The sequence below is a fragment of the Eptesicus fuscus genome, chromosome 4, assembly GCF_027574615.1.
Source record: "Eptesicus fuscus isolate TK198812 chromosome 4, DD_ASM_mEF_20220401, whole genome shotgun sequence".
Lineage (NCBI taxonomy): Eukaryota > Metazoa > Chordata > Mammalia > Chiroptera > Vespertilionidae > Eptesicus > Eptesicus fuscus.
In genome coordinates this window covers 72,477,051-72,545,045 of record NC_072476.1, presented here as the reverse complement: position 1 = coordinate 72,545,045, position 67,995 = coordinate 72,477,051, and the positions used below count along the sequence as shown (strand labels likewise).

At 43.9% G+C, this 67,995-nt stretch overlaps 1 protein-coding gene and 1 long non-coding RNA gene across 2 annotated transcripts in view; one reads left to right on the top strand and one right to left on the bottom strand.

The window, feature by feature from the left end:
- Positions 1–31,935: 31,935 nt before the first annotated feature.
- On the bottom strand, positions 31,936–36,231 carry LOC129148863 (uncharacterized). Its single transcript, XR_008555857.1, has 3 exons — positions 36,163–36,231; positions 32,620–32,675; positions 31,936–32,078 (listed from the first exon to the last, which is right to left on the bottom strand). It is a non-coding gene; the product is annotated as an uncharacterized LOC129148863 (long non-coding RNA).
- Positions 36,232–53,583: 17,352 nt separating this feature from the next.
- IQGAP2 (IQ motif containing GTPase activating protein 2) overlaps positions 53,584–67,995 on the top strand; it is a 221,467-nt gene continuing 207,055 nt past the window's right edge. The window contains exon 1 of the mRNA XM_054715155.1: positions 53,584–53,684. Within this exon, the coding sequence (XP_054571130.1) occupies positions 53,620–53,684 (65 nt within the window). The 5' untranslated portion in view covers positions 53,584–53,619. The remainder of the gene's footprint in view (positions 53,685–67,995) is intronic.

The window sequence follows — 67,995 nt, the reverse complement described above, 5'->3', positions numbered from 1 at the left end:
GTCAGTGGTTAGAGTGTCAGCCTGAGCACCCAGGGTCACAAGTTTTGATTCCTGGTCAAGGGCATGTGCCTGGGTTGCAGGTTTATACCTGGCCCCAGTGGGGGCGCATTTGGGAGGGAACCAATCGATGTGTCTCTCTCACATCAGTGTTTCTCACTCTCCCTTCCCTCCCCTCCTCCTTTCCATTCTTTCTGAAAATCAATGGAAAAAAATACCCTCGGGTGAGGATTTAAAAAAATTTTTTTTTTTAAAAACCTCACATTCTAGAAGGAGGTGACAAACAATAAATAAATAATCCACCATCTGGTGTGTTAGGTGATAAATGCAACTGAGAACAGTCAGGGTAAAAGGGGTCAAATGGGAAGGGGCCACCCAGCCAATGCTGCTTGCTCCTGCTCATTTCCAGGTGACTTGGGGATTGTCTTCCGAGTCACTGAAGTCCTAACTTTCTTAAGCTGTGAAATGGGAAAAATAATAATGGAATTGTGCATAGCTTTACTTATTTGTGTGCTAAAATGCAACTTTAAACAGTCTTTCCAAACTTTGATTTGTTTAGAACTTTAAAGCAGAGAAAAAGGCAAGATTGCTGGAAGGCTTGCTGATTTAACATTGACAAAATATTTGAAAGTTGTCCAAAATTATAGGCTTTAGTGAAATGAAAAAGGAATTCATTGGGAAATTATCCTATCTAATAAAGAGGGAATATGCTAATTGACCCTCATGCCATTGCAAAGATGGCAGAGCCCACAGCCAATAAGGAGGGAATATGCTAATTGGCTGCTCCGCCCTCAAAGATGGTGGTGCCCACAGCCAATAAGGAGGGAATATGCTAATTGGCTGCTCCGCCCTCAAAGATGGTGGTGCCCACAGCCAATAAGGAGGGAATATGCTAATTGGCTGCTCCGCCCTCAAAGATGGCAGTGCCCACAGCCACAAGATGGCGGCGCCCAGTGTGCTCAGCCCCACCGGGACAGCAGCCGCTCACCTGCCTCTAGAGTCCCCCAGTCCCCTCAGCCCCCCAGCCGCCCAGGGCCAGCCCAAGGTGCAGGAAAGCCTCGGATGGCGGCTGCCCAGCCGCCCAGGGCCGGCTGAGGCTTGCGCTGCTGGCAGTGGCAGCAGCAGAGGTGTGATGGGGCGTTGCCTTCCCCTGATCGCTGGGTTGCCTCCCGCCCCTGAGGGCTCCCAGACTGTGAAAGGGGGCAGGCGGGGCTGAGGGACCCCCCCTCCAGTGCATGAATTTTCATGCACCGTGCCTCTAGTATGTGTGTGTGTGCATATACACACACACACACACATACACACACACACACACACACACAAAACTATGTACAATAGAAAAAGCAATGGGCAGAGACCCTCAGGAGGCTCAGAAGGTAGTTTAGGCTCTATTCTTCCATAGCCATGGAAATCATGCAGTCTCTGTGCCTCTCTCTTTTCTTGTCCATCAAATGATGTTAAGGGGCCATCAGTTCTACTTTTTGTCTCCCCAGACACTGCTACTCCCGCTTTTGTTTTTGAGAACCAAAACACTGTTGTGTATATTTCTGTTGTGATTATTTTTTAAAAATATATTTTATTGATTTTTTACAGAAATGAAGGGAGAGGGATAGAGAGTTAGAAACATCGATGAGAGAGAAACATCCATCAGCTGCCTCCTGCACACCCCCTACTGGAGATGTGCCCTTGACTGGAATGGAACCTGGGACCCTTCAGTCCGCAGGCTCTATCCACTGAGCAAAACTGGTTAGGGCTGCGATTCTTTTTTTTTTTAACCTCACCAGAGAATGTTTTTTTAATTGGTTTTAGAGAGAGAGGAAGGGAAAGAGAGAGAAAAACATGGATGTGTGAGAGAAACATTGACTGGTTGCCTCCCATATGTGTTCCAACTGGGGATTGAGCCCACAACCTAGGTATATGCCCTTTCTAGGGACTGAACCCACAACCTTGGTGTATGGGACGATGCTCCAGCCAACTGAGTTACTGGGCCAGGGCCTGACTTTTTAAAAAAAATTTATGTTGGACTGTAACAACTTCCTTTTTAAATATAGAAGTCTCCTTTGCAATAAAGTGCAGTCCTGCTCCTGCTCAGTGTTTCTCTGATCTGGGACAGGGAGAGAAAATCTTGACAACCCAAGGCTCCCAGGACTTTGAAAAAACCCTGATTCATTTCTTTCCTGTCGTTTCTTCATGCCTCACTTCTGGTGATGCTTTGAAAGCACATTGGTCACTATTCTGGTAAATATGTTAAAATGATCAATAACATGATATTATTGGAAAGTCACCAAGTCATTTCAAAAGTAAATGGAATGTTAAAGTTGCATGCCAAGATTTTTACTCAAGCATACCTTTTTAATCCTGTTTGAACCTCTTGATATAAATAATCTGTTATTGTTATAAAAACAAAGCTGCATTTTTTCAAACACCTTCATGCTTATGTCAAGTTATCAAAAGGAGAGAGATGGGCCTCAGAAAACAATCATTTTTTTAAACAATATTTTTAAAAAATGTTTTACCATATCTAGTAGTTTTCCAATGTCATCTTTTATTTTACATTAAAGAAAAATCTTTTTTACTTTATTAAAAAAACATTTTTTCACTAGATGGCCTCAGTTTTTGTTTTTAATATGATTGCAAGCTCAGTGAAATGGCAAAATAAGCTGGTGCATTGCCTCGGATCAACCTTCAATGTCAAACCTTAAGAGAAAATAGCCCAGAATTCTGCAGATGAATTTCTTTTTTGAGATTCTGTGGAGAAGTGATCTGTGAATAGTACCGTTGCCCAGTGAATGCAGACTAGATTGTGAAAGATTAATTTCAGCCCTTGCAAAAAGATCGGGAACATTTGCTTTTACTTACAATTTCTTCTCAGTGTTAACTTCTCCATAAAAAAATTAGTCACGATAGTCTTGAAATCTCCCTAGAGCCTTCAGAGAAGAGCTGACCAACTAGAACATGAACTTAGAACTACCCTCCTGCAGATCACATATATATGCTTCAACCTTCACTTTCTACTATGAACAGATACTCTATTTATTACGATCTGTGATCTCTATCTGTGTTGATGACACCAACTTCTTTGTATTAAAACTCCCCTTCATCACTATCACTGGTATCAGCCTCACTGAAGCTCCCCTTTACTTTTTCTCTTCTACCTCTGCACAGCCCCTTCACCAGGTGTCTGAACCTCCAAGACGCCTCACTCGAATCCGTCCTATAACCTCCTGTAGACTCACCTTCGCTGAACTCCCTTGCAGCATGCAGTATCCATGCCCCAAACCTTTAAGAACTCTCAACTGATCCTATGATAATGTCCAGTCTTCTTAGCCTGACATTCAGTGCCCTTCATGGTCTGATACCAGTTTCAGCGCTTCTGTACGCTCGCACTCTCAAGCCCCACCCCACTGTCCCTTGTCCCTGCCTGTCTTCGAGGAGTGGACATTCTCCATCCAACTCATCCATTTTTCAAGGTCCATCTCAAGCCACACTTTCAAATGCTATCACCTTCCTTGGCCATGCTAATTCACAGTGATTCGTCACCTCCCCTAAAAAACATAGACGGCCCATTGATGTGGCCCTACATCACACACTCATACCGAAAAGTGGTGTGTGCAAGTACAGGCTTGTTAGTACTCAATACATGGAATCGAATCATAGAGGTGGAACTTACTTTAGATATCATTCAAGTCGATTCAGCATCTCCTGAAATACAGGAAATTCCCCCCTCTGGGTGAACACTGGCTGGCGAGATGCTGTGCCTCAAAATGTGGCCTTTTCACCTTTGATTTGCTCTTTAAGTGAGTGGCAACTGCTTTTTAAGGAAGAAAAACCCCACTCATCCCATTCCAACCAAGTGAGAATCTAATGCCTGGGAGGTGGGGGGGAGGGGGGGGCGGGGGGAGAAAGGGGTGGTAGTGAGAATCCTGCTCTCCATGCTCTCCATCTGAGATTTCCCCAAGTCCAACTGAAATCCCTAGTGACTATTTTTTAACAACTACTCTAAGCATGGTGTAAGCATCATCTGGCAGCTTGTTAGAAATGTAAATTCATGGTCCCAGCATCATCTGACAGCTTGTTAGAAATGTAAATTCATGCCGAAACCGGTTTGGCTCAGTGGATAGAGCGTGGGCCTGCGGACTCAAGGGTCCCAGGTTCGATTCCGGTCAAGGGCATGTACCTTGGTTGCGGGCACATCCCCAGTAGGGGGTGTGCAAGAGGCAACTGATCGATGTTTCTCTCTCATAGATGTTTCTAACTCTCTATCCCTCTCTCTTCCTCTCTGTAAAAAATCAAAAAAAAAAAAAAGAAAAAAAGAAATGTAAATTCATGGTCCCAGCATCATCTGACAGCTTGTTAGAAATGTAAATTCATGGTCCCCAAACCAACTGAACCGGAAACTCTGAGGGTGGGGCCCAAGAATCTGAGTTTCAAGTTAGAGAAGGGCTACACCTCCCGTATGAAATGGAAAACCACTCTCTGTGTCTCTGCATACTTAAAAAATGGGGCCACTCTGTCACCTTTTCTTCCACGAAATCGCTTCTAACTCTACCTCGGTTATCTTATTTTGCCATCCACACCCTGCACGTTTGACAAGCAGCGGAGGGCACAGGTATGGAAGAGTCCCCCACTCCTCCAGATCTTAGCACTCCGAGGCACCAAGAGAAAAACAGCTCCAGGTGACCGCAGGAGAACCCCCGTTTTAAAACGGGCCACATGTGGCTTAATTTCCTTAAAAGCCTGGCCGGAAAGGGTTTCTGTGTGTGCGACCCCAGCTGGGCCGGGCCGTAGTTTTTTTTTTTTTTGCCGCGCGGGAGAGAGGCAGGGCGGGCCGAAGGTGAACACAGGGTGACTCGCAGTTGCGTTTTGAGTGGCTGCTGGAGTATCTCGCCCCTCCAGCAAACACTCTCAGTTTCTTGTCATGAAAGGGGAGCCCTGTGTTTTGTAGACAAGGAGGCAGAGAAGCAACTTTCAAAGGGGAGGGGGGAGAAAAAGACGAGAGATCAACGCTCCATCTCCCCGGAGGAAAAGGAACCGCGCCGTTTGTCCCGTCCCAGCAACACGCTGGGCGACTGGGGCCGCCGGCGTCTTCTGCGGCTTTTCTGGCTCCGGGCCGCGTAGGTTCACTTCCACCCTCCAAACGCTCCCGAAGTGAAACATCAGGCGGGCGGCTGCAGCCCCGGGCCGCCAGCTTTGCCCGGGCCCCAGCTGCAGGGGATCCCGGCCCGGCGACCCGCTCCGCCACTTTCTCCCGGGCCCGGGAGGGGCGGGTCCACGCGGCCCGGGCGCTGCGCCCCGAACGCGGTAGGGGTCGCTGCGCCGCGGCGCGCTCCCTGCGCGTTGGATAACGGGGCCCGGCTGGAGGAGAAAGGAAACCTGCCGAGGGAGGCGGCGGCAGCCGGGAGGGAGCGAGGAAGGAGAGTTCACTCGGGCTCCGGTGTCAGCGCGCGGCGGCTGCACGGGCGCCGGCGAGGGAGCAGCGAGGGAGCCCGTCGCCCATCCCGGGACGGCTCGGGGAGGGCAGCGAGAAGCCGGATACGAGCGCGCCAGCGGGGCGCGGAGCCGGCGAGCCTGGCGAGCGAGGGAAGCCGCGGGGGGCGCGCCCGGGGCGGGCCCCCGGAGCAGCGCAGGATGCCCCACGAGGAGCTGCCGTCCTTGCAGAGACCCCGCTATGGCTGTAAGTGCGCCGGGCGTGCGGGTTCCCACCGCCGGGGAACCCTCTCCTGGAGAAGCGCGTTGGAGAAGCCCAGGGAGCCGGGTGCGCGCCGCGGAGAGAGAGCGGGAGGGCGGCGGCTGTGCGGCTGCAAAGTTGGGAGGTGGAGTTGCCCAGGGTAGTGAGCGACGTCCTCCCACTCTCCCCACAAATGTCTGGTCCCCAGCTGGCAACACCTACTCCCTACCCGCAAACCCCCCGGGGCGCGCCGGCGGCGTCGGGTCCGCGCGCGGGGACCCACCAGGTTGGGGGCTTATGGGGATCAGGTGAGGAGCCCGCGGGGCTCCAGGCCGCTGCCGCCTTGGGCCAGGGGGTGGCGTCAGGGACTGGGTTGGGCCGACTCGGAGGGAAAGGGAAGTTTGTTTGCTGTGGCTACAGGTGGGCGCCGAAGTTGGGTGCCCGCGCGCCGCGTTAGCGTGGCAAACGCGGCTGTTCTGGAAGGGCAGGCGTTTCCTCCTGCCCCGCTCGCTCGGACTTCACCGGAGCCGAAAGAGCCAGCATGGGCCCCACAGATGCGAACCCTTTCGTGCTGCCGCCGAAGGGAACGCCTCCGGCCCCAGCCTCTCCTCGCTCCCCTCGAACCCTGCCCGGACAGCGCCGCGCGCGCGGGGAGGGGGGCTGCCGCGGAGAGAGGAGCCCGCGTGACCAGAACGGGATGGTGTCCATTACCCCAGGGACTGCCCTCCGAAAGAGGCTGCTTTAGGGGCTGGTCGGGGGTGGACGGAGCCAGATTAGCACCAACCACGTGGCTTCGTGGGCAGAGTTCAGAGTCTTGACTAAACCTGTGCCAGGAAGTATTTCTTCTAAAACAAACAGAAAGTTGACCCGCTCACTCTCTCTCTCTCTCCAGGGTTGGTCCTATGAGTGAGGCTTGGCCAAGGACCACAGGTTAATCTTTTGCGGAGGCTGGCCTTGGTGGCAAAAGGACCAGGTTTTGGTTAAGGTGGTGTTTGTAGGGTTTTTTTTTTTTTGTTTTTTTTTTTGTGGTTTGGCTGGTTGGGAGGCCTACAGACTTGCCTAAGACAAAAGGGGGAGTAGTCAACTTGTGTAAGTTCCCGCTCCCCTTCTTCCTTGGAATGGAGAGTCAGAGATGACAAGTTCATTTTCCAGCGTGACCCTGCTGGTGTCAGCCGGTGAGGAGGAGGCCTGAGGCGTCAGCTGAAGCCTCTGCGCTGTAGGGAAATGCACTCAGCAGTTCTCTGCAGCCTTCGTTTGCCCTTTGGTAAACCGCACAGACAGCAGAGCTCCTGGGGTGCAAGGAGGCATGCAGGGCTCATCCACGTTGGTGAAAGCCCTTCGTATATGTGACAAGCTCCCAGAACACATAGTAGTAGCACAAGCATGTCAAACTCAAAGGCTTACACGGGCCAAATAAACAAGGTTTAAGTGTATGTGGGCCGCAAAAAAACAAAAGCTTCAGTTTTCATAGAAACGTAGGTTTATTTCGATAGAGGCATGCTGAATACAAAGGGCTGAAATAAATAATTGTTAACATAAAATAATAGAACATTTTAATAAAATTAATATTTTTTTCTTGAACGTCAACTTACCAGACACTGAATAGCTGCACAAATTAATAGGCGTAACGCAAATAAACCTATTTTTCTTGTTCTCCGAAAGCGAAATATTTCCTGTTGCGCACGCCAAACCAGTCCGTACAGGACTGATGACAATCGGCTGCTAAAACATTCGCTGCTAGTATTAGTGGAGAGAAATGGTGCCGTGCGCGTAAGGTGAGTAAGTGAAATGAATGCAACACGATTGTAGTAATCAGTCATTAGCGAACGTTGTAGTTCATTATTAATAATTATGTATAACAGGATATTGTAAAAATCAAGTTAAGACAAATGAATGCAACACGATTATCGTAATCAGTCATTAGTTAACATTGTAGTTCGTTATCCATAATTATGTATAACAGGATATTGTAAAAATTAAGATATTTTTATTAAAACGTTTCTTACAAACCGTTATATTGGCTGGGCCGCAAAAATATTCATTGTGGGCTGCATGTGGCCCGCAGGCCGCGAGTTTGACATGCTTGTAGTAGCATCACTGCCAAATTATAAGATGACCACGAAGACTGGAAACGGGGTGAATATGTCACATTTTAAACCACGGTCTGTTCTGTGTGCGGTCCTTCACTCGGTCGTTGTGACGTGAAAAGTTGCAGTGAGTGGAGTGTGTTAATGCAGCTTTCCATCTGTCTCTGCATGTGCATCTGACATGTTGCTTCATTTTCATTAACTACACCACTCAGAAGCAGCAGTGGGGGAGGTTCAGATCCCGCGAGCATGAAGAGCACTCCACATGGCCACTGTCAGGAAATCATCATCCAGCTTTTCCCCCGATTCGGGTCTCGTATGCCACCTTGTCCGTCGGCATCACTCCTGTTTACCTTCCCCCAGCTCATGAAGAGCTGGCATGCGTTGGTCACTTAAGGTAGTGTAAGTGGAAAATATTTGCCAGTTCCCAGACTTTCGGACCACCCTGAAAGCTTAAGGCTTTAATGCAGTAGCCTGTTATGTCCTAAAATGGACATTTCCCTGATTTTTTAAAAAAAATATATTTTATTGATTTTTTACAGAGAGGAAGGGAGAGGGATAGAGAGCCAGAAACGTCGATGAGAGAGAAACATCAATCAGCTGCCTCCTGCACACCCCCCACTGGGGATGTGCCCGCAACCAAGGTACATGCCGTTGACTGGAATCGAACCTGGGACCCTTGAGTCCGCAGGCCGCCGCTCTATCCACTGAGCCAAACCGGTTTCGGCAGACATTTCCCTGATTTTGATACCAGTTGTGTGAATGGCATATGTTGGTAATCTATTTTTAAAATATCTGGTGGCATACACCTTAGTGTTAAGTGCTACCTAACACTGACTATTCATGCAAAAGGGGATGATAGGACGTATCAGGATATATCATTTCTGGTTGTTGTTGGCTTTCTGGGCTTCTGTCAACACGAGGATAATGCAGGCTTGTCCTTGCTGTGTGGCATGACAGGGCTTCACTTCTTACTTATTGTGGGTTTGGTAAGTACAGGTTCAATTAAACCTCAGACCTCTACTAAACAGACTTCATCCCAGACATTTAAAAATAAGCCAAGTCCCAATACATTCCCTACTCATTGTTATCCTTTCAGTTCCAGTGTTGTACATTTTGAGTAAAAGGAACTTGAGACAGAACATGCTTTCAGAACAGCATTTCGGTAGTTTGAATTTAAGTTGTTCGTGTTGTTTCAGGTCTGGTCTTCTGTTTGCCATCTCTCCTTCTCCCCTTGCAATGCGTTTTAATTGAGTAATTCTTGTACAGGGTCAATAAGCCCAGCTCAGACTGTTACGGAATCTTTCCTCTCTGCCGGGCGGAGAGTCTGTAGAACACCGTAGAGGAAGCTGTACTTGAGAGATTTCTCAATGAGTTCTCCAGGAAGGCACCCTTCTCAGGTTTCTTTCTTTCCTTCTTCTTCTTTTCTGACATGAGCGATTGCTGAAATCTTCCTGATTACACATTGGTACAGGGAGTTAAAACGAAAGAGACCACTCTGTTGAATCCCTGCTGCTTTCGTGTTGGCCACATCCCCCTGCAACCTGTGAAGTTATTGTGTGTGATGTTACTGCAGAACAAAATTAAAACATCAACTTTTCACTAGATGCGGTTCTGCAGGAAAGAACTGGAAAAAAAAAGGGGGGGGGGAAGGTGGAAACTGCTCTACTAATTTAGACAAAACTAGAAGGGTACATATTATAACCAGGACCTTTTGTTTACACTCAAAACCAAATTTACATGACACTTTAGGTATATGTTCAGAAATAGCTTTTGTGCTATTGTAATGAGTTATGATGTATTTTCAAAGTGATTCTGAAAATACATGTCTACCATGATCTCTCAAAAGTTTTGTTCTAGTTAAAATGGAGAGTTAAAAAGGCCAGTAAGAGCAAAAGAGGGGCTTTGGGACCAGATTTATCACTGATAATTCAATCAGCATTTAAGTGCCTACTGTGGGTCTGTAATCAACGTTCACGTAGTGGGAGCTGTGGTTATCTACCCTTTGCATTCCTTTCCTCTCACGAGAAACATTGTAAAATTACTAGTGATCAAGGTTTCACTGGTGGTTTCTTTTAAAACAAGCAACTTATAAACCCTGTGTGTGTGTGTGTGTGTGTGTGTGTGTGTTGCAGAGGAAGGTTCTGGCTGATGCTGTGAGCTTTTGAATGATGCTCTTGTCTGAATGGTGGGATTTCTAAATCACCTGGTAACTGGAATATTGGAGTGGGCAACGTAAGTAAACTTCTTACCTCTTTGCCAGCATCGGCCGGAGAGGAAGAAATTTCAGTTCTGAGCTAGTTAAACTTGGGTGTGTAAAACAGGATTGAATGCATCTGTGCTTCAGGCAGCGTGGCTCTAACATTCTGTCAGCGCTTTCCTTTGAACTGCAGAAGGCTAGAGATGTGTGCCCTGTCCCTGTGATAATGTCTTTGGGAGACAGACAGTCAAGTCACTCCTTCATATGCTAATGTTTCGGTTGAGCATTGCACAAGGAGCTTTAAGGTCAACAGTTAAAGTGTTGTTTTAGTATGCTTTTAACTTTAATTACACATGTTGCTAGCCAAATGACTTGTTTGGGAGAGTTTAAGCTTGTAATACAGAGTTTGTTTTAGAATTTAGTGTTACTTAGGATGTTAGCTAACCCCTTTGCTCTTACCCCTCACCTTTCCACTCCCGAAAGCTTTTAACAGCTCATTTCATTGAAAAGGTTAGTATCCACACAAATCTGTGCACCGAATCTCTTGACAATCAAAAGAGAAACAAAGGACACTCAACTTCTGATCTGGTAGTCAGGTAAGTCCTGCAGAGTCGGCAGGCAGCCCGGCCTGGGTGCTCTTCCTGTGCTGTTGTCATCAGCTGCTCATTACCTTTGAGAGGGCCACTGGCTTCCCCGTTTCACGAAGAAGCTGAAATCCAGGATGTTGTCTCCGGGCCGCACGTTAGCAGGTTACGTGGGAACTTGAAAGCCAGCGCGCTTGTCAGAACCTGAAGCTCATGGGCTATGGCCAGTTCACCTCCCTTGAATGGATTGTAGGTGTTTCACCCCTGTTTCGGTTTAAGGGGTTTGCCATGATTTCATCAAACTTCAGAAACCTGTAGCCATTTGGATAGTATGAGCTTAAAAGATGATGCATGGTATTCTCTAAAGTTAATCCCCTCAACCCACCTACCCCAAGGAAAAGCATCGGATACATGGGCTTTTTACAGAGTCCATTCAGGCTTCATTAAAGGATTGCATGTATATGTAGAGACTTCCCATCTCACTGTGAGGCACTGAAATAAAAGAGAGGCTTTTCCATAACATAATGGCATGCCCCAATGACTACAAATACGATAATTTGTAAAACACACTTTGTTACATACACTGGCTGTGCCTTTAAGTCTGAGGTTGATGAGAAATCAGGCCGAAGCTTGCAGTGAGCTGACTGACGGATACTTTTTCGCCTTCATGTTCTATTTTTGTTTTCTCCCTTGAAAAGCATGATGGTGTTGATGAAATGGCAAAAGCTTTGGAGTTGAGTAGATGTGGGTTCGAATTCAGACCTGGCCATTGACTGCCCTTGTAGCCCTGAGGGTTTCTCCTGTAGTTTGAAAGGTGTTTTATATTCCTATAACAGTGGCTGTTGTGGGTTCCTGGCACATGTGTGAAACAAATTGAGGTCATTCAATTAATTGAGCACCTAATATGTGGAACATAGTATAGATAAAGGAAAAATGACTAAGATGGTTACAGCTTAGAAGAAAACCTGGAAGGTAAAGAATAGCGCTTATACTTCTACTAGAGGCCTGGTGCACAAATTTGTGCACAGGTGGGATCTGGCCGACCCGCCCCAATGGGGGCCCATCAGGCCAGGCTGGCGGTGGGGAGGGGCCATCATAGCCACTGGTCATTCTGGTTGTTCTGGTCGTTCCACTGGTCCAGTTGCTGGCCTTTTATATATATCAAGATCTGTGGCAGTGAAGACATGAGAATGATTGACGGATTTAGATGGGGGCAATGGGGAAGTGCCACAAAAGTTTTGAGTTTGAACATGACCTTGAAGGAAGGTCAGAGGAAAACTGAAAGGCATTTCAGTGTGTTTGTTGTGTGGGTAGTTTGGTGGGGTTGAAGCTTAGGGTGTATGGATGATGCTGTGGAAGAGAGTTGTAGCTGGAATGGGTTTATCATGGAATCCTTTATATGTAGGCAACTAAGGGCAAGTAGAGTTGTCTTGGGGAGAGTAGGTTGAGCCAATCTCTCACTGAAGCAAAGGGATCTTTTTTCTTTTTAAGCTTTTCATTAGACTTCCATTGACGAGTGGTCCAGTGAAGTGGGGAGTGGTGGGAAGGTTAGGTGTGGTTGGAGTGCATGATGCTGGGAGCTGCGGGAGGGTGGGTGAGGCTTGGGACGGGTGCCTTTGCTGCCCGCTCCTCTCTCTCTGCGGCTCAGAGGCCCCTTAACCATGCTTCTAGGTTTGGGAATTCTTTTGGATGGGCTGGTTTGTCAGGTAGTTTTGCTCAGGATAGACCAGAAGTTACTGAACAGTGATTATGCTTTTTGGAATTGATGCCATTCAACGATACAAAGAGAGGTAGGCGTGGACTCTCGCTGGACCCTAACAGACTCCAGCCAGGAGACAGACAACTAACTCTAAACTATCCCAGAAGGTAAATTCTCTGAGAGCAGGTAAGAAAAAAAAAGGGGGGGTGGGCAAGGATCTTGATGAGGATCCTTGTGCAAGGGGGAAAAGACGCCTCTGTGTGATTACCTCTTCACTGTGCTTGCAGGTTTTTGTCAAGTAAGTGTAAACACACAGCACGTGCCTGCATGCTTATTGACTGAATTCACTGTGGTTTTGATTTGAGCACACACGGACCACATCCAAACGCAGGCATTGATTTCTATACAGCTTTGTGTTTATTTTATAGGATATAGTTTGGTATGGCTTTAAGGTTGCTTTTCTCCCTTCTGGGAAACAAATGTGATTTGGAAGATCAAGTCCAACATCCACACTGACTAAGGGGTTAAGTGAGGTCAGCTCCCCAAGGATGGAGGTGCAGGTGGAGGTGGAGGTGGTGCTCTTAGGAGCCACTGGGAAGGCTGAGGGAGCTGGAGAGACTTTTTGTACAAAAGGGAGGCCCCACGCCTGGCAATTCTGGGCTCTGATCCTTGCAGGGGTGTCTGGACAGTAAGGGTTGTATGATGCCCTCTTCCTCCATTTTTTTTTCCCTCCAGGACAGCTTAAAGTGTTTCACTCATTCACTTATTCACAGCTTTTGGAACAGTTGGATGTTAGCAGAAATACTACTTGATAGGCATACATGCACCCAGGTCATCCCCACTTTTCAGGGAAACTATAGATTGTTTATTTCGCTATTGGTTAAAAATAGGATATCCCTATGATATTCTTGTGTGGGATCCCCCTAAGATGACTTAATTATTCTCCTTTTCCATTACTACTAAATCTCTGATGGAAGACATTTCATATCATTTAAAAAAATTAAGGTAGATTAGTTCCTGATAATTTTGTCTCAATTCCCATTATTTTATTGCCAAAATGAATTCAAACTTAAGCAATGTCAATTAATGCATTTTCCTTAGTCATCTCCATATAAAAAAAGACTTGATTTGAATGTGATTGAATCAAATACTTAAGTAATGTTTATGCTCAGTAAGCAGCTGGTAGCCTGGTACCCTGGCACCTGGAAGAGGCTTAATACTTTTTTTAATATTTGCTGTTATTACAGGTTTTCCTTAAAATGTTTAGACTGTACTGTTTGTGCAAATGAGGAACATGCTTCTATTATCTGTCAAATTAAAGATAATCTCAGTAGTTTTCAAGTGCCAGGCAAATATTTAATGTTGAGTTTAGGTTTACTTTCACTCTCTGCGAGTTCTTTTGATTTCTCTGTGCCTCCATTTTTTTTTTTTTTTTTTTTTTACCTGTAAAATGCAGGAGGGAAAGTGCATGCTCAAAGGGTTAAAGGACTTAGTGCATGAAAACATTAAGTTGTGCGAATTGCCTGTTACAAAAACAATCACAGGGATGTAAAAACAGTATAGGGAATATAGTCAATAATATTGTAATAACTATGTATGGTGTCAGATGGGTACTCTACTCATTGGGGTGATCACTTCATAAGTTGTGTAAATGTTTAATCACTGTGTTGTACACCTGAAACTAATATAATATTATATGTCAACTGTAATTGAAAAAAATTATCTTCTTTTTTAAGAAAGAAACATTAGTGTTCAGAATGTGCCCCCATAGAGTCAGCACTTAAACAATGAGGGTGATGATACTAATACCACCCTTACCACCATAGCCTCTTACTGTCTCCCCATTTCCTTGTCCCTTTCTCACTTTAACAGAAAGGATTTAAAATCTTGGCTCCATACTCTCTTGAAAGCATATACTCATGGGAAAATTTTTTATCTATATGGAAATGGAGCCCATCTCAATTTGGGTGGAGATCAAATTTGTTATTGTTAGTATACTTAAAAAAACCCACCCCAATGTATATATTACTATTTCCAAATAAAGTTGTATGGGGGTTGAGTTTCTACACTGCTTTTTTGGTCATTTTTGAAATGATCGTGGTAGGTTGGGGGTTCAATCCTAGGGCTGGGTGTGTGCCTGAGGCAATCGATGTTTCTCTTTCACGTTGATGTTTCTCTCTCTTTGCCTCCCTCTCCCTTCCTTTCTCTCTAGAATCAATGAAAACCATATCCTCTGGTGAAGATTTTTTTAAAAAGAAATGGTTGTGGTAGTTGTCACTACTTGAGTGAGGAATTGTCACTCTGCAGTTACTAGCCATTCTGTTGCCTCCTTCATGGTTAACATTGCTCATTGCTGCTGCTGCTGGTTTGAAAGCCCAAGGGTTCTTCTTTTTTTCTTTTTTTTTTTATTTGAATTTCTTTATTGATTAAGGTATTCCATATATGTCCTCATCCCCCAATTGCCCCCACTCATGCCCTCACCCCCCTGGTGTCTGTGTCCATTGGTTAGGCTTATATGCATGCATACAAGTCCTTTGGTATTCCATATATGTCCTCATCCCTCTCTTGCCCCCACCCTCCCCTACCTTCCCTCTGAGGTTTGATGGTCTGATCGATGCTTCTCTGTCTCTGGATCTGTTTTTGTTCATCAGTTTATGTTGTTCATTATATTCCACAAATGAGTGAGATCATGTGATATTTATCTTTCTCTGACTGGCTTATTTCGCTTAGCATAACGCTCTCCAGTTCCATCCATGCTGGTAAGAATTCTTTCGTTTTTACTGCAGCGTAGTATTCCATTGTGTAGATGTACCACAGTTTTTTAATCCACTCATCTGCTGGTGGGCACTTAGGCTGTTTCCAAATCTTAGCTATGGTAAACTGTGCTGCTGTGAACATAGGGGTGCATAATGCTATCAAAATGGGAAGGAGCTACTTGAATAAGTGTTCATCTCTGTGCCCGGTTCAGATTGTAGAGCTTGACTTGGCTACCAGGATCAGCCAACCTTCTGGTCAACCTGGTGTTTGAGGGAAGGTGGGGAAGAGGAGGGGGAAGTACATAATTCATCGGACACCCCTTAGAGTTTACTGCCTCTAGAAAGTTAGTGAAGTTTTAGGTCCATGGCCCCCATGAAGCTCAACTTACAGGAATAACTGGAACGGTGGAACCCTTAGAAAGAGAGAAACTGGGCTGCTTTTCACTTGCTCGCTTTGATTATTCATTCTGCCTCCCTCCCCTTTCTGCCGGTTGGTTTGTTTAATTCTGGCAAGTTTCATATAAATGTCTCCTATTGACCTGTCTACTCACTTCCCCAAAAAGAGATTATTGGGATCAGCCAGACTTGGCTGGTTCCTACCTGGGTTCTTGGGTACACCCGTCACTTTGGAGTTCTCTGCCTCAGCTCTGGGCTGACCAAGTAGGCTTCACAGAGTTGTGTTAGGGGGCCTGGCAAGATGTCAGTCTTACAGAGTCTCCCTCCACCCACCTCCTAAGCCTTGTTCCCCCCACATATGGTCCATTGTCTTCCCAGAGTCTTGCTCCTATTAGGAAGTTTGTCTGAGAAATGGTCAAATGCAGACATGTTCTCACTTTCATTCTATATCTGAGTTTTATTTTCCAAAAAAACCGAAAATATTCATTAAAAAATAGATAATATTAGATAGATATGGTTCTCTCTCCATGAGAAGCAGGGCCACATGAGTCCTTTCCTTGCGTAGGCATGGACTGTGTGACGGTCTCAGAGCTTTCTTCCTCAGTTCTCCAATACTATATATAACATTTGCTGCTGTTAGTTTGAATTTGCCAGCAGTTCAGAGGATTGTACTTGCATGTTCCTTATTGACTCTGGCTATAACTTTCACATTCAATTAGGTGAACTCTGAGAAAGAAATGGAACTTTTAATGGGCTTCCAGGTAGCAGATTTGAAATCTCTGAAAAATCTTTGATCTGTACAATAGGACAAACAACATTTAGCAACCAAACAGGGAAGGTACACTGAACCTGTATACCCGTGAATATCTCTGGAAGGTTATACAAACATCTCCTTAAAGGTTGCCTTTGTGTGGGGGACTGAGGGCAAGGGTGGGAATACTATTTGAAATTGTTTTTTTCCATGTGTTACCTTTCAATAAAAACAAAGCCAATGTGTTTTGAAAATACTACTTTGTTTGCCCTGAGAAAAGCATGGATAAAATAGAACAGCAATATAACCCCTGAGGGTGGGGACTGTGTCTTTTAGTCCCTGCTGTCTCCCCAATGTCCGGTACATATGTCAGTCAACATGTCTGCAGCGATTCTTTCTAGATCAGCGATTTTCAACCTTTTTCATCTCATGGCTATTGTTGTGTTGGCTGTTGTTATTTTTTTTATTTGACAATCTAAGGGAAAAGAGGTCAGTACCCCTGACTAAATAGCCAGGCATTGCATGTTTCAAAAATTCTTGTGGGCCCTGGCCAGTGTGGCTCAATTGGTTGGAGTGTCATCCTGTATAACTGAAAGGTTGAGGGTTCGTTTTCCGGTCAGGGCACATGCCCTGTTTGTGGATTCCATCCCCAACTGGGGTATGATCAAGAGGCAACAGAACGATGTTTCCCTCTCACATCGGAGTTTCTCTCTCCATTCCTCTCTCTCTAAAAAAATAGATAAAAAAGTAAGTAAAATTGTAAGAATGCTATAAAAAATTCTTGCGGCGCACCAGTTGAAAATTGCTGTTCGAGATCGTGGGTGAATGAAACACTTTTTTTTTTCTTCTCTAAATTTCCTGCTATAAAAATGTGTCTACAGTTAGAAAAGTTACAACAGTTACCCTTTGCTGCTCAAGATGCAAAGTTCTCATTAGCCATAAACTGTGCGTTGGGAAAATTAATGTCTGAAAACAGGTCTGTTTTTATTGGAAGGAGATGTAATTTTCCAGGTGTACATATGTGTGTGTATGCATGTATGTGTGCAGTTGTGTGTGTACATGTGCACAGGTATGCATGAGAGAGAGATGGAGAGACAGAGATGGAAAGACTGAAGTGTTGAAGGTCCAGGACTGTAGCTGTTACGCTGTATAGAGACAATGAGAGGTTCGATTAAAACAAGGAATCAACATAGTGAAGTTAGCAATGGTGACATACTCAAAAAGCCCAGGTGGGCAGTAGCTACGCAAGGTTTTTAAAATTTGTGGAGGGAAAGACTGTAGGAAGCTGATCTGTAAAAGGCGATAAGGAATTAAGAATAGTGTCCACATAGAATCAAGGTTGCTGACATAAAAGGAGGGGATTATTCTCTGGACTCAAAGGAGAACCTCAAGAGCCTGGAAGGACATAGAACACCCATGACTTCTCTTTCATGAACCAGGAGGTGCAGGGTGCTGTGTGCATGATGGGACTTACATGGGGTGTGCAGACCCAGTGCCTTCAGGGGTCGTGTGATTGGAGTCTTATATAAACATAATAAGGAGTGTTGGAGTGTCCCTCCACTGGAGATGGCCTTTGCTGTCTTAGTCCCTCAAATTGGTAGGAAAATATTTGTGAACAGTGAACAGTCAAAACCAGATCCGTCTATGGGCTTCTTGGCTTCTTGGAAGCTGCCATTGTCCCCTGCCATTATGTTGTGAAACTCAGGTAGCTGTGATGAAGTATTGTCACCTTAGGATGATGAGAGACAGGAAACACCATGATGGCAAGGTCAGCATCTAGCATCCAAAGTCTTAGATTGAGGTGTCACTTTGTGACATTGGGTATGACTTTTCTGAGCTTCCGTCTACATCTGAAAAAATGAGTTTATTTTTATCTCAAAAGGGCTGTGAGGTATGAAAGATTGATTTGGAAACTGGTCAGATGTGTTTGTGTGATGGTGGTGGTGGTGGGGGGGTAACTTTGCCACTTATTTGAATAACCAATTGATGTAGTCTTAATAGTGTTGGGAAGGGTTTATCACTTAATCATCTATCTCAAAGCAGTGCCACGTTAGTTTTTGTGACATATGCTGTTTGGAATGGGACTTCTTTTCCCCTCCTCCAGCTTTAAAGGCAAGTTCTGGGCTTTTGGTAACAATTTGTTTGATATATCCATTTTCTAAATCCTAATATGTAATCTTTGGCCAGGTCCTCCCTTGTCCATTGGAGCATTTCTCTTACTAGGAGTGTAAATACTGAAAACACAGGTGAGTAATAGGACCCTGAAAATTGAAAAGACTTTTCAAGAGTTGCATCTTTGAGACTCATCCTAGGAGAATGTTTCATGCAGGGAGACGTCTTTGTGACACAGGAAATCTGCTTTTTCAACAACTGGGCAATGAAGCCTGGAAAGGTATTTCTGTCTCCTACTCTGCTGATAGAGTTCATTTCTTTGTAAAGTTGAGGTGTTGTGGTTTATCTACATTAATAAAAGAATAAGATGCAAAGTGACCGTACCTTCACAATGTCCACCAGCCAATCAGGAGTGGGTATGCAAATTAACCCAACAAAGATGGGGTTAATTTGCATACGCAGGTGCTGAGCGGCTGGGGGCGGGGCGGGACGCTTGCGTTGTTGCCATGGCAATGACACAGGCGTTCTGCACCTCCCCCAGCCGCTCTGGGCCTCTGAGCAGCGTGGGAAGGCAGAAAGGCGGCTCTAGGCCTGAGCGAAAAGGTGGCTCCGGCCGGAGCGAAGATGGTGCCGGCAGTCAGGGGAAGGAAGGCCCATTCTTGCACGAATCTTCGTGCATCGGGCCTCTAGTTGTTAAATAAAGGAAGGGTGGGAGGCAGGACAGTTGGGTCATCTGGGGCCTGAGAAGATTTCCCAGGGCTGCTGGATGTCGGCAGAGGGCCAGCCTCCCAGGTTAATTGCACGTCTTTGACTGCTATCCACACCATCATCATGTCTCATCTTGGCTTAGAGCTTTTCCAGCTTAGTTGTCAACCTGGCTGCCCATTAGAATCTCCAGAGGAACTTAACAAATAAATCGCCGATTTCCTAGGTCTCATCCCCCAGATGTGCGGTGTATGTATTTTGGGGTAGGGATCTGGCATAGGTATTTATTGTTTTGTGTTTCTGTTAAATTTTTTTGAACCCTCAACAAAGAGCAATACAGTGAACATCCATTTATTTCACTGAGCTTCACCAACTGTTAGCATCTTGTCACACCCTTCCACATGCAGACATTGACAGCTCACTCCTACACACTTCAGCACGTGCCTCACGTGCCGACAAGGACATGCCCCTTCACAACCACATCCTCAGTACCCCGGGTTCAAGTTCACCATCCAACATAAATTCCACACCAAGATTTTCCCCATCTGTACTTGGTTTGGATCCAGGGTCCAGTCAAGTTTCCCACATTGCCTTTGGCTGTGATGTCCCTTTGGTCTTCCCCCGGCTGGAACAGTGCTCCTGCGTCCCTCTCCATCCAGTGACATTGTCTGTCCTGAGGAACCCAGGCCTGCCTCCTGGTATGAGTGCCGCCTGAGTGACACTGCTTCCTTTGGCTGCATCACATCGAGACCACCATGTCCATCCTCCCACTACTGGCGATGAATAAATACTTTAAAAAATTCCCCTAGGATGCCCCGCCAGTGTGGCTCATCAGTTGAGCCTCGACCCAGGAACCAAGAGGTCACCGGTTCGATTCCTGGTCAGGGCACATGCCTGGGTTACAGGCTCCATCCCTAGTAGGGAGTGTGCAGGAGGCAGCGATGGATGATGTTCCTCTCTCATTGATGTTTCTATCTCTGTATCCCTCTCCCTTCCTCTTTCTCTAAAAATCAATAAAAACATATTTTAAAAAATTCCCTAGGAGATTCTAATGTACAGCCAAGGTTTGTAATCCATTGAATTAGTCAAAATCCCTCACTCTGTGTATGTGTGTTTATTGTAAAATATGCATTAAATTTACTATTTTAACTATTTTAAGTATACAGTTCTGTGGCATTAAGTACATTCACATTGTTGTGCAGCCATCACCACTTTTTCGTCTTTATAACTCACTAAACAATAACTCCCCATTCCCCCTCCCCCTAGCCCCTGGCAACCTAACCACCCTTCTACTTTCTGTTTCTATGCTTTTGGTTCCTGTAGATATCTTACATAAGTGAAATCATACAATGTTTGTCTTTCAGTGACTGGTTTATTTCACTTAGTATAATGTCCTCAAAGTTTACCCAAGTTGCAGGATGTGTCAAAACTTCCTTCCTTTTCAAGGCTGAATCATGATTCATTGCATATATATACCACATTTTGTTTATCCATTCATCCCTCAGTGGACACTTGGATTGCTTCTATCTTTTGTCTATTATGAATAACACTGCTGTGAGCATTGGCATACAGGTATACATTTGAGTTCCAGCTTTCACTTCTTTTGGGTATATACCCAGAAATGGGATTTGCTGGTTCATATGGCAATTCTATGTTTAATTTATGAAGAACGGCCACACCCGTCTTGTGTGGGGTTTTTGTGTTTGTTTGTTTTTTAAACCAGTGAAGATGACAACTCTAATTCATTCTTATACACAGAGCACTCTAGGGCTAGATGGGTGGAGGTGGCCAGAGGCCAGCATCCTCACTAGTCATGGGGCCTGGCTGGATGATGAATGGGCCCAGGTGTCACAGCACAGGGTTTGGGGGGCAACAGATATGGGCATTAGGACACATGCACCTCTTACATTTCAATCGATTCAATTGAGGCAGCCTCAGAAGGGTGAAATATCTTTGGGTTCAAGAATAACGCAGAATGCAGGCCTCCTGGCTCCTGTTCAGATGACCTCCCCAGGGGCATGTGTGGATCCATTCTTCAAAAGAGACAGTGGTAAAGGGTATAAAAATCTAACTGTTGCAAGATTTACTTCTTTGTGACCTCAGGTGGTATGTAGCACAAGCGTTAGCATGTAGTATTTCATTTACATTATGTACAACTTTTTTATTTACTTATTTTTGCATATGTACAACTTTTTAAAGAGTTTAGTTTTGGGTTAGAACTTAAATAGTATTAGAACATAGGCAGTAAGTTGCTTTTGGTCTCTCTATAAGCAGTGCTAATGGAGGTAACATGTTGCCTCTCTGGGGTGTATAGGATTTAAAAAATAGGATATTGTTTTAATTGTAAACCTGACTCCTCCATATACTAGCTGTGTGCCCTTCGGCAAAGTCTTAACTTACCTGGTTGTCAGCTGTAAAATGGGGATACTAATAGTAATCAGAATCCAATGAATTCATCTACATAAAGTCCTTGGTGCCTGGTACAGAGAAGCTACTCATTCAGTGCAAGGTCTTAACATATTTCCCATCAATTTCAAAGATATTACTTAGATAATCCCAATTATCCTCAGAAGTGTTATTTGAAATGCAGGTGCTTTTAAATGAATTATTACGGTTTTGCTGGGCTTGGCGTTTCTATTTGGCTGTCTTGCGGCCGACGGGCAGCATGAAAGATGGCAAAAGCATGAAAGCCAGGCCTCTCGAACATCTGTGGACTGAAAGTGAGGAAAGGAGGAACCATTTCCTGTGGGTGAGCGTTGGTCATTTTATATGCTGCTTCACCCGGGTCCAGATTAAGAAAGCGTGGAGGATCCCAGCTTCGCTGTGCCCGGCCACGGTGGGCCCGGACTAGGCCGCCTGCTGTTTTGGAAAGCTGGTCGTTCTTCCACTCTGGTTGGAAATGAGCTGAGAATTACAGCAGTCTAACTCCGTGCAACCAAGTTGTTGTCTCTTAATGATTAGTTTGGAAATGTGCTAAGTATTGTTTATGGCGTTTTAACAAGAGAACATGTTGGCTCTGCAGAACAGCCTAGGAAGTAGGAAAACTTGGGCAGTCCTACCTCAGTGGAAGATCCTGGTCTGGGAGAGACGTCCCGTAGTGCTTCATGCCTGGGAGGACGGGGCAGGACCCCGAGAGGTGGCTGTTGTGTACACAGTTCTAAAAGGAGGGGGGCTGGTTGCTACCTTTTCTGTTAGCTTAACTTCTAGCGCTGATAATAACAAATACCTGTAGTTCATATATGTGCCGTATATATGTTCTAAGCACTTCACACGAATCACCTGATTTAATCCTGATAACAACCCTTGAGGTTGGTAATATTGTCCCCATTTTATAGGTGAGAAAACTGCGGTGCAGAGATGTAAAGTAACTTGCCCAAGATCCCACAGCCAGTGAGCGGCAGATTTGAACCCAGGCAGTGTGACTCCAGGCTTTGTGGCTACCATACCTGTTGGGTACAAGGAAAAAGTCAGTTTTGGGTACTTGGTACTCTGTCTTCTGGGTAAAGCAGTTAGCCATTGTATTAGTTTCCTTTTTGTAGCAAATTAACACAAACTGTGTGGCTTTAATACAACAGAAATGTATTCTCTCATCATTCTGGAGGCTGGAAGTCCAAAATCCAGGTGTCGGCCGGGCGTGTCCCTCTGAAGGCTCTGCGGGAGGCCCCTCCCTCCCCTCTTCCTGGCTTCTGGTGTTACTGGTAATCCTTCGCATCCTTGGCTTTAAGATGCATCACCCCACTCTCTCCCTCCATGGTTCCATGGCATTCTCCTTAGAGGTATGGTTTTTCTTCTTATAAAGGCACCCGTCATTGGATTAAGGTCCACCCTAATGCCGTGTGACCTCATTTTAATTTATTGCATCTGTAAAGACCCCATTTCCAAATAAGTTCACATGCCGTGGTTCTGGGCACACATGAATTTGGGGGGATACTATTCAACCCAGTATAGCCATTACATTTGGGAAAAGGAAGAATTTTAGACATCCTGATTTTTTAGCCCCGTGATGCTGGCTGATCATGAATGGTGATGTGTATAGTCATTGGTGAGTTAGCGGGGTTGACCGCTGCCTGCCGTTAAGTCAAGGGCTTGGCATTGCCAAGGCTGAGACATCATCATGCAAGCAGATGAAAGGAGGGAGAGTGGGGAGAGTGCGGACAGCAAATACCAAAGAAAGGATTTGGAAGCATCAGAAGGCAGATGCACTGTGGGCACTAGCCGAGCGAGCGAGGCAGACAGAAAGAGAGCGAGCAGTAATAGCATCACTGTGAGCAAGCCCCTCATAATGATATTTAAACCCTCTCAGTGACCTCACGGCTATTCAGCGCATTCTGAATAAGAGAGCCGGGTACTCTGTGGTCCTTTTTTAGAGCAGTTTCTATCAATTTACTTTGCAGTGCCTGTGGTTTAGCCAACAGTTAAGCAGAAAAGAGGCTCATTTAGAAGTCCTTTGATCAGGCTAGATGGCTGAGACATACATTGTTTCCAGCATAATTTCTATGGCAACAAGACTTTTTGACATAAATCCATAACTCAAGTTGTGACTATCCACTCGCTGTTTTTATGCTTTGGCTGATAGAAAGCACAGAACTAAATTTGGGGCATATGTATATAGAAGTTATGAAGGGCATACCCATTGTTTTGGTATATTTATATCCCTTCTGCCTTCATCTTCTCTACTTTTATTTTTCCCTTTACCCTATTTATTTCTTTATACTTATACTTTTTTCCTAATATATCTATCTTTGTTTTCCTGCTCAAACACTTTTAGGAAGGAAGGGAGATATATGTAAAGTTCATTCAACAAAGGAGCACTTTGGGCTGATCTCACTGCCCTCTGAGAGGGGACCTTCTGGGAGGGGAGATGGCACCGTGCTGCAAAGCTGGGCTCTGTTGCTTACTACCAGTCAGCCCTGGTTTCCTCTCCTGTGAAATGAAGTAAGGGAGTAGCGGTACCCATCTGATGGCATCATTAGGACAAAATGGGATATCGCAGCGCCTGGCGTGTCGTGAGTGCTCAGTGGGTGGGGAAAGACGCGCTCCAGAGGAGCCCGTGTGAGCTGAGGCCCAGGGTTGAGAATGCATGTGCGTGGGGTTGGTTAGAGGAGAGGAGGGCCAAGTGCGTGGAGGACCGTGGCTGCTGCGAGGGCAGGGTCTTGGAGGCACTGAGGAGGCCCTGACCATGCCCGCCTGCCTTGCCGCTTCTTCCCTTGCATGTGTCTGCTTGTTCCATCCCACTGTGCAGCCCCGTTAAGGCAGGAGCCTGCCCTCTTCCCTGATTCCGGCAGAATCGAAGGGGAGGTTTGAGACTGGTGACCAAGACTATTTTGGGAGATGGATTCTTCATTAAAATTTTATTGCCTTAGTATTTCTTTTCCCCATCCTCTTTATTTACTACCTTATGTTACACATAAACTTTTGAAGTCGGAATAGCGGACAGCTGTTCATGTTACCATCGGAGAACCACAGACAGCTTAAAATAAACCGATTGGTTTCTAATGATGTGGAGAGACGCTTATATAATAAAGTGGAAAGCAGGATACCCCGTGGGGAACTTAGAACTTAAATCCTGTGGGGGGGGGGGAAGGACGGGAAAGACATGCATCAAATTGTTAGCAGTTGTTTTAGAGGGAACCATGTTTCCTGTTCTGCAGTCGTCATTTTTCCTGAAGAGCCTTGTAATCGTGTGTAAATGGCTGGGTGGCGGGGGACTCACCCGCACCAGTTTTCCTGCTGATGGTGAGATACGTCAAGTCTTGCCCCATCTGGACTTGACTGACTTGGGCTAATATGGTCTCAGGTAGAACTCGCTGGTGTGATAATTGCCGGTGACGCATCTTGCCGGCCCTGCGGTTCTGCTACCCTTCCCCTGAGCCTCTGAGCTCCGTAAAACCTCTCGGGCCTCACAGGTCAGTGTGTGTGCCGCATGGAAACGGGTGTGTTTCTTATGTGCTGGTGTTAGACGTTGGAGGATGGACTGAGTTTGAATTGGAACTTGCTGTGTCACTAACTTCACGGGTCAGGTTGAGAGCAGGTTTTCCCATGGCCTGTGCCAACAACCTCGCTCTTGACCCCCTCAAGTCCCAAGATTACAGTGCGTGTGCTCGGTTCTGGGTTCCCCTTCAATGGGTGAGCAGAACTCCGGTCAGCGGGCACATCCCCAGCAAGAGCCAGACGAGACATAATTGCTCATGGGCTTAACGCTCACGTCTGCGGCCGACCGCTGGGCAGGGGCACGGCAGGCCTGGAGCTTTGTTCTCCTTGGGAAGAGCGTGTCCCAGGAGACAGCCTGCAGTGCGGTCCGTTGTCCAGACCTAGACACCTTGTGGCAGAAGGGGGGGCCTCTATTCCTTATGTCAAAGCAACGGGGTCAGCGGGGCCATTTCTGGACAAACCGGGACGTACGGTCTCCCTGCCCATCGGGATGAGTCTCCCTCTCTTCTGTGAAATGAGCTTCCCTTTCCTAGACAGAACTTGACAGCAACGTTCTGGAGGCGAGGGGAAGCCAGAGTGCTGGAGAGGATACTGGGGTAACTGGGGAAAAGGGGAGGCGGGGTGCCTTTTCAGGAAAGATGAGCTAAAAATAGAGCACTGCCATTCAACCGTGGCTTGGGCGCGTCAAGCACTGGGGTTTGTGCTATTGTTCCTGCCTCTGCATTCCTGTGAGTCCGGCTCCTTTTCCCCTGGGTTATAAAGGAAGCGGGCTGCGTGCTGAGTCGGCAGGCCAGGACGCAGCCCCTTGAACACGCCCCTGAGGGAGCTGGGCCAGAGGATCAGTGAGGCCGCCCCCCAGCCCGTGATTTTATAATAGGTAACCTGAGGCCTGCGCTGCATGAGGAATGAGGAGGGGCCGAGCGGGGCTGTTCCTGCGGAAAGGACAGGGCCCGGCTCCTCTGTCCCTGGCTGTCACTCGGTGACAGGCGCCTTTCTGAGCCAAGGCTGGGAAACCATTGAGCAAGGGGGTGCGGCCTTTTTACTGGAGGCGGGGGCGGGGGGGGTGTCTTGGTAGGGGGAGCAGTAGGTAGTAGGGGACACTGAGAGGGAAGAGCAGACGACACTACGGTTAAGTCTGAAGGTCAAGGTTTCTCAGCCTCAGCACAAGTCCCATTGTCGGCTGGACAGTTCTTGTTGTCGGGGGCTGTGTGTTGTAGGATGTTTGGTAGCATCCCTGAGGCACCGGTTGCCAGTAGTACGCCCCTCAGTGGTGACAACCCAGAATGTCTCTAGGCGTTGCCAGACGTCCCCGGTTGAGAATCATGACTCTGGTAAAGAAACAAAATGGTTTTCTGGATATTTCTTCTTTGTGTCGTTGTGCTGTGTTCTGGCCAGGCTCCCACCGTAAGCTTTTATAACACCATTTCCCGGGCCAATGAGTGTTGGTGACGGTGGGAGGTGATTTAAAATAGAATAGCCTCACTCTCCTGCTCTTGGCTTTGGCTCTGACATCAAGCGAGCTGAGCTCTGCCCCCTCCCCTTTCAAGAGCGCATGAGTAATGAGGCCTTTCTGCGGGGAATGGGATTACGCTGTTTCCCACCGCTTGAAACCATTTTCTCAAAATGTCTACCGTGACTAGTAACGGGGTTGACACTGACACCACCATGACATGGTAAATGAGGGTTCTCCAGGGCAGCGCTTCTCACACTTGGACGTGCTGTGCGTGGTCTGAGGACCCAGGTTAGGCTGCAGGTCCAGGAGCTGCAGCCTCAGCTCTGGGCCCGAGGCTTTGATAAGGACCCACTCTTGGAGTTAAGGAAAGCTTGGCAATATGTCCAGGAGGAGGATGGAACACCCTGAGTGGGGGGCAGCATACGGCGCTTGGCAATCTGTTGTGGGGCGTGGGGGACTGGAAGGGGGGAGGGGACGTGAGCTTGAGCCCTGCAGGCTGTCAGGCAGCAGAAGGACCGGTGCTTGCATCCACTCACCTGGCGCTGTGAGGAGGTTAGCAGGACGGCCTGAGACAGATGGCTGCACCCCCTGAGTGGGCATCGAAGGGGCAAACCGGCCCCAGGAAGGCAGCAGGTTGGACCGTTTTAGACTCTGAGCTGTTTGCTCGCTCCCTGGGTTCTGTTGGAGCAGAGAGAGTTGCGCAGGAGAACCAGCCCCTGAGAAGGGCTTCGGCACAACTTTGCAGTGGCTCAGCTCGGCAGGGGTGACGGGCAGCCAGGCACTCGCTCTCTCAGCCTGGGACGCTCTCCCGGGTCCTGGGCAGCACGGGGAGCAGTGGCTCCTCCTCTGGTTGCCCTGTGTGTCTGCAGGACTGCTGGTCCCAGGGAAGGGAGTGGGAGGAGATCCGGGGCGCTGTGGGAGGTGTGGAACACAGCTCGGACGGGGGATCCAAAGGAAGGTGCAGAGGCCAGGCCTCCCACTGTTCTGTGCCAGGTGTCAGGCCTGCATGTTAATCTGCCAGGATAGCCTTGTCGTTAACATTGCTTATTAAACCGACTTAAGAAAAATGTAAAATAATCTTTAATCTCATTAGCCCAGTATAACCATTGTGAGCATTTAGGCATATTTCTTTCTTGTTTTTATTCCCTCCCGCATGTCCTTTTGTTTGTTTTTTTGTCTGTCTGTATTAAAATTAGTTAATATTCCCATCACGTTGATGAGGGTGTTTAAAGTAAATTTTCCCTATTCATAACTTCTCAAAATTAGAAGAGTGCCCATCTGTGAAAGTCTCTGTGGGAGAATTGAAACAAACGAAATGCCTACACTCTCCATCCAGAAGTGAGATCCTGACTAAATCTTAAACCCCAAGTTCACTGGAGATTTGCATTTGAATACCTTTGCTCCAGCGGAATAAAAAGGATCTCTCTCTCTCTCACTCTCTCTCTCTCTCTCTCTCTCACACACACACACACACACACACCATTCTGTTTGTTAGGGTTTTCACACATTTTTAGTTCTCTCACAGCATCCCTCGATAAGAGAAACTAAATTAGACATCCCCAGTTTATAGGTAAGGCCAGGGGAGTTTATAATGGTTTAAAGACTAATTTGAGGTCCTAGTCCAGACCTCCAAGTGTTTAGACAGTAATAAGATTTGGGATGAGAGAAGTGTCACCTGCTTGAGCTAGGCATGCAGACCCATGTACCTCTGATTCTCTTATATAGTGCTCTATATCAAATCACCCAAAACGTAGTGAATAAAACCACCACCATCTTCTTATGCTTACTGATTCTTTGAGCTGGGAATTCAGGCAGGGGAGAGTGGGAATGGCTTGTCTTTTCTCCATTTACTGGACCAGTTAGTGTGCTGGAAAGACCCAAACTTCTGGGGGAGCTGGAATCATCTGGAAACTTCTTCACTCATATGCCCGGTACCTGGGCTGGAGTGACTTGGAAGGTGGGACTCAGCTGGGGCTGTTGACCAGAGCACCCCCAGGTAGTCTGTCCGTGTGGCCCTCCGAGCATGGCGCTGGCCCCAAGAGACGCAGAGAAAACTGCATGGACTTTCATAACCCAGCCTCAGAAGTCAGATAGAGTCCCTTCTGCCGCCCTGTATTGGTTGGAGCTCGTGTGTGTTTGCCCAGAATCATGGGGACGGGGCATAGATCCCACCTCTTTTTATTTATTAATTTTTAGAGAGAGAAGAAGGGAGGGAGAGGGGCAGAGAAAGAGAGGAGGGAGAAGAGAGAAACATTGATTTGTTGTGCCATGTACTTATGTATTCATTGGTTGATTCTTGTACGTGCTATGCCTGGGGATTGAACACACAACCTTGGAGTATCAAGATGGTGCTCTCTAACCCACTGAGCTACCTGGCCAGAGTAGATCCCACTTCTTAATAGATGGAATCAAAGAATTTGTAACCATTTTAAAAAGTCACATCAACTATTTAGTTCACACTGTACTGTAGCACTGATTCAATAGAAAATTAGTGTGAGTGCAAGTCAGCAAAGCTATATCAAGAATGAGTTCATTATAAACAGGGAAATAAAAGATGAGCTCTGTATATTGTAAAGAATTAATGAACCCTGGCTTGTTTGGCTCAGTGGATAGAGCGTCGGCTAGGTTCAATTCTGGTCAAGGGCACATGCCTGGATTGCGGGCTTGATCCCCAGTAGGGGGCATGCAGGAGGCAGCCAATCAGTGATTCTCTCTCATCCTTGATGTTTCTGTCTCTCTCTCCATCTCCCTTCCTCTCTGAAATCAATTAAAAGATGTTAAAAAAAAAAAAGAATTAATGAAAAAAACTAAGGTGAAGTTAACTTAAGTGCCTGACAATTGGGTAGTGGTTTTAATAAATTGAAATATGTATATTAGAAAAAAACAAAAAGAAATACTATGCAGCCTTTAAAAAGAATGGCATAGCTCTATATGTAGTGACATGTATTAAGTGACAATATTATTTACAGAAAAGAACATGTATTCAAAAATTCATTAATATTTTAATATAACATAAGCATATATGTAAAAATTTAGGAAACAATTTAAAAGGAATCACATCAAACTATTAGTGGTGGGGAAAAGAGTAGGACTTGGTTGGGCGTTAGGTATGAAGAAGAATTCACTTGTTACTCTGTAATTCTATGCAGTTTAAATTTTTTAATGAATCAAGTATTCCTAAATTGCTCTTATGAGTTGCTGTGTGAGATTTTAACTTTTAAAATATGTTAAAGTTGATTGGGTAAACATCTAAAAGTTGGGATGTTATTATACCTACCTTCCTTGTGTTTTATTATATGACAGTTATGGTAGTACTGGTGTAATATTTGCACAAGTAGGCACTAGTCTGCTTAGCATGCACTGTAGTCGGCCGAGAGATGTAAGAAAACCAGTCTTTTTGTTGATTTGTTTGGTTTTGTTTCTCTTCTCGCTACTTCGCCTAGAAGTCTTGCTGGAGACAGCACGGTTCCTGAAATGCGTGGTGATTCCAAGTGACCTTTGTTAATGGCTTTCATATTTACGAAGAGTGGGCATACTCACGTTGGGTTGAAACATTTAAGCTTGTATTATCTCCCAAATGGAATTAACTGTATTCATATAATCAAGTTGGGGAAATTCTGCAGCATTAGAAAAAGTTTATGGCTTTAATAAGATTTAACCCGGTCTATTTCTGAGCTAATATTCTGGGGTGGGTTTTTTTTTAGCACTACCCACCCCTTGAGCTAATAGAACAGTGTGGAAGCATGAATGGAGCTCTGGATCTGTGTTTTAAATATATAAGCCCCTTGCTTATTTCCTGTGCTGTATAGCAAACTAATCATTTTTCAACAATGACATTATTTCAATTATATCCTAATGAGAGGTAGTGAGAGTGACTTACCCAGTGTCAGTGACTGAGCTGTGTCCTGGCTGGGCAGTGCTATAGGTAATACTTCCTGCCCCCATGGCATTTACCTTGGAGTAGAATAGACATCAAATAAGAGGTTATGAGAGGACTGGCTCACAACTTCGTAAAACGCCAGGCAGGATGTCCTCTGCTTGCCCCTTCCATTCCATCCTGCTCTGTCCCGGGAGGCAGGCTGTTACAGGTATGGGTTCCTTGCTCTGGCTTTTGGAAGATAAGTTAAGATATTTATTTCCCTTGCTCCGTTCTCCCCCAGGCTGGGGATTGGAGATGTGGGTTCCTCTGCTGAAAGTCACAGCTCCTCTCTGGTGGCTCTCGCCTGCTAAATTCTTGCAGCAAATACTCCCTCTTCTTGTCCCTTCAGATCTGGGGAGTTGAGGGCTCTCTGCTGCTGTAGCTCCTGGGTACCCCACAATCCTTGCTCATTTCCCTGAACTGGTTTATGCCTATATAAATAGTGCTTTCCTTAAACCCTTTTCAGTTATCCTGTTTGAATACCGTTTCTGTCCTGCCTGTACCCTAATTAGATAACATCCCATTTTGCTGATGGAGAAGTTGAGGCTTACAGATCAGTGAACATCAGAACTGGGATTAGAATCCAGGCTATTTTATGTCAAGCCTCACCCGAGGATATTTTTCCATTGATTTTTTAGGGAGATTAGAAGAGAGAGGGAAAGGCAGAGAGAAACATCAATGTGAGAGAAACACATGACTGGTTGCCTCCTGCATGAGTCCCAACCAGGGCTCTTGACCGGAATCGAATCTGGGACCTTTTGATCTGAAGGCTGATGCTCTATCCACTGAGCCAAACCGGCTAGAGCTCAAACGTAATTCTTAAATCCAGTGCTTTACCATTTGCCTATAGTGAGTAGGGGTAGGTTCTCATTGTCATCCTCAAATTGAGGAGAAGGAAAAGTTTCTTACCTGTTAGGTGTAACTATGAAGTTAGGAAGCTGGACAACAAACTAGGTCTTACATTTAAGTAAGCAATATCCTTCAAGTCAGCTTGCACTGTTTAGAGTTTTGCTACTTTCTTTTGGAATTGCCGTCAGAATAATTTTATCAGCCAGGAAGGAAAAAATCATCTAAAGTATGAGACCTTCATTTTGCCACCTTATTTTCTAGGCTAGGCTTAAGTCGACTGGTTGTTTCCAAACATCTGATCCATCTCTGAAGACCAAGTTTCAGGATATTTGAAAGAAATGCATAATTGAGTTGAATTCCAAAAGAGGCATCTAAGAATGTGCTCAGTCATGGCAGCCAAGTTGGAATGAACATAGAGCTTCTCAGATGGCTATTTTGAAGGATAGAATACTTACTTCTCTGTGCAGTCTCTTGACTTATAAATACCAGAACTTAATCATGTTACCCGAGTCTCATCTCAACTGCATCCAGACTCTGTATTCATTTCCTCGACCTGCCGAGGAACTCTGGGCTAACGGGGATGACAGTGAGGACTGCCCATTATTGCTTTATAAGCAGAGCTGTCTTTGAGGCAACATCGTTTAATGGTGAAGAACTGGGTCCTGAGCCAGACCACTGGTTCCAGTCCAGGCTCCACAAATGACCACTCCTCATTTGATAGGTGGAAATTATAATACCCGTCACACGCAGTTTTCGTGAGGATTAAAGTAATTATGTAAAGGACTTAGGATGACTATCACAGCTGTATGTGCTCAGTAATGGCTGGCATGTTTTTGTGTGTTTTTTTAAAAATCACTGTTCATCATCATCACTCATCTTCACAGTCTGAGACGCCCATTGATTTTTCCTCTTCTTGTATAGTCACATTCCTCTGGTCTCATCTATCACATTTCTGTGAACTCCTTTTTTTCCTGGATAGAATACAGAAATTAACTCTCTAATGTACCTACTTTTGCAGAGGTGTGTCTCAGTCATGGGCTCTGAGAAAAAGAACCAAAGATGCAGGGATTAAGAGCCTGGTGGGAAAGTCAGCTTTTAGGGAAGAGAAGGCACCACTCTAAGAATGCTGTTTCTTACAAAGCCAGTGGTTATGATCTGGTGCAGTGGTCGGCAAACTCATCAGTCAACAGAGCCAAATAGCAACAGTACAACGATTGAAATTTCTTTTGAGAGCCACATTTTTAAAACTTAAACTGTATAGGTAGGTACATTGTTATTAACTTAATTAGGGTACTCCTAAGCTGGCCTTTGCTAAAAACTCAAGGGGCCAAAGAGCCGCATGGGGCTCGAGAGCCGCAGTTTGCCGACCACTGATCTGGTGAGTCTCAGCCACATGTTTGAGCTGGTTTCTAGTCTGCGTCTGCAGCTAGTTTGACAGGTACCCTTTCGGTCACTACCTTTTGTGCCCCTCTGTCTTCAACTTGCAAAGTGTTAATCCTGTTACTTCCCGACCTTTTGTAACTTGGTGGACCAAACTGTTGCAGACAAGCTTCCCTCTTACATCAGACCTGTAAAACATAGCAAAACGAAAGAAATTTTGCTTTTCTTAAGGAAGCATTTCCATGTGCCACAAAGAGCGTTCAAAGCCCGGATAAGCAGGTGTCGCAGCAGGACAGCATGTGTGAAATGAAGTCAGGCCTGTGAGAAACAGGAATCTGGTACCCAGCGCTCTCTCTGCATCAACTCCAGGAACCATAAAGAGCTACTCACAGCACGGGGAGTCAGAAAAAACCTACCTACTGGCTAGGGAATGGCCATGGGAAAAAAGAAAGGAACTGGCAAAATAAATAAATAAAATAAAAAACAAAACAAAACAACCTGGGACCCAAAGCCTGCATCAGCTGGAAGTGAGGTGGTTGACCTCTTCTCCATATAATCTGAGCCCCTCCAGCTGAGACATTAACACACAGTTGTCTAAAGCCAGTTGAGAAGGTGAAGGGAGCAATAAAAAGGGATTCGGGTATAAGGCACTCATTGATTATTTCTCAGATTTTCTGTAGGGGATCTTGTAATTCTCTTCTTCCCACCCTTCCAATTAAAATAAAACCCTATGGCATATTTATTACAAGAAATCTTTCTTAACTCCCAATATTCTGATCTCATTTCCTTGAATGAAAATGGTACCAAGGTAAACTGGGTTATAACATGTATAGTCTGTCATTATTAGACCTATGGATTGACTTCACCCACTAAGTAGCTCTAGTGATGAATAAAAGCTGTATATGTGTGTGTGTGTGTGAGTGAGTCGGGGAGGGGAAGGAATGTGAGTCCTTTCCCACAAACTAAACTGACCGCAGGCCTGTGAGGAACCGTGTTGGAGCCCCAGGGCAGATATGAAAACACACCTGGCCACTTACGTTCCCTTCACGTGGGATGGAGAGTTTAACGTTGAGTGTGTGTAAACATCTCACCTTGCCCGAGTCACTAAGTTGGAGCCCCAATTCCTTCTCTTTTCCCTTAAGTTGAAAACTGACTAACAATATAACCCCAGAGTAAATACCAAATTCATTCTGCATGAATCTAAAGAGATATACAACAGAAGTTTAAATAACCACGTTCTAGCTGAAATTATTTGCTGGAAGGAGCTGTTCAATGGGACGGCTGTAATTTATGGTGAGAAAACATGTGCAAACTAGTCGTTTTCAGAGTTTTAAATCATCTCATTGTAAAATGTTTTAATATAATAATTATCTGACATATAAAATGGATGGTAGCAAAGGTTATGGTAGATGTACAAGTTCAACTTTGTCCTGCTTACTTTATACAAGAGGATAGGGCTATATATGGAAAGCCTGGGTTCTAGAACCTACACACTGGAATCTGGCCTCCCTAGCTCTCTGAGCCATGTTTTCCTCCAACGTAAATTAGGATTGTCTGTCCAGCAGATCAGTAGTTACCTGTCAGGCTGCTAGCACAAAGCCTTGTAAATCAACGAATGGCAGCTGCTGCGGGATGTGGCATTTTATGTCTGAAATGCACCCAGGGTTTTACCATAGAGCATGTCTTTAGCTGTAGACTTTATGGCTGAAGTTTTAGCACATAGATGGGCAAACTCTAGATTCATTTTGCATATCATTCTAACCCTTTCTTGGCTTTTTTTTCCCCCCTATTCCAAAGTCCCTTGGATGCATTTTTTTTACATGTCAATTTTTCAAATATAGGTGTGGGATTGATTATAAAATCTACAAACTTATATAAAGAAACAAATAAGAAGGGAGGCTCTTATAGATGGTCTTCCAATTGTAGAAAGAATAATGGGGTTAGAAAATTCTTAATAGATGCTAACATTAGTGGATGAAAGTTTTATGAATACACACACACTAGAGGCCCAGTGCATGAAATTTGTGCACAGGGGCGGGGGGGGGGCTGTCCCCTCAGCCCAGCCTGCACCCTCTCCAATCCGGGACCGCTGGCTCCTAACTGCTCACCTGCCTGCCTGCCTGATCACCCCTAATGGCCTCTGCCTGCCTGCCTGATCGCCCCTAACTGTCCCCCCCCACCAGCCTGATAACCCCTAACTGCCTCTGCCTGCCGGCCTGATCGCCCCTAACTGCCCCCGCTGCCAGCCTGGTCACCCCCAACTGCTCCTCCCACCGGCCTGGTCTCCCATCACTGCCCCCCTCTACCAGCCTGGTCACCCCTTACTGCCCCTCTACTGGCCTGGTTGCCCCTCACTGCCCACCCCGCCAGCCTGGTCACCCCCAACTGCCCCCCCCGCCAGCCTGGTTGCCTCTCACTTCCCCCCTCTGCTGGCCTGGTAGCCCCTAACTGCCCCCCCCCCCGCCAGCCTGGTCGCCCCCAACTGCCCCCCCCCCCCCGCTGGCCTGGTTGCCCCTCACTGCCCCCTCTGCTGGCGTGGTCGTCCCATGAAGCCTGCTGTTCAGTCCCATGGACATGCTGTGACAAAGGAAACTTTATTCCGTGCCCCTTACTGTCCCCACCTGCCTGCCTGGTCGCCCCACGCAGCATGCTGTTCAGTTGTTTGGTCACCCCTCACTGCCCCCCCTGTTGGCCTGGTCGCCCCATGCAGCCTGCTCTTCGGTCATTTGGTCGCCCCTTACTGCCCCCCCTGCCAGCCTGGTCACCCCAAGCAGCCTGCTCTTTGGTTGTTGTGTGAGGGCATCCCGACCAATTTGCATATTACTCTTTTATTAATATCTATATATCTATATATATCTATATATATATCTATATATCACCCACATACTAGAGGCCCAGTGCACAAAATCCATGCAGTGGTAGGGTCCTAGCAGCTGCCACTGCTGTCTGGGGCCTCCCTCCCTTTCCACGGCAGGCCCCCCCTGGTTGAACTCCCAGAAGAACTCCAGTCGAGGGGACAATTTGCATACTACGCTTTTATTATGTAGAATATATTCTCAAAGTGTCTCCCTGCAAATTACTTTCTATTACAAAGAGAAAAAAGTAAATGTGGAGTGGAGAAACCTGGCACACATCCCCTTAACCAAGTGATTAAAGTTACCGTTACATAATGTCCCATGTTGATACAAACCAAATTCACATGCCTCCTGGTTGGAGTTTTGTTTTGGGTAGTTTTAAGTGCTCAAAGTGCATAAACAGCATAGAATCATGGGGAAAGATCAGACAAATCTAAACTGGTGGACATTCTACGTAATTAATGGTCTGTAATCTTCAAAACCATAAGCTCAACAAAGACAAGGGCTGATAACAGTTTGAGATTAAAAGAGGCTAGAAAGACAGCAGCAAAATGCATGGGACAAAAAGAAAGCTGTAAAGGACATTACCAAGACAAGTGGTGAGACTTGACTATGGACTGTGAATTGGATAATAATGTTGTATTAATATTAAATTTCCTGATTTGGATAATTGTTCTGAGGTCATGCCATAGAATGACCTTGTTCTTAAGGAAAGCACACAATAAAATAAAATATACTGGAGGTGGGGAGGGAAATTGCATTTTTGAGCTAGAGGAGCTGACATTTGTCATTATGTTCTTAGCTATATTGGTCTGCTTACCCTTGTCCCAGCATGACCTTGGGAGAGGCATGGAGAAGGCTAACAATAGGGACAGGCATTTCCTTTGAGCAGAGGTGGAATGTTATGTAGAATGAGAATGTCTCATTGTTACCTTTAGAATGGATGTGTAAGAATTGTAAAGAACTGATGAGGACCCTAGGATCAATGTTTGTGATAATTCTTGACCTCTCTGTGGAGTATTTTATTCAGAGTTTTATTTTTTTAACAACCTCCCAAGTGAATGGAATTATGAGAATGGCATTTTACCTTTTGAACGTATTTTTCTATAATGAAGCTAATCTTAAGCCATTAAATACTGTTAAAGAGGAGAGAGATTTAAAAGTGTTTTCATTTAGATGAGGAAGTAAGACCCAGAGAGGATGAGTGAGTGACTTTCTCTAGATGGTGCCTCCCAGACTAGACATTCATCCCATGGCCTTCTGGGATTGGGTTCCTTCATAGACCATTAGTTCTATGTATTTTTTTTTCTAGAAACTTAAGAAAATATAAAAGAGCAAACATATCTTCTTTGGTATAGATTAACAGTACTTTCCATCTCAAAAAGAGGATTAGACCAGAGAGATGCCATTTTTAATTTGAAACTCCTTGGTCCTATGAAATTGGTTAGCAAGGCTAAATTTGATTCAAGACTTATGTGCTGAGCCCTCTGGATATTCCCAAATTCACCACAGTAAGGCCTGGGTAGTCTGGTGTCTTAGGACCCTCCCCATGGTGTGTGAGCAACAGGATGTGTTATTCTGTTTCAGTATGAATTGGATGGCGAGACCCTCAGGCCTGCAGCCTCACTTGCTGGAAGCAGCTGCACAGAGTAGTGAAGGGTGAGGTGATGGAGCTGGAGTGCCAGCCTGTGCATCTTGGCTGTGCCGCTTGCCAGCTGTGAACTCTGGGCAAGGATAATAAAGAAGACCACAATAAAAAGAATAGAACCTGCTTCATAGGGTTAATATTTGGAATTAAATGAGTTGATATTTTCGACAAAGTTAGGACAGTATCTGGCATATAGAAAGTGCTATGTAAGCATTTTATGAAATTGTGGTAAAATATACATAATTTCACTATTTTAACCATTTTTAAGTGTACAGTTCCATGGAATTAAGTACATTCCCATTGATGTTCAATCACCACCATCCATCTCCAGAACTTTCCATCTTCTCAAACTAACACTTTGTACCCATTAAACACTTAACTCCCTATTTATACCTCCCGGCAGCACCTGGCAACTACCATTCTACTTAACGTTTCCATGAATTTGAAATACTATTCCAACCTGAATACCTCATGTTAGCGGAGTCATACAATGTTTGTCCTTTTGTGACTGGCTTATTTCACTTAGCACAGTGTCCTCAAGCTTCATTCATGTTGGAGCATGCGTCAGAAGTTCCTTCCTTTTTAAGGCTGAACAATAATCCATTGTATGTATTGTCAACTAATGGTCATTGGCATCAATAGGAGCCCCCAATTTGGGGTGCTGGGACAAAGGAAACTTTATTCCGTGCAAACAGCCGAGTTGTGATACAGCAGTGCTGTGAGAATAGCACAGCTGTGGAACAGCTCACAGCCTGGCTGGGAGGCAGCTCGGGGACAAGGCAACCCTGGGGCCAGGCCCCTCTCCAGCTGTACAGCTCTGCTGTGCTCTGGCCTCTCCACTGGCTCTGCACTGGTCTGCTCTGCTCCTGGGAGGCATCTTTAGTGCTTCATTCAGCTTCAGCCAGGGACATAAAGTCTTTATTCTTTGGTGAAAAGGGAAAGTGCACTCTCCAAGCCAGAGGACTTATAGACAGAAACCCTTGCCCTGGTCCCTGATTGGTCCCTCCGCATGCAAATGAGCATTCAAAATCCTCACACTTTGAATGGTTCAAAAGGCACTGTCCTGATTGGTCAGAATGGAGATGCTCTGATTGGTCATTGAAGAGGGATGGGGATTATAACTGCATAGCTCCAATTGGATGGGGAAAGCCTCAGTCCTATTAATTGAAATGCTATTCTACGAGTTCCTTTATAAGGACTGGCTCAGGTGGCAGGAACACAGTGCAGGCAGGCAGTTCAGAGTCTGAGGCAGGCAGCTTAGTGCAGGCTTTTCTCCAAATCATGGTTTGTGTGAGAGGCCCCTGTTTAGAAACGGCCACTAGGCTCTGCTTTTAAATATACTAGTAAGCCCTGTTAGCCTCTAGGAGTCCTTCTTGGCAAGTGTCTTCTTTCATGGTATACACCACATTTTATCTGTTTACTGTTGATGGGCACTTGGTTAATTCCACCGTTTGGCTATTGGAAATAATGCTTCTGTGAACATGGGTGTACAAATATCTGTTCAAGTCCCTGCTTTCGCTTCTATTGGATATATGCCCAGAGTGGAATTGTTGAATCATATGGTAATTTTGTGTTTAATTTTTTTGAAGAATCACCATACTGTTTTCCACAGGGTTGCACTACTTTACATTTCTACCAGCAATGCACACGGGTTCCAGTTTTTTCACATTCTCATCGACACTTGTTATTTTATGTCTTTTTTTTTTAGTATAAGCGTTTTTATATATAAAAATATTAGAATTTTTTTAACAACCAATAGTCTAATATTTAAGTTGTTGCCTTAGTTTTTTAAAGAGAGAGAGAGGCATGAATAAAATATTTTTACTAGATAAGATTTGGGAAATCTGGCTAATCAGATACTGGTTCAAATGTTTACCAGCGAAACTTGTACCAGAACCCTTATTTTGTGTTTCCTGCCAACCCCTCACCCCCCCGCAGTATATGTACTGCAACTCTGTTTTTAAGGAGAAAGACAATTCATAACAAATAAGCTCATGCCAAGAACTTACTTAGAAACAAAGCCCTTTTGGGTTTATGTGCTGTCGTCTGTAGAAGGTAGGTTTACGCAGTTTCATCTACCAGATTGGACCAAACCTACCTTCCAAGAGTTTTGTACAACCTGAGTGAAGAACAGACTTGGAGCATCCAGCATAAAACCAGCCCATCCCTGAAAAAAGGTGTGGAAACACAGATGGGATGAGAATGTTCTGTTCCTCTTTGACTCCCATTTTCCCCTCTGGCATGCTTCCCTACTGTGCCAGTGGGTGCCGTGGGCACCGCTGCATTGAGAGGAGTATGGCCATTCCCGGTTCCAGAGAGCCCTGTGGGCCACAGCGAGGGGTGCTGCAATGGGCATAGCCAGACCCTCCAGGGCAGCTGGGATAAGTGGGTGGAGAGCTTCTGATGGGATGCTTCCCAGAATGACCCGCCCCTCCCCCCCCAAGCTGGTTCTCTAAGCTGCCTGCACATTTGCAGCCGACTGTGAGCTAAGCTGACGTCAGTGCCCGATACCTCCACACCACTAAATTGGTCACTGGTGGTGTGCGGACTGTGCAGCCTGCAGGGTACCCATGGACATCTGCTTGGAATGCCGATTCTACTAAGTCCGGAGGTGGGAACTCCTTGTGTTTTAAATACTGAAACACAGTTCACTTGTGGAGGAGAATGCAAACTGGATGATCTTTCTTCAAGTATGAGACTGAAAGGAGACAATTCATGTTTATTGGGCATTGAGCTGTGCTCCTAGATACTTCTCTTCACCCCCAGTTCTTTTTATGTGTTTACTCTCTTCTGCATTATTTTTCTATGGAAAGGCTCACTGATGCATGGCTTGGGAAGCCTGGAGGTAGGTCGAATTCTAAGAGGGCCCAGAAAGGCTGGTTTGCATCTGCTGAAGGCAGAGTGCCGGTTAGGAGTCCAACTACTGCTAGACCATGCTTTCTTTTTTTTTTTTTAAAGTTATTGATTCATGAGAGAGAGAGAGAGAGAGAGAGAGAGAGAGAGAGAGAGAGATCAATTTGTTAATTCACTTATATGATTGTATGTGCTCTGTTTCCTCCCGACATGATATTAAGAGGGAGGGAAGGCGGGGTTAGGGGAGGGTTTTGTAGTGGCCCAAGACCATTCCTAAGGAACCCACCTAAGCAACACAATTGGTGTGCTGCTCAAGGCTCTCCGGTAAGTGGAAGCATCAGATGGCAGTGGATGGAGCACTGGGAGAGGGGATGGGGAATCAAGGATGGTGAGGAGCAGATTGAGGGCTGTTTCTTTAATCTTCATCCCCATTTCCCGGGATGCAGCTCTGCAGATGTTCCGAGGGAAAGCAAATCCTTGATGACCCTGAATACTGGTGACCTGGAAAATGGAGGAACTTGGTCTGGGTATTTAGATTAGTAGTTATTACAGTAATTGACGTCACTGATTTAACAACTCATGCCCAATGAACTCTGCATGTTCTACAGCAGTTATTTGTGTTACTAGATGTAGCAGGTTAACTTTGTTGAATGAGCTTTTAGCAATAAAAGGAACTCTGCCCAGCTTCTTGATTATGAGCTATCATTGGTCTATGCACTGTCATCAAACAACCTGTAGTCTTGTCAACCGCACTGCTGAGAAGCAGCTGTGAAATGTCCTGGGCAGAGGTTTAGAGACCTTTGGAAGGGTGGGGAGGGGAGGAGTGGAGACTGTGGGCCGAGGGTGGGGACAGCAGACAAAGCACAAAAATGCATCTTGATGTGAGTGTGGTTTCCACATTCTTGTCTTTACTTCTCTAGGTGTGTTGCCCAACTTCCTCTCACCTTCTTCCACCCCCACTTCAAACTCTTAATCTAGGAAACTGGCTCGGATTAATCCCATCACAGAATAATCTTCCTTTCCCTTGGTTTTTCTGTTCTTTGTCCTATAATTCGTTTGTCTTAAAGGGGTTTTCTAACCTTTCTCCAGTGTTGAATATGTGTTCTGTTAGATGGTAAGCTATTAGGGGCACAGAGTCCTTTCTCCCACCCACCTCATCCATTCTCTCTGCCCCTGACTTGCACTGCAACTATTTAGCCATTAGTTAGAGACTTTGCCACATGCCAAAAGAAACACATTCTGTTGTTGTTGTAGTTATTGGTTTTAATTATAAGGAACTTGGAAGCACTTTAGGACTCTGCATCTCCGTAATTCTCTGCCAGCATTGTGCACCTAGTGGACCAATAATAAGAATAAATTTCTCTCCTCACTTGGCTTTATAATCGTGGACACTTCTGCTGCACAAATGCTAGCAGGGCTCTCAAGGCTGGAGTAGAAACAGTGACTTAATTCTTAAATTATATTCAAATCCTCTAAGGAACTAGTGGCTGATGCCCACATTGGCTGCATCCTCTCACCTGCAGGAGACTTGCGGGCCGGGGGATTTACCTACAGAACCATGGGCCAGTCCCAGCCAGAAAGAAACGCCCGAGGGAGATCAATTACTCATTTGAATCTGAAGCAGAAGAAAATGAATTCTGTTTAAGGTGGTTGCTGTCCTGGCTGTTGTCTAAAGTTTGAGCTTTGGACTAAAGAAAACCTTGGCATCTTTCGTTGTGTTTACAAGAACATCCATTTTTTTTCTAAACTCAGGGCAGTGTACTTTTCTAAGGGCAGTGGTACTTCATGTTAGAACAAAAAGCACACGGCAAACCAAAGCCAAAATGTTTCTGGCTTTGCTGCCCAATGGGATAAATTCTCTCGCACAAGAGAGCTCTTCCCGGGGTATTCTATACACTTTGCAAGCAATTTACAAAGCCATGGTTTGTGTACAGTCTCCTCAGCCTGCAGGCTTGATGTTAGCTTCACCCACTCTTGCCAACTCAACTCCCTTCCCACATTAGCCATTCCATTTCTTCCTATGGCTCCCCGTACTGTTGACATAAAAGAATAAAAAATGTGTTTGCTCTGATATAATAGGGGACCTCCAAAAGTTCAGTAAAAACTAAACAAACACCAAGAGCTGGTTTTAAATACAAACCAGGTCTGTACTCTAGTTCTGGGACCTTGAGCAAAGCACTTACCCCGTTGTAATCGTAGTCAAGTGGTCGTAATAATACTTGTCCATGTATCTGATGGGGCTGTTGTAGTCATATGAGATCGCTTACATAGTAGCACTTTATAAATGTATATATGATTTGGATGAAACAGGAGAGCCCGGCATTTTTGGTTCAAGTCCTGCTGCTTGATGTTGGCACCATCTGTGGTGTTTTATGGTTCCTTACAAGTCCCAATTCTCACAGAACCTAAAGGTGTGAGCTGAAGCCTGTCCTGCTTAAAACCAGAGAAGCTTTTTTTGCTCGTGAGAATTGACCTATACTGCTTTAGTCCAAAGTCAAGTTGAATTGTATTCGTGATCCATGACTCTGGTGTCATCATTTCTCCATTTGCATAGCATGATGCACTTGAGAGCTGAGTTTTTGGCATATTTTAAAAATTGACTGCCCCAAATCATGTGTTAATTCACACTCACTAACAAACAGCATATGCTTGCATTAATAGTGCCATTCTGTTCTACATCACAGCCTTTTAATTGAGTCTGTTATATTAGTTAAACTTCTCTTCTAATGTAAGTTTAGTTTTAAGTCAGCTCCCAGGTATATCCCTAGAGCAGTGGGGTGCTTCCATGTGTTTTGTTTTTTTTCTCTTTAATTATATACAAACTTATCTTTCTGGAAATTGGCATATTAGGGTGACTTCCTGGTGCTGAGCCATGTGCAGTTGCCACCTCCGCCATCTGAAGTCACAAAATGAGTTGGCTGCCGTTTGTTGACTTCCCTTTTCTTCCCCCGTACCATGCTCTTCATCATCCTGTTCATTCTGTTGCCAGAGTCTGCCTTGCAAAGCATCGCCGTGCTTTTCTCTCTCCTCCCTGATTCAGACTTGTAAGGTTTCATGTCATACAGGCTTGTTGCACCTCCTCTTCTTTCTCCAGTTCAGGTTCCTTACATTCATTCCATCTCACTTATGTCTTACCCTACCTGTTCTCTCTCATCAACTTATCATACCAAGCTCTTCACACTGTTAAGGCCTTTCAGCAGAATATCATGGCATTAATCATATTCCTCTCTGCTGTCTTTGAACTGTTTGGGTTTTTTTTACACAATCTGACTATATATTCATTGTAAATCTTGAATGACTGATCCTTTTCTTAAAAGTTCAAATGTATCAATTAGCTGCATGAAAGGCCTTTTTTGCAGTGGATATGGCATTAAGGCATACTTAGTTATCCTTACTAATAAAAGCCTAAGTGGTCGTCACGCCGTGATGTCCTCACGCCATCACAAGGTCGCTGTGCGCAGGTGGGCGGGGCTGGGCTTGATGCTGTGTGTGCCGCACAGAGCCTGCCTGGGAGTCCCACCTCTGCATGGTGAGGCCTGCCTGGGGGTCCCGCCTCCTCACGGCGAGGCCTGCCTGGGGGTCCCACCTCCACATGGCGAGGCCTGCCTGGGGGTCCTGGGGGTCCTGCCTCCTTGTGGGGAGGCCTGCCTGGAGGCCCTGGGGGTCCTGCCTCCCAGTGCGGTGCGGAGGCGGGAACCCCGGCTCCGGCCTACCTCTTTGGGGCAATCCATTGAGGAGCCCCGGATGGGTGGGTGGGACCTACCTCTTTGGGGCGATCGATCGCGGGGCTCCTGTACTGTGACAGGGCACAGGCCAGGCTGGGGGACACCCTCCCTCCCGAGTGTACGAATTTCGTGCACCGGGCCTCTAGTTTATATATATGTAAATGTTAGTTACAGAAAAGTAAAATTAAAATAAAATATTTTTCTGTAACTGAACATTAAAACAAATTTAATCTTTTGTTGCTTCTGACATACACATACTATGATATAGAGTATTTAGAAAATGGGTGATAATCAAATAAGTTAAGGAAAAAAACTTCAGAGTCCTCCTTTGGGAAACAAGTGCTTTAATATTTTGGTCTTTTCTTTTAGGCTTCCATCCCTTTGAATTATAATGCATATAATAATATACCCTTGCCCTAACTGGTTTGGCTCAGTGGATAGAGCATCCGCCTGCGGACTCAAGGGGTCCCAGGTTCGATTCCGGTCAAGGGCATGTACCTTGGTTGCAGGCACGTCCCCAGTAGGGAGTGTGCAGGAGGCAGCTGATCGATGTTTCTCTTTCATCTATGTTTCTAACTCTCTATCTCTCTCCCTTCCTCTCTGTAAAAAATCAATAAAATATATTTTAAAAAATAATAACATACCCTTATCCTATCTAATAAAGAGGAAATATGCTAACTGACCATCACACCCTCACAAGATGGTGGCGCCCAGTCCCCTCAGCCCCACCTCATCCAGCCGGAGTCCCCCAGTCCCCTCAGCCCCTCCGGAGGGCGGCAGGCGCCACACACCTCATCCAGCCGGAGTCCCCCAGTCCCCTCAGGCCTGCATCATCCAGCCAGAGTCCCCAAGTCCCCTCAGCACCGCCTCATCCAGCCTCAGTTCCCCAGTCCCCTCAGCCCCGCAGGGGAAGGTAGTTGGGGGCAATTGGGCCAGCAGGGGAGGGCAGTTGGAGGTGATCAGGCCAGCAGGGGAGGACAGTTGGGGACGATCATGCAGGCAGGGGAGCAGGTAGGCATCAATCAGGCTGGCAGGGGAGCAGTTAGGGGGCTATCAGGCTGACAGGCAAAGTGGTTAGGGGCAATCAGGCAGGCAGGCAGGCGAGTGGTTAGAAGCCAGCAGTCCTTGATTGTGAGAGGGATCCCAGGTTGGAGAGGGTGCAGGCTGGATTGAGGGACACCGCCCCCCCCCCCCCCCGGTGCACGAATTTCGTGCACCAGGCCTCTAGTATAATTATAATTAAGAATACACACACACACATTCAATGTATGTATAAGTGTGTGGAATTAAAATTGTGGTGCTTTTCTCAGTTTATTTAACTTCAAATACATTCAGTTTGCAAGTTATATGGAAGATAGGTGCTAAAGCCTCTAAAACTGAGTGTAATCAATTTTTGCTGATTATCTGTTATCTTTATTATATATAAATTTTATATTTTATAACATTTAACAGTTGAATTAATTTAACTGTTAAGTAGTTTATAATATATATGATTTTAAAATACGATTTTGAAAAATACTCATACAACAAATTCCTGGAGTAGGTAAGCATTATTCCCATTTTACAGATGAGGAAACTGAATGTCTAGTTAACTCATCCATGACTGTGACACTAATTATAGTCACTGCCCTTTCCATTCAGCCAACTTCTTTTATATCAGGTATTTTTGTCAGTCTAGGCAGAAATTCACCTTTCAGGGGGAAAGAGGAGGACGACACAGATAACAAAGGTTAAATTTTCTCAAATGTGTTCTCAGCATTTATTGATCATATCTCTTTGCTTATGATGTGCCATGTAAGTAGCATCATCTTTCTGTTGATTAGTGAGACATCAGCAATAACTTTAATGGTGCCCTGAGAAGAGCCAAATGGTTGCTGGACCGATCATCCATTTATATGTAGGGAGGCCGTGGCGCTTCAGTAGAGTAGAAAGATCTGAACCTTGAAATCAGGGTTGTTTCCTATTCCACCTCTGCCTTTTAACTGTCTTTATGACCTTAGAATTACCTAAACCTAAGTTAGCTAATCTCTCTAAGACTGTTTCCCATCAGAAAAATGGAGACTGAAATTCCCATCTTAAAGGGATTGCAGGTTGTATATAGAATATCTGACACATAGTGAGTGCTTATTAAATGTAAATCCCTTCTGTCTGCTATTTTTCATGCATGCATCACACGGAGCTTACATTGACTAGAGAAATATGACATAAGTGCATGAAACATATGCAGAAAAGAGTCCTATTCATAACCAAAAGGTTGTTTTGTTTTCTTGCACCTACCTTTGAACTATTTGTGATTTATTGTGTGTTTTTTTTCTCCTAATAGTCAAGGAAAAATTAGGCCAACTATTGTCTTTTATGGCTCCCAGCTTTGTAGATACAACTTCTGATATTCTGGCTTATTTGGGGTCGTTTTTGAGAGACTAGGGAAAGTGTTAGCCCTGACTTACTGTTCCTTGGGAATAACCCTGGGGACTGTCATTATATAAATTCACCTGCTAAGTCTGTTTAACAGTTGTAAAATATCATCATTCCCAAGAGGTCTTAAAGTTTAGATAAATGTCTGTGTCTTTAAAATATTCATTATCTATAGGGAACAGGGAGAATAATTTTAGGACTGGTTCTAAATAATTTGAAATCTTTTGCACTGAGCATTTTAAGCACTAAAAGTTTACACCTAAGTAGAGGTGATTTGAATTCCTTTTCCTTTTAAAAATAGTAGGAGCTCATCTAGACCAAAGATATTACAATTGCATTCTGTAGTTTTAACTGTTAGAGTTAAAAATCTTAACCCTTTGCACTCGCTTGCTTTTTTCTCGATTCCTTTATTCTAATGCTAACCGTGTCGAGTCACACTCGACATCCGAGTGCAAAAGGTTAAAACTGGTCTTGGAAACTTGATACTCCATTCTTCCTTATTGAGGTCTGTGTGGGATGATGGAGTGTATAGGGGCAGGCAGTGAGCAAATGGAATTTTCCCATGCCTACTTAGTAGCAAAAGAGATGAGTTTTATCCCTGAAGCGTTTTCTAAAATTATCATTGTCTAAAATTATTGTCTGAGAAATCCAAAATCTAGGAATCATTGCCTTTAATTCTTCTCCCAAATTGAGCAAAGTCTTAGATAGATCTCTTCCTCCCATCCTAGTCTGCACTCTGGTCCACCTCTGTATACGGGCCCTAACATCCTATGGTCTGCTCTAAGTTTCTAGAAAAAAAAAAATTACACACACACACACACACACACACACACACACACAATGTTTTTGCTATTATTAAGACTTTCTCAAACTCGTAACCTTGGCCTCCACTTTGACAATAGGTCATGAATGAAGGAAGGTGAGACTAATGTGTGTGGTTGGAAGGACAGTGGGCCATATATAATATGACAGTTAGTTAGACATCCTTGTTCAAATATATGTTAAACATTCTTGTTCACATTTGCACAGTAAACCAAAATTTGTTTTACTCTCATGTGTGTGCGTTAGCAATGAGATCCTGTTCTGAAAAGGTGTCCTGAGTTTTTTTTTTCACCAGCTTGGTAGAAACAGGTGGCATCTTAGGTGCTCAAGCATGATCACATGATCACATTAAGGGAGATGACCAGCCCCTTACATCCGTGTATAACCTGAAAATCCTCTGAAGTGTGTATTGATTTACAACTTTGCAGAATTATTAGAAATGTGTGATGGGGGAGAAGTTCCAGGAAAGGGGTGAAGGTCGGGCTTTAAATAAAGTTCACCTTCCCCTGGGACCAGGACTGGATGGCTGTGTTACCATCAGGGCACTGGGCGTGGTAGGACTAAACCTGTGAGAGACACATCTCCGCCTTTCAAGCTGAGCACACCACTCAGCGGCCTTTCCTGAGCACCTGCTATTACCTGGCGCTTGTTAAGGATGTAGCAATGGATGAGATGGGAGCCCCTGGACTGAAGTCATTTCATCGTGACTTCATGAAGCCCCCCGTGTTTCTAACACGTGAAAGAGCAATCTCTATCGCTTCAGACTTTCTTCCAGTGCCTGTGAATATGTATCCGGTTGCTAAAATCTTTCAGGTTTGCCTATTTTTCAAAAGAAATTCAGTTTAGAGAAGTTTGAGCATGTGATTCTTTAAAGTTTAAGATTAAGTGCCTGTGAGATGCTTGGGGAGGCTAGTGTGAAGCCAGAATATATTACAGGGCAAGTTTACTGAGTGTATCAGCTTACTGGAAATTTTGGACTTTGGATTCTCTCATTTTTATATTCCAGTCCCGTCTCCTGCCCCTGTTTTAGGGTCTTGGCATCAGTTTTGTTTTTGTTTTTTTTCCGTTTAGTGCCTTCTTTGGGATATACATGCCATCTCCGGTAGCCATTTTTTAAGTACTGAGAGGGAAGATTTTCATTTAGATATTTTTTCCCAACTCTCAAATGGTTCAATACACATTTGAACTGAATTACATACCCGAGGACATTCAGGGTTCCTTACAGAAATTTTGAGTCACACAAAATAACAGTGTGTACATAAAGTGCTAAATTGTGGCATGTTTCCATAAATTAGTAGTGATTCATATATTCCTCATTTGCTTTTCTTTAAAGGGACATGCCTTAAATAATACTGTTTCATGAAACAGAGATTCCCAACCCTAGATTTTGTGATTCTTGCCGACTCACCCTCCACTATATCTCCACCTACCTACGCCTCCTGTAATTATGCCAAACTTTCCATTGTTTATAATTTTAAAAAACTTCATGAGGGACCTGGTGTGTCATATCTCTCACGTCGTGTCCAGGCCCTAGAACAGATTAGCACAAAGCAGCTACTGAAATATTTGTTGAACAAACAAATGAATTTTAATACAAAGGCTGTGGTGGCCTTGGTTTCTCTGTGTGTGAAGGGAACAAATAGAATAGCTGAAATTAACAAATAACCATGCCAACTCCTTAATGAATGAGGTAGAACTTGGGCTGTTTTTACACTGGATTTTGTGGGTGTTCTTTGGGAGATGGACTTCTTAATGTTCCTTCGGTCTCTAACTTATATAATTCTATTTCAGTACCTTCTCTACCAACTCACTCTCCTTCTGCTTCTTAAACTTTGTGTAGTCCCTATATTGTGATTTCCATGGAAAGTTATTGTGCCCTGGCTGGTTTGGCTCAGTGGATAGAGTGTCCCAGGTTCGATTCCTGTCAAGGGCACATGATGGGTTGTGGGCTCCATCCCTAGTAGGGAGCGTGCACGAAGCAGCCCATCAATGATTCTCTCTCCTCATTGATGTTTCTATGTCTCTCTCCCTCTTCCTTCCTCTCTGAAATCAATAAAAATACATTAAAAAAAGGAAGTTATTGCTTTAAAATACCATCTTTTAGACAACATTAGCTAACATTACCAATGGCATTTTGTGAGTTGATAATACTTCAGGAAGTTGTGTTCTTCGCAATGCCCTCATGTTTCTTAGGGTTCAGAGCAGCCAATAGACATCCAATTTGAGAGGAAATTGCAGCTAATTAAGTTGCTTTAAAATAAAAACAACTCTGAATGCACTTAAATGATCTGACCTTAGGTTTGGCCTTGAGGAGCTCATTCCCCGGCCTCACTCAGATCTGGCAGTAGCATGGCACTGGGCAAAGCTGGGGCAGCGGTGCGGAGGGACTTTCATCCCAGCCCTGGCTCTGCCGTTGACCCAGCAAATGACCACAGGCGTTCCCTTTCCCTGCATGACCCCACTTTCCCCATTTGTCAGAAAGAGATAATGCCTATCTCTCAGGGTGATTTTGAGAACTACACAATAACATGGAAAAGTGCTTTATAGATGGTAAAGTCATGCTTAAGTGAATTCCTTTATCAGCTTCATGATGGCTCTTTAAATGGCAGGGCTGTTATCCATGCCTGTGGCTCTTATCAGAAGTTACTACTTAGTAACTCTTGAGTAATGCAGAAATATTTGCAGGCAACCTCTGTGGCCCAGAAGGAGCTGTTTTTGCTATGATTAAGACTTCCTCAAACTCATAACCTTGGCCTCCACTTTGACAATAGGTCATGAATGAAGGAAGGTGAGGCTAATGTGTGTGGTTGGAAGGACAGTGGGGCAGGTATGTGATCCAGTGGACCAGGTCAGAAGGGAAGGAAGGGAGGAGGGAGGTAAAAGGAAGCCCCATGAGGGCAAACATGTTTTGTTTGTTGGTTCACTGGCCTATCCCTCGTGCTGTCACTCATGCCTGGTCCATAGAATCTATGAATTAAACATTGCTTAAGTGAGGTCTGTGTAATGGTACTATATTTGCTCCGTCAGTGACCACATCCTTATTTTATTCAGTGTAAACAGGCCATTAAAACTTCCCCACATAGATACTTTAGAGCCCTTTTATTAATCTTTCATAATAAGGCATTGTTTGGTCATTAAATACTTTTATGGAGAATGTAGCCTGTGCTGGACACCATGGGGACACAAATTTGTTTTCTCGGAGTTTACTATTAAACAAGGCAATGAAGGAGGTGCCAGGAGGGAGGGCATTGTGAGCAGGAACAATGAGGAAAGACTTTGGGAAGGAAGTGGCCCTTGAGTTGAGTCTTAAACACAGGTAGAATTCTATCAGCTGTATGGTCAGTAGGTTGCAATTTAAGGTTTTGTGGATGTTTTAATTAAAGCATTAAGTCAAATCTTCTCATTGGACAGGGTGATGTCAGAGTTTGAGAGCCCCCTCAGTGCTCTCCTGGGCTAGTAGAATCTTGCATAGGTTTGTGGAATCTTACAGTCAAGAGCAGAGGCCTAGGGTCCGAGTACTGTTAGGGCTTCTGCCTCCTAAGGTGGGTTGGTTAAGGCTGGAAGGAGCAGCAGCTAAGAGGGAAGATGGCTGTGAGACTGCCTCCGTTTGCCCACACTTAGCAGTTGGGGAGAATAGACTGAGCACACGGACTCCCACTAAGAGTTTTGTATTCTTTTCAAACTCCGGTGTGTCAGAGGTACTATAAAATGCAAACACCCTGTTAAAAATGGGAGACAGATTTAGACTGAAATTAAAATGAGAAACTGGAAGTCCTGGTGTGTCTTGGGGATTAACCATTAGGAACAGCGGAGATGGAGGATTAGGTGATGATATGTGGCCATGCAAGGTGAGGTATCTTCTGAGAAAACACAGGATGAGAAAAATCATAATTTGCAAAGTATACTCATTTTTCCCCGGCCTGCGGGGTCTTCTAACGGGGGTACCGAGGCGGCGCACCTAAGAGAATGAGAGACAGACAAGGGACGCAAAGAATGGAGGCAAGACAAAAGGGATTCTGATCAAGCCTCAAAACTTTATTTTTACAGCGTTCCTTATATGTGATTTCTAGAAGGGTGGATGCCTAGGAGGGGTGGGGGCTGACCTAGATAATCGGCTAAAGTCGTAACTATAGATAAAGGGTGTGGCAGTTGAAGGGCGGCTACAGAAGAAATGCTTTGTCCTCAGGCAAGAGGAAGTGGGCCTAGTTTCAGTAACTTACTGAAGGTCAGAGTTAATCCTTTGACCGACTCTTGGTTCCTGACATCTCCTCCCTCTCTGTTTAAGAAACGGGAGTGGGCATTAATCGACCGAGGAGACATTGACCTGGTTCCTCCCGTGGGCTTTGCATACCCACCGTGTGTGGCTCTTGACATCTTGGTTAACTCACGTAGCGAGGATTCACTGGAACATAATTTTTCAGCAAATATTTGTGTGCTCTGTGTGCGAGGAACCATGATGGATGTGAGAGAGATGTCAAGGTGAATCAGAAAGAATCCTTTCCTCTAAGGATTCCCCACTTTGGACAGGCAGGCCTGACAGAGTTACAGTGGGGGCTTTTGTGATGAGTGATGTAATAAAAATACGAACCAAAGTGCTCAGGAGAGTGGATGGCTTTTGACTTTGAGATCCTCAAAGATGCTTGAGAAGATGTCATGAGTAGAAGGTGGGACAGTGGCTTCCCAGGCAGAGACACGGTGGAGAGCAAGAGCACTCAAACCTGAAAGGTTGTGGTGTGGCCCTGAAACATGGCACTGCTTGGAAGGGGTGGCTGAAATGTCAGCTTTGTGTAGGGGTGGGGAGGGAAAGTGTTCTAGAACTTTGTTCTGTAGGACATGGGGATCCATTGAAGGTTTAAGACAGAGAGTAGCATCAGTTGGACTATGTGTTAGATGTTTCTGGTGGCCCTGGGGAGAATGGGTAGAGGAGAGGGTGTGGCTGGAAGGCTACCTGAGGGTTGTTGAAAGAGTTCAGGGGAGAGGAGGCTGGAATCTTGCAGTGGAGGGGAGGAAGAAGGTTGTTTGAGAGCTTTTGTACTTTTCCTAGACCTGTGCGGTCTCTTCTAAAATTAAATCAGATTCAGTTTATTAAGAAAAAGAAGTTGCTTTTGACAAATACAAATCTTTGTATTGGTATCATTGGTCTGGGAGGAGGTCTCCCTGTTTAAAGGAATGGAGCCACAATGGGCAATTAGAAGTGGTGGGAAGGAGGACTGGGGACAAGGATGGCGACATGTGTGGAAATTCCTGCTCTTGTGGGCTGGCTTTGGTTATATACCAGCCTGTCCTGGGGCTCGTTTCACCTCTCTCGCCTTCCGCTGGTTTTTTCCCCTCCTCATCCATAAACAGAGGCTTTCCCCAAAGTTCTTCCATGCATTTTTATTTTTTTTCATCCCATCCAAGTATTTCTGATGTTTCTGCCTTCCACCTGGGCCAATGATCTCTCAAACCTGTTGGCTCAGCTGGAGGGTGGGATGAATTATCTGCCTATAGAATCATGAGACTTAACCGAGAAACTGCATAGAAAACTTTTCGCCTACGGCCTTGAAACAAAGTAAATGCTCAACAAATAAGTGTCTACTCCATATTTGAGTTCTTTGAGGGTTTGGTATTATTTTTAGTTCTTACGTGTTTAGCATTGTACTTGATCCAGTTAGAGTTCAGAATTTGATCTAAATTTCTTTCGACTGCCAACATGATATTTTGGACTCCTCATCAGTAGGTTGTAGGATTTGTCTTTCTTAGGAATGGATGGGTGACCCTCACATTCTTATCTCTTCTGCTTGGGACTACGAGTCCATTTATGAAACTGGGGGACTGGAGTTAGCAGCTAGGGAACAAAAAAGCAAACACTGACATTCCTGCCCCATGTGACCAACCTGCTATACACACACATTGTCTTCATCAGATGAGTAATCTAACAAACAAGGAACCAAATTCATTCCATAGAAATCAGAATTAAAGTTGAGGGTTGAAGAGAGAAAAGGGGTCCTGTTTATGAGAAAGGAGTGTTGCCATGTAAAGAGACAGCGGGGCTTGCTGATGTGGCCATTGGCTGCTGTGGGTGCTGTTGAGCTTGTGGCCAGAGGAAGTGCGGTCAGGAAATGGGGAGGCTGCCTTCTCTACAGAAAAGCAAAGATGGAGCATGGACGTTTGTAAACTAGGCTTGTGTTGGAATAAAGAGGGTGGGATTGAAGATTCTCTTTACTTGCTGTATCCATTGCTTTTTGCTTCTGGATAGCTGTTGACCAGGAAGGTTAGTCTCAGAAAGGCTGAGAAATAAGTGAGGGAGAAATTTTAGAGACTTTGGCATCTGTAAAATAGGATTTGGGTTGGCTGGGAAGCCTTCATTCCTTCTAGGAGTGGGAAAACACAGGTCTTTGTAGATTCTTTGTTCAATAACTGAATTTTCAGGATGGTCCCAGCTGAGCCACTGGACCAATTCCGCAAGCTTGTGAATGGAAGTTGTTTTAAGTAGACCATGGTCTCATTGATTTGAGGTTGTCTAACTCCTATGGCATCATGATTGTGAAATCTGATAGCTGTTCTCATTCTGTTATTTAGTAATGTCAACCTGTACTTTAGTATTGCTTTTTGTGTGTGTGTGTGTTAGAGATAATATAATATTGTAAAATTCAAAGCAAATTTGTTTCTCTGCTTAGCATTACAGTACCCCTGTGTCTCAATGTTGAACTGCATGTGAGTTGTCTAGTTGATTGTCTCAGGTGTTTAGCTGGTGAACGCTGTCCTGACAGTAATGTGATGTTATCCTCTGTTTCCAGCCATTGTGGATGATGAAAGGCTCTCTGCAGAGGAGATGGATGAGAGGCGGCGGCAGAACATCGCTTATGAATATCTATGCCACCTAGAGGAAGCCAAAAGGTGAGATCCAGACTTGGGCTATTTGTGTACCTTCTCTTGGAGATAAACTTTGGGGTGCTATCCTTTTAACAACTCATCTGCACTCTTGTTGGTCGGAGGGTAACGGGAGAAGAGCTGCCTGTTTTTTGTAAATGATCAAGCAGAATTGAGAAATAGGTTCTACCACAGCCAAGGCCAAGGCACCAGGGAGACAACTGTTCCTTTTCCTTCTTCAGAGCCTCCCAGGAAATCTCTGGGCACGTTGCAGATTACTTCAAATTTCTCATCTCACTCGCTTGGATGTGGGGGAGCAGCAAAGACTTAAATTAACTCCCTTTCCCCCGGAGCTTCCTCAGATCTTTCCCCCACCTTTACCCCAATGGTTATAAATGCCCAATAGGACAACAGCATTTTGGACTAAAGTCCATTGGTCACTAAGCTAGAGGGTAGGTTTATGACAGCAATCTCCTTTTTAGTTCATGGGTGTGTGACTACTTAGGAAATGTTCTCTACACTCACATGGACTCTTAGACTCCTTAGATTGTAAGTAAATGTTGGGTTCTCCAAGGAGAAAGTGCAGATAAAGAAGGTATTTGCACTTCGGCTTCCGTGCCAGAGGAATCAGAACTTTGTCCTTTGCATACTGCAGTGCTCCTAGGACATGAGTTAGATTCCGGTTAATGGTTTGGTCTGTATTGGAGCAACATGATTGTTCCACAGACAAATGGCATATTCCAGCTCTCTTATCTATAGAGAAAATAAACATTTAGTTAATGGTCATTGGTGTTAATTACCTCTGATCACTAATAAATAGCTATCTACAGAGCTAGAAGAATGAGGTTTTTTTTTTTGTCAATGTTGTGTAGACCATTTAGTAACCCATGTGCTAATTTGGCTTCAGAAATGTTTAAAAGAACATTTCCCAGGGTTGTTTCATATTTTAACAGTGTCTTGTAACTCTAAGCTCTAAAGACTACGTTTTAAAGGTTATTTAACATGTCTTTGAAATCTACAGCTAGGTTGCAGGTCACTGAAGACTCATTATTAGTCTAAGATGATTAAAAACATGCTTTTAGTCAAGTTGCTAAAAAGATAAGGAGAGTGATTCGTAAACATTCAAAAATCAACATGCTTTCAATGAAAAAGTTTAGGAGAGTTAGTAGAGACTAACTAAAATCAAGAAGGTGTAAGTGTTCTGTAAACTGTAGTGCCAGTCAGGTGTATAGTTATAACATGAGCACAGTTTGCTCCTGAATGTATCAGAGTTGTATCATTATAGCTGGAAAGCTTGTCATATTCTTTAGCGTTATTAAAATTATGTAGTTGAATTTTGTTTTAGAAAAGTCGACGTAACAATTAGCCCAGGTTCTTTGAAGAAAGCTTCCTTAGAAATAGTTTCATTGAAAGAAAAGATTATATACAGTTGTTCCTCTTAGTTTTTATAAATTTATTTTAAGGAGATTTTGAAAAATATGTACTTATGAATCTTTTATGGAGATCTGAACACTTTTTGTGACTTTCAGGAAAGCTGGTTTTTGGTCATAGGGTATGTAAAAATTACGTGGCTATTAATAGATGTTGCTATAATTTCAGAAAGCATAGTATACAGAATTCTGACAATGTTTATGCCTTAGGATTTTGTCATACTGAATTTATTATAGTACGTGCTTATGTCTGTGTTCATATGACTATAGTTGGCTTAGAATATTGAGTTTGTGCTAAATGGTACACTTAGAATATGTAAGTTTAGCCAGGAATTCTTTATTGTTTCTTATTTCAGTTGAACTGACTTACATGTACTTTAACTAGAAATGTGTTGGTTCTATCTTTGTGCCTCTTTTCTTTCTTCCCAGAAGTGAGAACTGGAAGGATTTCTAGTTTATATGTATTAAAAATTCATAATTATAATAGTTTACATATCTTTAACTTTGATTTTATTAATTTCAAGATTCTGTGATAATATCCTTCCTTTGGGGGTTATATTGCTACCAACATTAAAGAAATAAAAAGGACAAATACTATGAATAATTATATGCCAGCAAATTACAAAACCTAGGTGAAATGGACAAATTCCTGGAAAGACACAAACTACCAAAACTCAAGAAATAAAAAATCTGAATAGACTTATAACAAGTAAAATGAATGTTAGTAATAATAATAAATTTCCCACTCTTACAAAAAAATGTAAGAGAGGAGACTTCCCAACTTATTCTATTGAGACCAGATACCAATATCTTTGTCTAGTTTTGGTATCTGATACTAAAATCAAATAAACATACCTCAGGAAAACTATAGATCAATATTCCTTATCAATACAAATACAAAAATTTCATTAAAACACTAGCAAACCAAGTCCAGCAGCATATAAAAAGGATTATACACCACCAAGTGGGATTTATTCCAGGAATACAAGCTTAGTTGAACCCCAAATGCAATTAGAACAATTCATTGGAGGAAAAAGTCTTTTCATATACAAAAATTGTCTTAAAATGGATTGTTAATGTAAATGTGAGAACCACAACTATACATTTCTTATAGGAAAACATAGGAGTAAATCTTTATGACCTTGGGTTAGGCAATGGTATCTGAGACTTAACACCAGAAGCATGAGCACAAAAAAGAAAAATAAATTAGACATTATAAAAAATAAACCTTTCGATTTAAAAGATACTATCAAGACAGTGAAAAAATGCTTAACCATCAGTCATTAGGAAAATGCAAATCAAAACTACAATGAGATACCACTTCAAACTAGGATAGCTATAATAAAAAGGTTGATAGTAACAGATGTTTGCAAGGATGGAAAGAAATTGGAACTTTCATACATTGCTGGTTGGATTGTAAAATGGTGCAGTAAACAGTCTAGCAGCTCCTCAAAAAATTAAATACTGAGTTACCAAATGATCCAGCAATTCCATCACCAGGTATATACCCAAGGAAATAGAAAACCTATGTCTATGTCCATATAGAAACCTGCACAAAATGTTCACTGAAACATTATTCATAAGAGCAAAATTGGAAACAACTCAAATGTCCATCTACTGATGAACGGATGAACAAAATGTGGTATATCCATACAATGAAACATTATTTGGCTATAAAAAATGACATTAGCAAATCAAATCTAGTAATGTATAAGAACTATATAAATCACAAGTGAGATTTATCCCAAGTATGCAAGGCTGGTTCAACATTTGAAAATCAATTAATGTGATCCATCGCATCAACAGGTTAAATAAGAAAAATAACATAATTATATCAGTAGATGCATAAACACCATTTGGAAAAAAAAAATCCAATACCTATTTATGAGAAAAAATATTTAGTAAACTAGAAATGGAGGGGAACATCCTCACCTGGAGAAAGGCTGTTTTACGACAAACCTACAGCTTACATCATATTTAATGGTGAGAAACTCAAAACTTTCCCACTAAGATCGGGTACAAGGCAAAGATGCTTCCTCTCACCACTCCTTTCCAGCATTATACTGGAAGATTTAGCTAATGCAATAAAATAAGAAAAGGGAACAAAAAGTATACTTATTGGAAAAGAAGATAAACTATTTTTGTTCACAGGTGACATGATTATGTGTCTCTCACCTCGATGTTTCTCTCTCTTTCTCTCTCTTTTTCTCTCTTTCTCTTGCCCCTCCCTTCTACTCTCTCTCTCTCAAAAAAAAAAAAAAAATCAATTGGAAAAATATCCTTGGGTGAGGATTAAAAAAAAAAAACCAGCAAGTTATTTTGTAGATATTGACAACCTGTTTTAAAAGTTTATATGGAGAAGCAAAAGAACCAGAATAGCCAACACAATATTGAAGGAGAACAGGGTTGGAAGCCCCAACTTCAAACTTATTATAAAGCTTCAGTAATCAAGATAGTGTGGCACTGTTGGAAGAACAGACAAATAGATCAATGGAACAGAATACAGAGCCCAGAAATAGACCCCAGTACATATAGTAAATTGATTTTTTTTAAAGGAGCAAAGCAATACAATGGAACAAAGATGGTCTTTTCAATAAACGGTGCAGGAACAACTGGACATCCACATGTGAAAAATGAATCTAGACACTAACCTTAATACCTTCACAAAAATTAACTCCAATAGATCAGACACATGTATAAGATACAAAACTATGGAACTCCTTAAAGGTAACAAAAAAAGAAAACCTAGAACTTAACTATGGCAATGGCTTTTAACATATAGCACCAATGGCATGATTCATGAGAGAAAGAATTGATAAGTTGGGCTTCATTAAAATTAAAAATTTCTTTTCTACAAAAGACAAATGTCAAGAGAATGAAAAAAGCTGCAGACTGGGAGAAAGGACTGTTACCCCGAATATATAAGAACTCTTAAAACCCATCAATAAGAAAATAACCAGATTTAAAAAATGGGCCAAAGATTTTACCAGACACCTCATCAAAGAAGACATACAGATGGCAAATAAGCATAGGAAAGAGTGCTCCATGGTCTGTGTCATCAGGAAAATACAAAATAAAGCAACAATGAGATATCACTAAACACCTATAAGAATAGCCGAAATCTAGAGCACGGACAACACCACCTGCTAGCAAGGATGTGGAGCTATAAGCGCTTTCATTCATTGCTTGTGGAAATGCAGAATGGTACATCCACTTTGGAAGGCAGTGTGACAGTGTCTTACAAAGCTAAACATACTCTGACTATATGGTCCAGCAATTGTACTGTTTCTCTTTACCCAACAGAGTGAAGGCTATGTCCACACAAAAAGTTGTACGTGGATGTTTATAGAAGCTTTTTTCATAATAGCCACAACTTTAAAGCAACCAACATGTCCTTCAATAGGTGAATGGATAAATAAACTATGGTACATCCAGAGAGTGAAATACTATTGATCACTAAAAAAGAAATGAGCTGCTGAAACCGGTTTGGCTCAGTGGATAGAGCGTCGGCCTGCAGACTCAAGGGTCCCAGGTTCGATTCCGGTCAAGGGCATGTACCTTGGTTGCGGGCATATCCCCAGTAGGGGGTGTGCAAGAGGCAGCTGATCGATGTTTCTCTCTCATCGATGTTTCTAACTCTCTATCCCTCTCTCTTCCTCTCTGTAAAAAATCAATAAAATATATTTAAAAAATAAAAAATAAAAATAAAATAAAAAATAAATGAGCTATCAAGCCATGCAAAAAGAAAAGACAAAGAGGAGCCTTAAGTGCATATTAAGAAGTGAAAGAGCCTGGCTGGCGTGGCTCAATGGTTGAGCATTGACCTATGAACCAGGAGGTCACGGTTCGATTCCTGGTCAGGGCACATGCTCAGGTTGTGGGCGCAATCCCCAGTGTGGGGTGTGCAGGAGGCAGCCAATCAGTGATTCTCTCTCATCATTGATGTTTCTATCTCTCTCTCCCTCTCCCTTCCTCTCTGAAATCAATAAAAATATATATATAAAAAAAAAAAGAAGTGAAAGAATCCCATCTTGAAAAGGCCACATACTGTATGATTCCAGCTATAAGACATTCTTGAAAGAAGCAAAACTATGGACACAACACATCAGTGATTGTGGGAATGAAGTTGAATAGACAGATCTAGAGGTTTTTTAGGGCAGTGAAAATACTCTGTATGATACCACGATAGGTAAATATTATTATATATTTGTCCAAATCCATATAATGTATAACACCAAGATGAACTATAGTGTAAACTGTGGTCTTTGGGGGATTGGGATGTGTTCATGTAGGTTCATCAGTTATAACAAATGTTCCACTCTGGTAGGGGATATTGATAATGGGAGATACTATGCTTGTGTGGGGGCAGGAACATATGGGAAATCCACTTAAATGTATTTATTGATTTCAGAGAGGAAGGGAAAGGGAGAGAGAGATAGAAACATCAATGATGAGAGAGAATCATTGGTTGGGTGCCTCCTGCACGCCCCCTACTGGGGATTGAGCCCACAACCTGGGCATGTGCCCTTGGCTGGAATGGAACCTGGGTCCCTTCAGTCTGCAGGACGATGCTCTATCCACTGAGCCAAACCAGCTAGGGCAGGAAATCCATTTATATGAAATGTCCAGAATAGGCAAATATTTAGATACAAAAAATAGATAGTTGTTGCCTAGGGCTAGGGGATAGGTGGATTGGGGAGTGATTGGTAATGGGTATTGAGTTTCTTGTTGCAGGGACAAGAAGGTTCTAAAAATGACTGTAGGATGGTTTCATGATTCTATTAAGTGTACTAAAAACTACTGAATTACATACTTTAAAAGGATGAATTGTGTGGCATATAAATTATATCTCATTAAAGCTGTCTTTCAAGTTCCTTTGATCAGACTGATTTAGAGAGGAAAATAGTAAAGCTGTGAAATAAGATTAAGTAGTATGGAGCAGATAAAATGCAAATAGAAGGTACTCCTAAGATACGTGAGGTATCTAAACACTATTCATTTTACAGATTTTTTTGGAGCATCCATTGTAGGGTCATCTTGGGACCTGGAGATCAAGCAACTAATAATGTTATGCTCAGAAAAGTTCACTATTTGGTTAAAGCTTTTACTCAAGAGTTTCAGATTCTTTCCTTCACTTTTGTTTGTTCTGTTAATCTCTCTGTAATGCATACGTGACCATCTCTCTGTTTCTAGCCATCTTCGTCCTAATATCTCTCAGATGCTCACCTCTCTATCCCACCACCAAATTACTGAAGGCTTTTAACATCTCTTGCTAGATTACTGCAGTAGTCTCTAATTGGTTTCCACATTTCTCTGGTCCCCTTCAGTCTTTTATCTGTATCATAGTCAGATGAATCTTTTCAAAACCTGATCTGTTGTGGCTAATTACTTCTTAGCACTCTTAGGATAAAGACCTAGCTTATTTATAGGCTCCACATAATCCAGTCCTCACAGCCTCTCCAGTTTCCTGTCGTGCCCCGTTCTCTGTTCTATATTCCAGCCACACTGACCCCCTTTCATTTCCATGTTCCCTCCCACACAGGACCTTTTCCTATTCTTTATCTCGTCAGACTCTGCTCAGTGTTCAGATCGCAGCTCACTTTTTCAGTGAGTCCTTCTCTCCCTGACATCCCCATCTAGGTCAAATAAATATACACCTATTACATAAGCTCTCATGACATCAGATCCTTCACATATTTGAATGAATTACTTAATGCTCAGCCTTGGATTATCATTTGTTACTAATAAGGATTTATTGTACTCCATTTCTCGCGTTTTGGTTCTCTTGGAGGTAACAAGTAGGATATTGATTTAGATTCATGGTAGACAGGATTCTGGGTGATTTGACTAGACTATCAGCCCAGAGGTAAAATTTAACCATTGTCTCAATGGAAAATTTTATATTGCAGTTAGGTGATACAAGTCTTTCTTGCCTTATATGTAATGGGTTATGAAGCTAAGAATCCTAGATAATTTAATGATACCACAGTGAATTAGAATATATCCAGAGAATGGCATAGAATATTTCCCAGTGAATGAATGAATGAAAAGAGGTCGAGGTAACCTGTGTATTAATATGATTTATGGCTGAAATTATTGCTCATAGTTTATAAAATTATGAAGCCTGTGCATATAGATTTGTTACGTATCAAAGTACTAATATTAAGGGCAAGGAAGGGCAAATGAAAAAGGCATACTTTTATGGCCAAAAAAGAGAGAAAATTGTTTTGTAAAGTGACTCTGCACCCTAGGGGTGTGTTCCTCCTCCACAGGCTAAAGGGTTTAGATGATGTCATGAAGAGCTAATCATAATTGCGTTGGGAGGCAGAGCATGTCTGGCATATGTATTAGTTATCCTTGACTGTGTAACAAATTACTCTAAAACTTGGGGGCCTAAAACAACAAACATGAATGTCATGATTTTGGAGGGTCAGGAATCTGGGCTTCGCCGTGGGTCCTCTGGCTCTCAGTCCCACACAAGCTTCGGGCAAGGCAGCCGGGCTCCAGGCTCACTCGTGTGGAGTTGGCAGGATTCCGTGCCTGTGGGCGTTGGGACGGGGGACTTCATTTCTCGCTGCTGTTGGCCAGAGGCTTCCCTCCGTTCCTTTGACCTATGGGTCTCTCTGTAGGGCAGCTCCCAACATGGCAGCGGCTTCTGTCAGAGGGCGCCAACGAGACCAAGAAAGGGCAAGTAAGATGGAGGCCAGAGTCTTTCTGTAACCTGTTCTCAGAAGTGGCACTCCAGAGTCTGGTGCATTTTATTCATTAGAATCAAATTACTAAGTCCAGCCTATGCTCAAGGGGCAATTATATAAGGGCATGAATTCAAGAAGGCTGGGCCACCTGGAGGCCACCTTAGAAGTTGCCTCTTACATGGTGTGTACATATCCTTTTGAAATTGACCCAGGAAAGTGTATTTTGGGGGGGGCCAGGTGAGGGGTGGGGGATGGAAATCCTTTTTGTTACTGTCAGAAACCAAATCAGGTCTATTATGGTACTAAGATTATATTTATGCTGTGATATTTTTAATTGTGAGCTTTTTAAGCTAAGCTTTTCGTCCCTCTACCATTTTAAATAACACGAAGTGGACTTGTAGGTAGGCCCTGAAAGCTAAGTTGATAGTTTCTTTGCTGTGGTGATTTTGCTGAAATGAGGTTGTGTAGACAAGTCTGCTACTCATATGAGCTTGGAAGTTTCTCTCGGATGCCAGAAATTCCACTGTTTAAATTATAGGAGTTAATTGTCTAAAGGAATTAGTACTGCTGAGTAGATTTCACGTTAGCTCTGCAAAATACGTTTGAATGATGAAAATTAATCTATTTTATGAACTTCCTTTGTTTAGACTTTTAGGACAACTGTGCAATTTTAAGGTAGAGAGTTCTCTTTGGGAAAACTCTGAATTGAGGAAGGAAATCCAACTGCAGCTATTATGAAGGTCAGGGGATGGGAGAGGGATCTTGGCAAGAAATGGAGAGGGAATTTGTAAATCACAGTCGAGCGAATAGTTATGAATGAGGCTGCTATTGTTTCCCAAGGAAAGTTCCTGAAATATGATATTCCTTTTTTTTTTTTAAAGGAAAGAGAAAATGCATACAAATCTTGTGCTGTGCTTACTTTTTCTGTCCTACCTCTGAAAATAAACAAAGCAAAAAAGCCTTCCCTTGCTGATGGGCTTGTTTAGAAATATTATCTTCAAAGGGCTTCTTATGTGAGCCAAGCTGCTCTTTGTATTAGTGAGCCCGGGACAGTTTTGTATGCGCTCTAGAAAGGAAACAAAACACGGGTGTGATTCCTTTTGTTTCAGTGCTTACAACTCAGATACCAAAAGGACACCTCATTGATTAGATCAAACCTCAGGCTCTGGCCTTACCTGGTTCAGTTAGGTGCTGCATCACAGCGTTTTCATCAACGACAGACCACGTGTACCATGGTGGTTCCATAAGACTGTACACAGTGGAGCTGGAAAATTCCTGTTGCTGCGTGCCTAGTGGCATCTGAGCCTTGGACATGTAGAGCAGCGGATTACTGTGTCTAGCAGTAGTAATGCTATGGCTAAAATTGCCGGGGGCACTCACCTGTGTGGTTCCACAGACATCTCCCCTTTCTAAACCAGTGCTAACACGGGACTGAACTTGTGGTTTTCATTATGATTGCAAGATGCCCTTTAGTGATAGCCATTAGGAAGTTCTGAAGAAAAAAAAAAAAGAGTTTACTACTTACAGGGCCCTGGAGCTTACAAGGTACTCCAGGGGGCACATGTCAAGGTCGAGGGCAAAGAAATACATAGTGCAGGAGCCTGGGGTTCTGATTTTATTGGGATTGGGGGTAGGAGATGGCTGGGGATTCCTGGGCTCTTATTGGTGAATTTAAAACAGAAGAGTGGGAATTTACAGCATGGGAAAGGGAAAAACCTAGTAGCCCAAATGGTCAGTTATCAAAATCAACCACGATCTTTAAAACAAAGGTGCCTCAGTGGGGTGCAGGGGTGCCGCCTGCCTCTTTATCTGGTGTGTGGCTGGCAGTGTATTTATTCTAGATGGTCTTCCTTGAAGTGGATGCCTTGCCAATCAAGACTAAAATCAGGCACTTGCATTACAGAAAGAAAAGCCATCTGTCGGGGCTGGTGTAAACAAACCCCCTCACGGCCAGCCTAAGGGAAGTACAGCACATCCAATTACAGCCCTAGGCTATCCCTTCTAGGTTTGTGTCAGGGTGCTCACAGTGTTCCCAACAATGAAATCTGCCCACAGCCGAGTGAATTTCTCAGGACACATCCCCATCGTTAAGTGGGTGTGTGACTGCAGTGAATTCGAGAATTGGATTTGAAAGAAGTGTTTCAAATGTTTCAGCAAGTGAGACCCCATTGAGTGTGGATTGGCTTAACACTGAGTATTTGTGATTACTTTAAGAAAAAATCTTATGACTGGGAAATTCTTTAGAGAATCCACTGGATTTCCTCTATGCCCTGGGACTTCCCTGTCCTCATATCCAAGTTTGCTGGCCAGGGCTGTGCTCATAAGCCGTGCTGATAGAAACTTGGAATTTGGAGGAAAATATCTTTCTTAGTAATCAACTCATTAAGTGAGACATGTCATTGCTCTATTAATGAAATTTTAAGGAATTCTTAACTGCATTTTCTAAGCATAAATAGTTTTGCTGTTTCTATGGTAACTGCATTTTTCTCCTTGCTCTCTCACTGCCACTGACCTCACCTCTGCTGTCCAAGGAAATAAGATGAAGTGTGGGGTTGTTCTGTGCAGCGGCTGGCAGGCTGGTGACATAGGGGGCATAGCTGGGTTGAGAGCAGGGGTCCTTCTCAGGGTTTGGCTCCTGGGTGAGCTTGCCCCGGGAGAACCATATGCCAGAGAGGTCTAGGACCTTTTTGGCAGGCCAGGGCCTGTCACACCACAGGGGACATCCCACCAGAAGGGACAGGGAGTAACCTTCAAGGAGAATGGGGTCATCAGGTGTAGCCTGGGAGAGGATGAGATGTGGTCTTAATGGGCGTCTCCATGGCACCCAAGGAGATATGGTACCAGCTAGGCAGGCTCTGGTGCTTGCAGCTGGGCCTCGTGGGAAACGTTGGTACTGAGGTCCAGCTGGGTGGTGACCAGGAATTGTGCCATGGAGCCTGGAGTAAAAGGGTCAGATATTATGGATCTAAAGGGAGAAGTCACAGCATTTGGCAAGGGATTGGATATGGAGAACAGACATTGGGAGGTCAGATGCTTTGGGACAGATCCAGGCACTGCTTATCTGACTCAGGGGGACACATGGTGTGGTCTCCATCAGCTGAGCCTGCCGTTGGGAGACTTTTTGATCTTAGTTTCACATATTTTGTATCCTAGCCTTGGGTATGTGTTGGACAGGTACCAGTCAGCTGTGATCTGACAGATAAAAGCTTCACTTCTCAGAATGCTGGTATTTTAAAATAACTGATATTAATCATCTCCAGCCAAAGAGTTCATATGTGTTTCTCAGGCTCTTCGAAGTGGGAGAGCTGAGAGAGGTTTGGAATTTTCCATGATTTCAAATGTACTTTACTACAGAGGTTATCACATGATTGTCCATTCACCAGCCATGGTACCCGAGCACTCAACACAGAGTTATCCCCATTTTATAGGTGGAGAAACCAAATCCTGGAAAAACTTAAGTAATTTATCCAAGGTCACAGCCAACGGATGACTTTTCCAACCCAGGTCTGTCTGACTTCAAAGCCCGTGTGCTTCATAACTGACGCTCCCCGGTGTGTTTTGGTTGTGTCTGTATTGTAAATTCAAAACTTTGATTTTGGTGGTCTTGGTTTTCAGATGCTATATGGACTAACTTTGTCATGGCTCTTGGTCAGTTCTCACTACCTGAGATTTGGGGAAATTAGCACATTACTAGCCATTGTCATTTTTTGGTTTTCTTTTCCTTTTTCCTCCCCCCGTCTCTTTTCTGTTGCTTGCCTGTTGGTTTTTGTTTTAACTTGTCACTGTAACTGGTAGTTCTGGGAAGAATTTACCTTGTGTTCTCCCTCCCTTCCTTCTGTCTCTTTCTTTCTCTGTCTTTTTTCTATTAGTCTTTTAAAAATTTTGGTAGGAATTTGCGCTTTTCAGTGATGTAGACTTTATTTTCCCTTCACCCAAGATACTTTTTTGGTGCTTCTTCTTGATTAACTCTGATTTCTACATTCAATTTATCCATTGTCTTTTTGGTTCTGCCACTATTAGGACTGGGTTGGAAGAATGCTTTGCTTTTTTGTTGAGACATCAAAAGGTATGAATAGCAAACACCGCAGAGGTTTCTTCCTTCCTGTATGAACCTCACCACCAGATGCTGCTCCATGCTGAGATGCTGAAAAGTCATAAAAAAAGTGTCATTTTTCAAGGCGTAGAGGGACTGGAAGGGGAGGACTGGCCGGGGGAAAGCATTTGTACAGGTTTTGTCACAGAATGATTTTTTTTCTTCCATTTGTAGAGTGGACAATGTTCTTCCATTGCTCTTTTGGTCTGAACACTTATTTTCCTCTAACAGAGTGCAAATCCCCATTTTGTGTATGGGTACACCAAAGCTCAGGGAAGTTCATCAACTCGTAATCCATGGAGTTAGTGGTAGATTTGGGATTAGAAGAAAGGTCTCCTGACTGACAATTGCTCTTTCCTCTCGTGATTCTCTCTAAGTCATGTTGATTGGAAAAAGTATTAGTAAGAAGATCAATGGTGAAAAGATAAAAAAATAAAAACATTAAACTTATGTTGTTTGATAAATTCAATTTAAGTTTGCTTTTAGTTAAATATTGAATTCATAGCGTGGAGGGAGTTAGCCATTGTCATATATCTTTTATTTTTTTGCCAAGTAATTTGAATCTGTTTAAGTGCTAGGACAGGAATTCAAGAATGAACAGTTCTAGTCGTTTTCTTACTCTCCTCATTCAGTCTTGTTTGACTTAAATGTTTAGGTTTTGTTTTGTTTTTTTTTTTGCTTCAATAATTGTGATATACATGTTTCTGCCTCCGATATTTCACAGGACAAAAGTTGAGGCAGCTACGTCATCCGAGTGAGAGAGTGACTTTGGACAGTGATTCTCAAATTCATTCACCACCTGCATGGGGGTCACAGGGGTATTTGTGCAAATGCAGGCTTCTCATGTTCGCTCCAGTCCCTGCAAATCCATCTCTGTGAAGTGGGCTCTGGGGTCTGCATTGCAACAAATCGCTCGGGTAAACATCGATGCACACTGAAGTTCAAGTATTACCCTCTCAAGAGGGAAGGAACAGCATCTATGACTGATGCTGTCTCACAGCTCCAGCGTTTCTACGCCAGCTCAGATGAAAAGAACATGCGAGGGGGAGAGGAAGGATACTGAGGATTGTCTTGTGCTGAGGAGAGGAGGATGGGAGGATGGAGGAATGAAACAGCTGCTGTAGCGGAAATGATAGTGCATCAGCCAGGGTTGGATAGAAAGCCTGGGCAGTTTTTTTGTTTGTTTTCATTTTTACTTATTTATTTATTTTATTTTTGAGTGTAGTTGTATACAGTCTTATAATGTTTATATTACTTTCAGTTGTACAATATATCGATTCGGCATTTTTATACCTGACAATGTGGTCACCCCAGTTGTTCTAGTAATCACCTGTCACAGTGTAAACTTACCACAACATTGTTGACTGTATACCCCTTCCCTTTTCACCCATGCCTCTACCCCCAAGCCTGAGCAATTTTGAAGATTTTTCCTTGTGGAACCAATCAGCATGCTCATGTGAATTTTTCCAAAAAGATGAAAAAGGTGAGTGGGGTAACTAACTAGGCTCAGCAGTTGGCTCTTAGCTCTGACAAAGTCATGGAAACAAGGACCCTGGGGTGTTGATGTGAGCGTCGCTCACATGGGGCGGCCTTGAGGTCCCATCTGGATAAGAAAGGCTTGTGAAGCCAGATGAATAAGATGGAGTGGGGCAATGGATGGGGAATCAGGAACCACCTATGTAGAGTGGAGGATGAAGGGCAGGACCAATAAGATAAGGAAGTAGAGAAGTGGGTAAATAGAAAGCTACAGTCAGAGATTTGGAAACTTAGATCTCAAAGGTGGGGTATTTCTGGGAAGTGATAAGGTCCAAGGTGTGGTGGGGCTTGGAAGTGGTGAAGCCTTCAGATAGAGGAGGAATTCTTTAAGCAAGGTACATGCCCTTGACCGGAATCGAACCTAGAGTCCGCAGGCCGACGCTCTATCCACTGAGCCAACCGGTTTCGGCTCATCCACAGTCTTGAAGCCTCCAAGCAGGGGTCAGTGTGGGAGGAGCACAGTGATTGTGGCAAGGAAAGAGAGTCCTGGAGGTCAGGAAAAGAGGGACAAGGTTTGAGTGAGATAGGAGTGAGGTGGGGGGAGAGGACTTGGAACAGAGGTGATGGGACATGGCCTGGAAGAA